The following is a 72,089-nucleotide window of genomic DNA, read 5'->3' as shown; positions in this document are numbered from 1 at the left end:
ATGACTGCAGCCATGAAATTAAAAGATGCTTGGTCCTTGGAAGAAAATCTATGACAAACTTAGGGGACTAAAAAGCAGAGACATTACTTTGCAGACAAAATCCTTCTAGTCAAAGCTATGTTTCTTCCTGTTGTCACATATGGATGTGAGAGTTGAACCATAAAGAAAGCTATGTGCCAAAGAATTGGTGCTTTTGAACTGTGGCATTGGAGATGACTCTTGAGAGTCCCTTGGACTGTAAGGAAATTAAATCAGCCAATCCTGAACAATATCAGTTCTGAATATTCATTTGAAGAACTGATGCTGAAGCTGATGCTCCAATACTTTGGCCACCTGATGTGAAGAACTGACTCGTTAGAAAAGACCGTGATACTGGGAAAGATTGAAGGCAGGAGGAGAAGGGGACGACAGAGGGTAAGACAGTTGGATGGCATCACTGACTCAAAGGACATGAGTTTAAGCAAGCTCCAGGAGTTGGTGATGGACAGGGAAGCCTGGCGTGCTGCAGTTCACTGGGTCACAAAGAGTCAGACATGACTGAGGGACTGATCTGAACTGAACTGAGAGACTAACATTTTCACTTTTTTTTTTTTTTTTTCCCAAAGATGATCCTCATTAAAGAAGCCTGGTTCTCTGCCAAACCCAGTACCAAATGAAGGAGACTTTTCTTCAAAGGTCAGGATTATAATAAAGGAAAGAGACAAATAAGGCTTGTGCTTCAGACACAAAACTGAAGGCAGATCAAAATACTCAGTAATCAGTATGAATAATACTTTGATACAACATGATTTAGAATAAAAATTAATGCAAAAATAGATGATAAATAAATTATTGAATTTGGAATAAAGACATCATGGATATTTTCTTACCCTAGTCGTACAGGAGGGGATGACTTATAGGAAATACAGAATCTTTGATTCTCTATTGATCACTTACATGACACAGGTACTCTTCTAGGTACAAAGAAATCAGCAGGGAACAAAACACTGCAGTACTCTTCTCGTAAAGTCCTCTGAATGTCTTTTACGTTATGGCAGGGGAAACAGAAAATAATCCAGTAAGTAAAATATTCTGGATATTAGTGATAAGCTTTAAGGAAAGAAAAACAAAGCAGGAAACTAGCATAAGAAGAATTATGTAAATTTTGAAAAGTTAGTCCAGAGACTTCTGTGAGAGTTGGCTTTGGAGTAAAGACTCAAGAAAGCAGAGAGAGCAGTCATGCAAAGCAAAAGATTTTCAGGCCAAAGAAATAGCAGCAAGCAAGGCCTAAGGCAGGGCCATGCGGGCCCTGTTCTATGAACAGCAAGAAGGCCAACACGGCTAGAGCTGGCAAGAAGCCGATGGGGAAGAGTAGGAACTGAGATGAGACTCAACAGGGTGAGAGGACAGATCACTCACGGCCTTAGAGATGTGGACATAGGATGTATCTTTTACTCTGAGTGAGATGAGAAGTCCTTAGAGGACCTGATCAATGAAAGTGCATGAGCTGACTTACTTTCTAAGATGTACTGTGCAAATAAAGTGTTAGTTTCTCAGTTGTGTCCTATTCTTTGCAACCCATGAACTGTAACCCACAAGGCTCTTCTGTCCATGAGATTTTCCAGGCAAGAATACTGGAGTGGGTTGCCATTTCCTTCTCCAGGGGATCTCTCCAATCCAAGGATCGAACCCATATTTCCTATGTCTCCTGCATTGCAGGCAGATTCTTAATCCACTGAGCCAGAGGAAAAGATCCCACTATGCAAATAAAAGGAGTGAACACCTATTATGTTTTTATCTGTCTCTAGATATTTTATTCATCTGTTGAAAAGGAAAGGAAAATGAATTGAGTCTTTTGTTGGCTTAGCTTCACAGAGTTTGTTGCTGTTGTTTAGTTGCTAAAAGGTGTCCAACCCTTGGCAGTCCCATTGACTGCAGCCTGCCAGGGTTCACTGTGACTCTGTGGATCACAACAAACTCTGGAATATTCTTAAAGAGATGGGAATACCAGACCACCTTACCTGCCTCCTGAGAAACCTGTATGCAGGACAAGAAGCAATGGTTTGAACTGAACATGGAAAATGGACTAGTTCAAAATTGGGAAAGGAGTACATCAAGGCTGTATATTTTCACCCTGCTTATTTAACTTATATGCAGAATACATCATACAAAATGCTAGGCTGGATGACTTACAAGTTGGAATCAAGATGGCTGGGAGAAATATCAAAAACCTCGGGTATGCAGATGATACAACTCTAATTTCAGAAAGTGAAGAGGAATTGAAGAGCCTTTTGGTGAAAGTGAAAAAGTAGAGTAAAAAAGCTGGCTTAAAACTCAGCATTTAAAAAACAAAGATCATGGCATTTGGTCCTATCACTGCATAGCAAATAGATGGGGAAAAAGTAGAAACAGTGTCAGATTTCCTATTCTTGGGCTCCAAAATCAATGCAGATGGTGGCCTCAGCCACAAAATTAAAAGACACTTATTCCTTGGGAAAAAAGCTATGACAAACCTACAAAGTGTATTAAAAAGCAGAGACATCCCTTTGCCAACAAAGGTCATATAGTCAAAGTTTTTCCAGTAGTCATGAATGCGAGAGTTGGACCATAAAGAAGGCTGAGCACTGAAGAATTGATGTTTTTAAACTGTGGTGTTGGAGAAGACTCTTGAGAGTCCCATGGTTTGCAAGGTGATCAAACCAGTCAATCCTAAAGGAAATTAACCCTGAATATTCATTGGAAGGACTGATGCTGAAGCTGAAGCTCCAATACTTTGGCTACTTGATGCAAAGAGTTGACTCATTGGAAGGAAAAGACCCTGATACTGGGAAAGATTGAGGCCAGGAGGAGAAGGGGGTGACAGAGAATGAGATGTTTGGATGGCATCACTGATTCAGTGGGCATGAATTTGAGCAAACTCAGGGAGATAGTGAAGAACAGGGAAGCCTGGCATGCTGCAGTTCAGGGAGTCTCAAAGAATCAGAAGTGATTTAGCAACTAAACAACAGCAACACCTGGGAAACCCATAACGTAAAATAGGGATAAGATTTCATGAACACGCCTCCATGTCAACAAGACTTGACTCAATAAACTTTACCTGTTAATATGTAGATAGACATGGTTGATGTAGGTATAGATTTAGTTGTATTTGTGAATGTGGGTGTGAATATGGATATATTTAATAGCAATGTATTTGTAATCACAAAATAATATAATTATAGAAGTCTTTCAAAAAGATTTTCTTTCATTTGCTTATTGAATATTTGGAAGGATATCAATATCTTGCTCAATCAAACATGAGAATATATTTGATGAGCAGAACTTTAATGGGAATACATCCTTTTGCTTTTGTATGCATGTGTTTCTATTATTAAGAGCTGGCACAGCATCTTATAATATCCTCTGCTTCAAATATAAACTGCTTTATCCATTACTTTAATTTCTTTTACATTTCTTATTTAACTTGCTTTTGAAATTTGTGAAGCAAAAGCATTTTGCATGTTGGAAGAATGTCTTGTTTACGAATATTGCTACTTCAAATATTCATTGATTGGTAGCAGACAGCTGCTTGTAAGGCATAAATAGGGAGTCAGACCTCTTGATGCCAAGTTCTACACTCTGCTATGGGAAGACAGAGGCAATTTTTACTGAATTTAACAAAAGCTTTCCCCTAAACCTGCTAAGTCGCTTCATTCGTGTCCGACTCTGTGCGACCCCAGAGACGGCAGCCCACTAGGCTCCCCCATCCCTGGGATTCTCCAGGCAAGAACACTGGAGTGGGTTGCCATTTCCTTCTCCAATGCCTGGAAGTGAAAAGTGAAAGTGAAGTCGCTCAGTCATGTCCGACTCCTAGCGACCCCATTGACTGCAGCCTACCAGGCTCCTCCATCCATGGGATTTTCCAGGCAAGAGTACTGGAGTGGGGTGCCGTTGCCTCCTCCATCCCCTAAACCTAGCTTCTGTCAAAAGACATCTAAGGGCAGAATCTCACATTTATTTCTATTTCATTTGCTTGGAAGAATGTAAAACAGTAAAAGAAAATAAGTGCCATTTACCACCCTGGCATTGAGCCAGCAAGCTTTAGCTTAGCCACGCTGGTTGCTGATGGATGGTATCCAACCTAGCTATTCAGTGCCCTATCTGGCTGAATGTTCTTCTGCCTTACAGAGAAATAAATGTTTTGATTGGCTTTTATTCTATTTGTTTTGAAATGCTACCTCAGAATTTCAGGAAAGATATAGGGAAATTTCCAAAAAAGACACAGACACTACAGAACTTGACCTGTCTTTAATAAATATTTCCCTCTTCCCTCTTCTAAAATGAGGACAATAAAGTTGGCAAGATTGTAGCAAAGAAGATTGTTGAGAGTCCCTCAGACATCAAGGAGATCAAACCAGTCAATCCTAAAGGAAATCAACCCTAAATACTCATTGGAAGGACTGATGCTAAAGCTGAAACTCTAGTACTTTGGCCACCTGATGCGAAGAGCCAACTCATTGGAAAAGACTCTAATGCTGGGAAAGATTGAAGGCAGGAGAAGGGGATGACAGAGGAAGAGATGGTTGGATGGCATCACTGACTCAATGGACTTGAATTTTGAGCAAACTCCAGGATGATAGTGAAGGACAGGGAAATCTGGTATGCTGCTGTCCATGGGGATGTAAAGAGCTAGACACAACTTAGTGACTGAACAACAACAAAGCTGGCATAGGTCACAGAAAGGTTATTAGTATTGTTAATAAAATCATAGCAACAGTTACTATGACTTAGTAATAGGTTAATACAACTTGAGTGATATATAGGGCAGTCAATTGTCTCCTGCGATTGATCACATCCAAGTCTTAAGAAAGTTAAGGAATCGACACCATGATGAAATCTTTCACAAGAACCCATAGAAAACATTTTCTGTAGTTCGTTAAATATATTTCTTCCACTATTCATACAGCATAGTTTAAGAATGAGATTATTCTGAAGTCTATCTCTTCTATTCCTTCAATTCATTACATATCTCAACTTAAACATCCCATCTTATGACACATCTTTAACCCTCTCTGGGTCTTACCTCTATTCACATAACCATTATTCATTTTACTATTTACAAATAGATAATGCCATTGAGTACTTTCTAACCATATGATTGTTTAGGCTTTATCTATATGAAACACTAATAAAATGAAGTTATAATTTCAACCAATCCACGTAATGTTAAATATGGTGGTCTGGCATAAATCTTAGATTTTAGCAACTTCTGAATCGTAAAATATGGCTTTCTATTGATTTCCATCTTAAATTATTCTGATTACATCCAGACAGATTTTTTTTTAAATCTCTGAAAGTGATGTCCTTGTAAGTAAGACGTGACGATAGTCATATCTGCCCAAAAGAGCTTCTCCTCTGTGATATCTTTCCAAAGAAAGAGAGAACATTTCCTATAAAAAGATCCAATGCACAATGAATGAATTCAGATATTGTTTCTGAGTATCTGGTTCAGATACTAACTGAACCAGATCAAATTGCCAACATCTGCTGGATCATTGACAAAGCAAAAGAATTCCAGAAGAGCATCTACTTCTGCTTTATTGACTATGCCAAAGCCTTTGACTGTATGAGTCACAACAAACTGTGGAAAATAAAGAGATGGGTATACCAGACCACCTTACCTGCCTCCTGAGAAATCTATATACAGGTCAAGAAGCAACACTTAGAACTGGACATGGAACAACAGAATGGTTCCAAATCAGGAAAGGATTACATCAAGGCTGTATATTGTCATCCTGCTTATTCAACTTATATGCAGAATACATCACGCAAAATGCCATTGTCGGGAGAAATATCAATAATCTCAGATACCCAGATGACACCACCCTTATGGCAGAAAGTGAAGAGGAACTAAAAAGCCTCTTGATGAAGGTGAAAGGGGAGAGTGAAAAAGTTGGCTTAAAACTCAACGTTCAGAAAACTAAGATCATGGCATCTGGTCCCGTCACTTCATGGCAAATAGATTGGGAAACAATGAAACAATGAGACTTTTTTCCTTGGGCTCCAAAATCACTTCAAATGGTGGCTGCAGCCGTGAAATTAAAAGATGCTTGCTTGTTGGAAGAAAACCTGTGACCATCTAGATAGCATATTAAAAAACAGACACATTACTTTGCCAACAAAGGCCCATCTAGGCAAAGCTATGATTTTTCCAGTAGTCTTGCATGGATGTGAGAGTTGAAATATAAAGAAAGCTAGTGCCAAAGAATTGATGCTTTTGAACTGTGGTGTTGGAGAAGACTCTTGAGAGTCCCCTGGACAGCAAGGAGATTCAATCAGTCCATCCTAAAGGAAATTAGTCCTGAATATTCATTGAAAGGACTGACACTGAAGCTGAAACTCCAATACTTGGGCCACCTGATGCAAAGAACTGACTCATTGGAAAACACCCTGATGTTGGGAAAGATTGAAGGCAGGAGGAGAAGGGGACAACAGAAGATGAGATGGTTGGATGGCATCACTGACTCGATGGACATGAGTTTGAGTTCGCTCTGGAAGTTGGTGACGGACAGGGAAGGCTGGCATGTTGCAGTCCATGGCATCACAAAGAGTTGGACATGACTGAGTGACTAGACTGAACTGTTTCTTTGGGAGGCTTACAAATTTCATGAATGGAAATTTTGCATTGTCACAGTGCGGCCCAAGCTAGCTCCTATGAAAAGCTACAAAACACTCTTCAAAGTTAATCAGTGATCATGTAGAATTTGTTTCTAGTTGTGGTTGCTATTGTCAATAGGAGAAATCAGAGGACTCCTTTTCAGATATTAGACATCAAGATCCAGTGTCTGAGTTTCACAGAAACAGGTAATCTGGCAGTATAGCATGAGAGAGTAAGGGATTTCTGTGGATTGAATTGTGTCCCCCAAAATTCATATGTTGAAGTGATAAGCCCCAATGTGATCATATTTAGATATAAGATTTTAAGGAGGTAATTAAGGTTAAATGGGACTTCCCTAGTAGCTCAGTTGGTTCCCTAGTAGCTCAGTTGGTAAAGAATCTGCTTGCAGTGCGGGAGACCTGGGTTTGATCCCTGGGTGGGGAAAATCCCTTGGAGAAGGAAATGGCAAACCACTCCAGTGTTTTTGCCTGGAAAACCCCATGGACAGAGGAGCCTAGTAGGCTACAGTCCATGGGATCACAAGAGTTGGACATGACTTAGAGACTAAACCACTACCACCAAGGTTAAATGAGGGGTCATGTGGAACCTCAATCCAATGGGGCTGGTGTCCTTAAAAAGAGAGAGACACAGGGATACAGACACAAAGAGGAAAGGCCATGTGAGGACACAGACATCTGCAAGTCAATGAGAGAAGGCTCAGGAGAAACTAGACCTGCAGACACCTTGATCTTGCACTTCAAGTGCCCAGAAGTGTGATAAAATAAATATCTGTTGTTTAAGCCACACAGCCTGTTGTATTTTGTTGTGACAACCCTAGCAGATTAATATAGAGATCTCAGTTCTTCTTTTATTTTATGTTTTCTAATTAAACAGATATATCAAGTGGCTCTTCATGATTCAGAGAGCAGAATATGCTACGAATACAGCCTATTTCAAAATATTGATATTAATATGTAATATAAGCAATATGTTATTCAAACCACCTGCAAAGGTGGTAACACTATTGTCCTTTTAGCTCTTACTGCCCGTAAGACTATTCCTCTGTATACCATCCCAACTACTTTTGTTATTTAAAGTGAATCAAGAAAAGATCCTGCACAGATGGCCTTTTTGTGATTGAGTTGAACCTGATGTTAATTTTCTAATGGTGGAAGGTCAGATTATGTTGAGGAGCTCAGAGGTTAGACTATCGCCACCTTCACTTTCACTTTCAAAGAGTTCTTCTTGCCTTCTTCACTGTTCAGAATCTGAATCCTTCCCTTTTAGACTCACTTCCTCCCATTTCCCACTTCCCTATTTCATCAGTTGCCTTTATACAGAGCGGAGAATGCATGCACTGGAGGATGAATGAAAAAATGCTGAACCATGGCGACTGTAGGGAAGTTGAGGGGGAGAAGGTCCAGAAGAAGCAGTACTTTTGCCACACAAACATGCTGATGTGCTGCCTGTGGAGAAAGTAAGACTAAGCCTCCTGCCCTGATGTGGTTTTAGAGCAAGGTGTATAGTACAAAGAAATCCTAACTAACTTGTACTAAGTTGGAGTTTCCATATCAGTTGGACTATGTCACTGGAACGTGAAGAGAAGGAAGAACTAATCCTTCTTCATGATTACATGTGTGTGCTTCAGCAGCTAACAGTATGGCCCTTTGGTAACTTGTAACTGGCGGTGGTAGCTCCTACTTTCTTTGATAACTTATATGGGGCCTTAATGTTCTACAGAAAATTTCCATAGTCTAAGATATCAGTCGGAGAAGGCAATAGCACCCCACTCCAGTACTCTTGCCTGGAAAATCCCATGGATGGAGGAGCCTGGTAGGCTGCAATCCATGGGGTTGTTGAGGGTCGGACATGACTGAGTGACTTCACTTTCACTTTTCACTTTCATGCATTGGAGAAGGAACTGGCAACCCACTCCAGTGTTCTTGCCTGGAGAATCCCAGGGTCGGGGGAGCCTGGTGGGCTGCTGTCTATGGGGTCGCACAGAGTCAGACATGACTGAAGCGACTTAGCAGCAGCAGCAGCAGCAAGATATCAATACTTGCTACCGTGATCTAATCCATCATCAGTCTGTGTTCTGGCTGTGCCTCTTAATAACTATACACAGCCGAATTTCTGTCCCCCAAACTTCAAGAAGTCACTTTTCAAAATGACTCTTCTTTTGGCCTCAGTCCATAGATAAATGCATAATATAAATTAAGTACCTGGAATTTAATACAACATGATGGGTATAGCTAACACCGTTGTATTAGGAACACTGTTAAGGAAAATTGTTAAGAGAGTAAATCCTGAGTTCTATCACAAGGAGAATTTTCTCTCTTTTTTGTTCTCTACTTTCTTTTCTTTTTTATTGTATTTATATAAGAAGTTGGATGTTAGCTAAACTGTCATGGTAATCATTTCACAATAGGTATAAATCAAGCTGTCATGCTGTATGCCTTCAACTTATACAGTGACATATGTCAATTATTTTTCAATAACACTGGCAGGAAAATGATAAAAATAAAACTTCTATAGAAAGACAAAAAAAAAAAAAAAAAAGAAGCCTTCTTTTATTTATCTTTCCAGGTACCAAATCTCTGATGTGGATAAATATGGAGGTTCTCTAGGTTATTAGAAACAAGGTCAATTGCTGATTAAGGAAACTGGCCAAGAAGGGCAAAATAGAAACTTCATCCTCATCCATTTCAGGCAGAAGATTAAGTGCAGAAATATCTATGTCATCAGCCAGGGAGAGCTTGACACCAGTTTTAATTGGAAGTAAACAGAGAGCTGTAGAGGAAGGGCAGGCTGACTTGTCAAATGGGAAGCTTTGATCAGATTTCATTAGGTCATCTCACCAAGAAACAGGCTAAAATTTACAACTGGACAAAGAGTTTCTGTCCTGAGAGTGGGCCAAAATGTACATTCTGTATAACAGAAATGTTTCAGTATTTAAGTCTCTCTAGCTTTAAAATGAAGTAAATGATCTTTCTCCTTTAAAATTCTTACAGGGACATTTTAAAAGGATACTTCCTGTGAAATGTGTTAAGTTCCTTTGAAGAAAAAGAGAAGGAAATAGAAGACATTATTAACATTAAAAGACTATTTATTGTTGATCTGCTTTATCACATAATTTCTAAAATTCTCCTCTACCTCCATGACTTCAGGCAGAGAATTTTACCTATTTTCAACTTAATCTTTAAGTTTGCAAAGTAAAAGAAAGCTATACATTTTGATTTAATCAATGATTCATTCACATTTTAGTTCAAATTAAAAAAAAACACTGATGCATTTATTAACAAAGTAATTGATATCACAATAGCTGGCATACATAGAGTAGATTACCCCAACATTTGAGCAAGTACTAAAAAAAGAGAATTTGATTTTATGTCTCCTAATACCTGGCGTGCTGTGATTCATGGGGTTGCAAAGAGTCGGACACGACTGAGTGACTGAACTGAACTGAATAATAATCTAAGTAAATGCAAATCCTTTATTAGTTTTCAAGGACACATTTTTTTTTTTTTTTTTTTAAGTATTAAGTCTTTCAGACCATTTGAATGTGAACAAACCTGATGGAATGCTTTCAGTCTCAAAAGAATGAGACTTTTCTTAGTGCCTAATTAGTTTTCTTTTTTAAGTCAGGGGGATCTGCTCAGAGTCAGGCCAGCTCTTCAAAGCAGGCCTAGCACATTCACATTATACAAGGTCATAGTCAGTAGACAGAGTTTCCAACCATGTGGGGTCATATTTCTTTTAGAGGTACAGGAAATGGAGAGAAGTCAGAAAGTACAGATTATCCCACAGGCCAACAAACAATGATGCCAATTACTCTCCAGGGGAGCCCAGCACAATTGAAAGAGTCCGCCATATAATTATTAGTGACACAAGCATTTGCTTTGGTCATGTTGACTTTACCTAACTGAAATAGTCACTAAGCTAGCTGGGCAATGACCTCCCCTTATTTGTATTTTTATCAGAATAGATTCATGTTGGGTCTTTAATCTGTTTATACAATCAATTCACAAATAGTTTATACTTTTTTCAAAAATGTACATAAATACTTTTTCCTTTAGATAAAATAAAGGCATAGATATCTGAATTTTATTTCAACCAATAATTTAAGATATATTGTTACAACAGTCAGCAATCAGTAAAATTAGTATATTTGCTTTCTCTTCCTTTATAATATGGCTTCCCTGGTAGCTCAGATGGTAAACAATCTGCCTGCACTGCAGAAGACCTGGGTTCTATTCCTAGGTAGGGAAGATCCCCTGGTGAAGAGAATGACTACCCACTCCAGTATTCTCTCCTGGAGAATCCCATGGACACAGGAGCCTGGTGGGCTGCAGACCAGAGGGTTGCAAAGAGTCAGACAAAACTGAGAGAATAACACATTCATATATAAGCAACTAATTTTCAATAGTCAAGTACTTTAAAAAATGGTGAAATATTAGAACTAGGTACTCTATAACCTGGTACATCATATTCAATAGATATGTTTCAAAAATCTGAAAAGATTTAAATTTTGAAAAAGCAACTTAATGTTTTAAGAGTATTCAGTCACTCCAAGGTGACTCTTAGATAAAGTGCATACATATTTTACATAAATAAACTTACAAAAATACTCCCAAGTTTCATTTTTGTATCTGGGGTTTCATTTATCAAATTGATATGCAAAACTGAACTATACTTTTGTTTAGTTATTTTTTAAGTTAACCACATTCTTACTTGCAGTTTTATTCAGCAAAAGTTTAATATAACCTCTCCTGAAGTGATATCGCATTAACTTATGAACTTTCCTCACACTCTGCCTCAAAGTGATATCATGATGATTGTATTAGTTTCTTGTTGCTGTGGTAACAAATTACCACAAAAGTAGGAGTTTAAGACAACATTCATCAATTATCTCATGGTTCAGTAGGTCAGAAGTCTGGGTTGGCCTCACTAATTTCTCTGCTCTGGATCCTATGACAACATCAACAAGTTGTCAACTCATTACCTCTTACAAAGAGGCTCCGAGAAGAATTTGCTTTCAGGCTCCTTTAGGTCACTGGGAGAATCCAGTTCCTTGCAATTGTAGGACTGAGGTCCCATTTCTCTGCTGGCTGTCATCTGGGGGCCAGCAAGCCCCCAGTTTTCATCAATTCTTACACCTGGTGCTTCAATCTCAGAACCAGCAACAGTGCATCAAGTCCTTTTCATGCTTGGAATCTCTTTGAATTCCACTTTTGCCCATCTTGTTGAGTTCCTTCCTCTTCTACTTTTAAGGGCTTCTGTGAGACACTGGGCCCACCCAGATAATTAGACATAACCTCTCTGTTTTAAAGTCAGTTCATTGGTAATTTTAATCACATCCTCAAAGTCTTTTCCACAGCAGTACATAGATTTTAGTGGACTCACAAGGTGACAGAAATCTTGGAGGGATATCTATGGCATTCTGCCTACACACTGACTACAACCCCATGGACTATACAGTCCATGGAATTCTCCAGGCCAGAATACTGGAGTTGGTAGTTGTTCCCTTCTCCAGGATATCTTCCCAACCCAGGGATCAAACTCAGGTCTCCCGCACTGCAGGCGGATTCTTTACCAACTAAGCCACAAGGGAAGCCCAAGAATACTGCAGTGGGTAGCCTATCCCTTATCCAGTGGATTTCCTGACCCAGGAATTCCTGCATTGCAGGCAGATTCTTTACCAAATGAGCTGTCAGGGAAGTCCAGTCTCATCACAAATGGCTCAAATATAGCCATAGTAAGCATCTTTGGGGCTTCCCTGGTGGCTCAGATGGTAAAGAATCTGCCAGGTTTGATCTCTGGATTGGAAAGATCCCCTGGAGAAGGAAATGGCTACCCACTCCAGTATTCTTGCCTGGAGAATTCCATGGATAGAGGAGACTGGTAGACTACAATCCATGGGGTTGCAAAGAGTCAGACATGACTGAGCGACTATACTTTCACTGTTTTTTTTTAGACATCTTTATAAACCAGTAGTCAACATTTCCACAGTGATTAAGAAAATAAACTTTGACTCTGCCTTTACTCCTATAAGAAATCTTAATTAACTTGTACAACCAAACATTTTGAAAAGCTACAGGATATAGAAAGAAAGCAAACTAAAATTAGAAGTAGAATTAGGAGAGAAAGAAAACATATCAACACACCAGATATTATAAATATTTTGAACTTTAATAATGCTGAGATTTTAAAATAAACTTTTGATTGTGGTTTACATTGTTCTGTGGTCATTTATATCCATTAAAGGGAAACATGTGTTTGTCATTTAAGGATATATACAGAATGCTGGACCTCACAATAGATTTTTGCATTCAAATTTGCAAGTGTTTTTACTGGAAAGGTTCTTAGGGGGAACATCAAGTTTATTGCTGTCTTGCTTGAATTTAGAATCTTTAACTCTATTTAAGTGAAGCTATCCAAATGGGTCAGTACTAGGTTTACCAGTTGAAACTTAAATCATATTCCTAGATTAAATATGTGCATTGATTGTATATAAATATGCACATTGATCTATTCAGTGATTGTGTATACTAAATTGCTTCAGTCCTGTCCAACTCCTTGCCACCCTATGGACTCTAATCTGTCAGTCTGCCAGTTTCCTCTGTCCATAGGCTCCTCCAGCCAAGAATACTGGAGTGGGTCACCATGCCCTTCTCCAGGGGATATTCCTAACCTAGGGATTGAACCCACATTTCTTGTTTCTGCAATGATGGGCAGATTCTATACCACTAGCACTACCTGCGAAGTGCAAACATTGATTGTTAAGACTCGAAAACTCCTACAAAATTCCTGTTGCTTTGACCTAAAGAACCTTCCCCAAGAGAATTGTTCCTAAAGGGATAAAGCAGATAAGTGAGATGGCCTTTACTTTCTAAGCAGAGTAGGGATATTGAGGATAGCATGGCACTTGTCTTTCAAAAATAAAACTAGTTCTACTTCTGAGAAGCATTTCTGGGAAAATAGCACCTAAAAGATCTAGTCACATGCCTCTCTTTAAATAGTGGGGAAACAGTTCTCTGTGTTATCTAGAAGGAAAGGAAAAGCAGTGAGCACTAGTTATGCCTACATAGATGTGCTATTATTTTTATGGTGATTCTGCAGTTGGTCACTTTTTGAAATTCTCTCATAATTTCTGATTTCAATCATTCAGGATCTTGGATTTTCTGTGTAGATAAATTTATCTAAAATGGTATCAACTTTACATATCTTTCATATTTTTACCTTTTCTTCCTACATTATATTTGTATTGATCTGGCTCCAATAAAGGTGTAAGTTTATCTTATTCCTGCCTTTAATAGAAATGCTTCTAGAATTTGAACAGAAAGTATGACTTTAATTGTAGGGCTTCCCTAATGGCTCAAGGGTTAAAGAATCTTCCTGCACTGCAGGAGACATAGGAGATGCAAGTTCAATCCCTGGATCAGGAAGATACCCTGGAGGAGGAAATGGAAACCCACTCCAATATTCTTGCCTGGAAAATCCCATGGACAAAGAAGCCTGGTGGGCTACAGTCCAGAGGGTTGCAAAGAGTTGGACACTACTGAGAGACTAAGTACACACATTTTTCTACCTTTTATAATAGCAAACTAGTTCCCTTATTGGAGAAGGAAATGACACCCCGCTCCAGTACTCTTGCCTGGAAAATCCCATGGATGGAGGAGCCTGGTAGGCTACAGTCCATGGGGTCACTAAGAGTCGGACATGACTAAGCAACTTCACTTTCACTTTTCACTCTCATGCATTGGAGAAGGAAATGGCAACCCACTCCAGGATTCTTGCCTGGATAATCCCAGGGACAGAAGAGCCTGGTAGGCTGTTGTCTATGGGGTCGCACAGGGTCGGACACGACTGAAACGACTTAGCAGCACCAGCAGAAGCAGTTCCCTTATAGCTCTTGTTTGTTAAGAGTGTTACAAGTAACTATTGAATTTTCAATGTCTTGGTCTATTATGATCTGTTTTTCTCTGACCAACTTTGAGCATGATTGATTTTTAAAACTTTTTTTTTTAAACTTTTTATTTTATATTGGAATATAGTCAATTAACAATATTGTGATAGTTTCAGGTACTCAGCAAAGGAACTTAGCCAATCATATACATGTATCTATTCTTCCCCAGATTCCCCTCCCATCCAGGCTACCACAGAACATTGAGCAGAGTTTCCTGTGCTGTACAATAGGTTCTTGTTGGTTATCCATTTTAAATACAGTAGTGAGTACTTGTTGATCCCAAACTCCCTAAACATCCCATCTCCCATCCTTCCCCCCGGCAAAAATAAGTTCATTCTGTCTGTGAGTCTGCTTCTGTTTTGAAATAAGTTGATATGTATCATTTCTTTTTAGATTCTGCATATAAGGGATGTCAATTTTTTAATAATAGTGTATCATCCATGTATCATGCAACAGACTGAATAACAACAATCATCCATGAACTCCTAGGGGATGGTTGATTAGATAATGCTGGATGTATGCATGTGTGTGAGTGAGTCTGTGTATGTGTTAACATACAGTCAGATTTAATTTCATATTTTACTTAGAGTTTATGTTAAATGAAATTGGCTAATAAGTTTATTGTCTGATTTGAATATCAAGGTTATATTATCCTGCTTAGTTAACTTTTGTAGCTATATTTTCACATACAGAAAATAACTTGCATATAATACAGAAATTCTGTTACTGAAATTTTACCAAAGCTTAGATGTAACATTGTTTGCTCTTGGAAAGCCAAAAAACAAACAAACAAAAAAAAACAGAAAGATTTTTGGCTACTGTTTCATTTCTTATCTGTTGTTTTCTTCATTCAGGATTTTTTTTAAAGTATGTTTATCCATTTTGGTAATTTAGATGTTTCAAAATATTAATGACTTCATCTGGCTTTTCACATGTATAAACACAGTTTTGTTCATATTATGTTTTTAATTCCTACATTACCTTGCCCATGCAATCCGTTTTATTCTTAATGTTATTTATTTCTCTTTCTCTTTCTTTTCAATCTTGCCAGATTTTACTTTCTTATTGTCTAAATGGAAAAAAAGTGGCAGGGGAATTTAATTTTCAAACTTGTTTTTTATTAGTTTGTTTTCAAATGTTTTAAATTCTAATATTTTTCCTTCTTGTTTTCTTTTTTCTATTTAACATGTTTTTACAGTCCCACCAACTTCTTGGGTTGATCTTACTTATTGACATCATGGGACTTCCCTGGTGGTTCAGACGGTAAAGCATCTGCCTACAATGCGGGAGACCTGAGTTCAATCCCTGGGTTGGGAAGATCTCCTGGAGAAGGAAATGGCACCCCACTCCAGTACTCTTGCCTGGAAAATCCCATGGACAGAGGAGCCTGGTAGACTACAGTCCATGGGGTTGCAAAGAGTTGGACACGACTGAGCGACTTCACTTGTCTTTTAAGAAATAAACTTAAGGTGATAATTCTGAAGTGACGTATAAAAATTCACATAATTATTCTAATGATTTTTCATTTAAACCATACATTATTAAGTCTGTTTGCAGAATTTCAAATACATGGGAAATGGTGTCACGATGTTTTCATTGGTGTTCAATTTTAAAACATCAGGCTCAGAAAATGTCATCTATAAAATGTTAATATTTTGAATTTAATTGATATTCCCTGTATTGCCTATTATATGTTGTTTTGTATGTTTTAAGAATATTGATCAATTTATTAAAATACTCATTTCTAGAAAATTGTCAATTTCATCTAGGTTTGCAAATGTGTAAGCATAAAATGTTTTCATGTCTGTTTTTAAACAATGTCTGCTCCACTTTGGCCCTGAAAATATATATGTATCTATTAGCTCAGAGCTAATTGGTAGCTCAGAGCTACCAATTATATCACTAAACCATTTATGTCATTAATTATTTCTTATCTGCTGATTCTGTGAGACTGTAATCTCCCGGAATGATTGTGAAGTTCTAATTAATTCTCTGAAATTGTTAAATTTTGTTTGATGTATTTCCAGGTCCTGATGTTAGGTCCATGAAGGTCTGTAATGATTACACCTTCTTGGTGGATTACTTTATTAAAGCACAAAAATTCTCCCACTTCTTCCTTCGTAATGTTTTTCCTATTAAATTTGATTTTGCCTAATATTAATATTCCTTTTTAGCTTCTCAAAATTAACACCTCAAAGTGTGGTCCTGGAAACCCTGAGAGTCACTGAGACTTTTTCAGAAGTTCTGCAAGAACAAAAGTGTTTTCTTAATAAATACGAAGATGTATTTCATCCTCAGTGTCTCATAGCTAACAGTGGTTACCTGACAAAAAATGTGGCAACAAACTGAATGTAGACACAGGTTTGAAAATTCAGTTGTCCTCTATTAACCAAGGTATTAAATATTGCAAAAAATGAACGTTAATGCAACTCATCACACTGTGTTTTTGGAAAATGTCGTCATTTTTCAAAAACATTATTTCTATCAACAAATAATGGGTTGATTACTATTATTTTTAAAAGTATTAATACACATTAGTTTTACTTTTCCTAGCATTTATTGAATTCACCATATTTTCCTCTACCAATCCACTTCTAAAATTAACTATTGTCACTTATGTAAAAGATTATCTTAATATATTTCTTTAAAAAGAATCCATGTTCCTATTTTTTTCCTGAAACAAAAGTGTGGAGAATTTTCATTATTTTACTACTTAATTAACATATTCTAACTACTGTTTCACTTCTGCCAACACCCACATTCAGCATTCTTATATTTGCTGTGGGAGATAAGATTTTTAGTATATGTTCATTTTGTCATTCTTTTTCAGAAGCCATGATATTTTTTCCAATGACAGTGCTTGTTTAAAATAAATTTTAGTACCTGCTATTTAGATAATAAAAATTTCTCCCCTTATTTAATGGCTTCATAGCTTCTTTTTAAAAATTAGGAACTTAGTCTAACATTTAACCTATGTTAATTCAACACATTTTCTGGTCTGATTCTCCACTATGCTTATTGAAAATATATACTTCAACTGAGCCAGACTGTAGGACATTTTCTAGACATGTTTCATCATTCACCCTCTCTATGCCTGTGTCTATTGTCTACTTCCGCCTTGAATTCCCTCCTCAGTCTTCAAATTTCTGTAATCCACTTGAACCACAGTCTGGTACAAAGTCCCTTCTTCCATAAAGACCTCCCTGAGAAGCCCATATGGAAGCAATTCCCAGGCACTGAATTCTTGAGCATTTTGTATCATTCAAAATGCAGGTATCTTATGCTGCATTGCTTTGTCGTTATTTGAGGATTTATCCTATGTCCTCAGTTGCATTGTAAGTTAGTTGAGGGCAGAAATTATTTAACCCACCATTGAATCTACAACATCACTAAACAGAGGATTATTTAGAAAACATCATAGAAATGAATAATTCTCAGGAATATAACAGTCAAAATCAATTGTCATAGAGTGAAGCAATTAACATTTTTGGTTTTCTGATATGAGATCATGATACTGTCTTAGGGTAGGAGATATATTCTTAGTGCACAGCTGTACCCTTGCTTTGGGTATACGTATTGGGAATCAATCTACCATGGGTTGATAGTGAGAAAAAAGTTGCAACTTGTGGGTCTCCTTCACCCATGCTCTGAATTCACAACTTCAGCCAAAATCCTAGAAACAACAAAAAGTCAGTTCTTTAGCTACCACTACTGCCTCTTGCCAAGTCATCTTTGGGCACACTGAAAGAGCTAATGAAATCACTATGTTCTGAACTTATTAGCAATGTTGATCCATGGACATGGTTTCTAAAACATTTCAAAACAGTTTCCAGTAACATTTAATGCTCTTTCATCACAAAGCATGTCAGAAAAGGGAAGAAGTGTAGTAGACTATTGAAATACAGTGTGCCTATCTTACACAAGATGACATGTGCCAGTCTTGATTTCATTTATCCTATTCCGTCTCATTTCACAAAAACATTTATTACCATCTAAACTGCAAAATATATTTGTGGGTGTAAAATATAGTTTGCAAATAGTTGCATAATCCACTTTTCCAAATATGTAAATCATCTGCTCTCTTTAGTTTAGTTCAACAAATAATTATCAAGCACCTGCTATTTTCCTGATTCTATATATATATAAGCATGTGAAGATGAACAAAACACAATCCGTGTTCCAGTAATAAACATCTAAAGAGAAATGTGGTAAGGTCTCAGATAAGAGTTATGATGGTATACACTGGTTTCAGGAAAGCCTTCTATGACAAACTCACCCCTGCCCAAATGCTTGAAGGTGAGTAAAAGCCAGATGTCTGTCAGGAAGGCATTTCAGACAAGAAGATAAAGTACCATTATATGGTGAGCCTTTAAGAAATACTAAAAGGCTGTCGGGAGTACCAGGAATTGGGTCCATTCGGTTAGGTGATGAGTAGAACCTTGCATTGCACGATAATAAGCAGAGAATTAAGTTACAGTTAGCATCTCTCAGACTGTGTTGCAGGGGAAGACTAGAATCTTGCAGAATACAGCAGTTTCTCTTGGAAAAAATACAGTTCTTTGGTCAAAATAATTTATCTTTTAGAGATTCATGTTGAAAATCTTAAAAGCTATGAGAAGTCCTCAAGTCAAGAGTCTGGCTTCATGTTAACCCAACATTCTCGAAACTAATTTGGCTTCTAGAATGTTGTGTTTTTTTTTTTTTTTTTTTAACAGAACAACTGTTAACATCCCTTGTGACTCCAATGTTTCACGAAACAAAATCTGGGCAGTATTGGACTTAACAATAGAATAGCTACTGGGCTTGTCACTTTGCATATATGTTGATAAACTTGGACTTGGCTTTCTGGAGGGAGGCATCAACAATGTACCAGAAAAATGGCTTGATTGGAGCTGTGACTCAGAAGGTAACCCAACAAGGATATGAAGAAGGACTGGAGGGGAGACAGGCAGGAGGCTGGAACGCCAGTGAGAATTCATTCTTGGAACGGTTCAAAATATAAAACTATAAACATATGTTTTGGAAATGTCTTTAGGTTTAATAAATTCTGTGATAATATACCAGGGAGATTTCTTTGAAAATCTATAACACATGCCAGCAAGAACACTATTTACTTTGTCATTAATTAACATATTTGGATCTCCAAGGGGCACTACGCATGTATACAACAACCAAAAACAAATTGCAACAGGCTTGCATTGTTGTCAACCTGGAGAAACAATGATCAAGATAAAATAATTAATTTCAGATGGATTCAATTACTATAGTCAGTCACAGTCCAACTATTTATTAAGTACCCACAGGGTGCACAGCATTTCACTAGGTTCTTGTAAAAAATCCATAAAGATATTAATAACAGTGACTTTTTCCATGACAATAATGTGTAATTGGCATTGGATTTTGGGTCAAAACAGGGCTCCCCGAGACTCATCGAGGATGGTGTATGCAGAGGAAGATAGCCTCCGGCGAGCACCCATTAAACAACTGTGTTCAGAGTCCAGACAAAGAAAATAGGCCTTTAAATTCCATCAGTGGAGAGGGTATTGATTTAAACAATTTACAAAGTTTCAAATTATATATGTCTATGATTAGGTGGAAAACTTGGGATAACTCAGAAAGTCTGCCTGCGTGGGTGCTAAGTCACTTCAGTTGTATCTGACTCTTTGTGACCCTGTGCATCCTAGCCCACCAGGCTTCTCTGGCCATGGGAATCTTGGCCACAGGCAATTTTAACACCTCATAAGTGGGCTAATAGATAATTCATGTATTCACTCAGTCAGTTGAAAAACATACATTGAGCACAAATACATGCCTGGCATTGAACAAGGCACTGAGCATACAGAAGTGAAAAAATTGGCTCAAATCATTGTCCTTTTCTAGAAAAAAAATTTAATTGGAGTATAATTGCTTTACAAGGTTATGTTGATTTCTACCATACAGCAATGTAAATCAGTCATAACTACATATATATATATATATTCCGTCCCTCTTTCCCTCGTGGAGGTTGAATCCTATCAATGAAGAGAGATAAAAAACAAATGAAGTATGAATAGATACTGATATGGATGTAGACAGAGATATAGATACAGACGTACGTGTAAGTGTGATAGATGCAATGGTGAGAAGTTAGGCAGAGTAGAGAAATATGAGCTTCCAAAACACTGGAGGAACTTGATAGAAAAATATCTCAGGTAGAAGAAACAGCAAGGGCAAAGGCTCTGAGGCAGAAGCATGTATGACTAGATTAGGATGAAAGAAAGAAGGAGGCATAGAAATGAAGTGGGAAATGGCAAGATGTGGATCATTTGGGTCATTCAAATGAGTTTGACCTTTTTGAGTCTAATAATGTTGGAGGGTTTTGAAGAGAGAGGAGGTAATCTCTGACATGACTTTAAGGAATCCCTCCATGCACTGCAGCATACCAGGCTTCCCTGTTCTTCACTGTCTCTTGGAGTTTGTTCAAACTCATATCCATTGAATCAGTGATGCCATCCAACTATGTCATCCTCTGTCTCCTCCTTCTCCTCCTGTCTTCAATCTTTCCCAACATTATGGTATTTTCCAATGAGTTGGCTCTTTGCATCAGGTGGCCAAAGTATTTGGAGCTTCAGCTTCAGCATCAGTCCTTACAAAGAATATTCAGGGTTAATTTCTTTTAGGATTGACTGGTTTGATCTCCTTGCAGTAGAAGGGACTCTCAAGAGTCTTCTTTGCAGCATTACAAGTGAGGAATAGTGGAGGCTTGGATGTAGGAGGTAATAGTGGAAAAGTGGTCAGATTTAAGATATGTATTGATGGTATTGCTGACAGGATTTTCTAGTAGAGAAGCCAAGAATGACTTAGTCTTTGGCTTGAGCAACTGGACAAATGCAATTGTCATCTAAACAGATGAGGAAGACTGTAGGTGGAAGTAGGTTTGCGGATAAAGATTGGGAATTCAGTTTGGGGCATCTTATGTACTAAATGCTTATTCAGCATCCATCAGGAGATATCAAGTAGGCAGCTCATATGAATTTAGAGATCAGGAAAGAGTCCAAGGCTGGAGAAAGAAAATTAGGAATGAACGATATCACATGAGAACATAGATAAAGAATGGATCAAGCACTGAGCCCTGGGAAACACCAGTGTTTAGAATTCAGGGTAACAGTGAGACATCAGTAAAGCAGGTTGAGAAAGAATAGTCAGTTAAGCGAGAAAACCTGGAACATGTGATATTCAGTAAACGAAGCAAAGAAAATGTTTCAAGAAAGACAGATTGTCAATTATGTCAAATGCTACTGGTGGATCAAACAAAATAGGAACTAACTATTGACTATTGCAGTTAGAAACACCAAGATAATTGATAACTTTGGGGAAAAAAGTTTTTAGTGACAAACTATCGGCAAAAGTCTTATTGGAGTGGATGTAATAAAGAAAAGAAAAGAAATCAGAGACAAATCTAGAGAAAGCTCCTTCAAGAGGCTTTATTTTACAAGGAAGAAGAAAAATAGGAAAACAGATTTCAAGGTATGAATCTCAAGACTGAAATTTCTAATTGGGAGAAATTATAAGATATGTTGATGAATACAATACAGAGAGAAAATTTGATCGTGTGAGAGAGGAGAATTTCCACAGCTAAGACTTTATCATAAAAATACCATCTAGTTCTGAAATAAAGAAGTTGGACTTCTAGGAGTAAGTGCAGTTGGTATTGCTGACAAGCAAAAAGGCACCCAGATGTAGGTACCTGGATTTATGTGTGTTGAGGAGAGATCTTTTCTTATTACCTCTATACTATATCTGTGAAATAGAAAGTCAGGTCATCAACTCAGATTGAGGAGACGGGAAGACATGATTATTGAAGGGAGGATGACATTGGAGATATTGAGTAGACAAAAGAAAGAGGGGTGATTTTCTAAAAGGAGAGGAAAACACAGAATTGTTAGGCAGCTCCTAAGGTCCTACTTGAAATTAATGGTCTTTAGTTAAGGTAAAATATTAGCATGATTTTGTAGTTTTCTTCAGCCAATTTAGCTGAGCTAAAACTTAAAAGGATTAAGGTTTAATTTGGCCAGTGATGAGTTTTTGGAAGATGAGTGTAAGAAAGCTAGACAATGTGCAAGGGTATAGAAAATAGATTCAAAGGAATGATTATAGATTGGCCATGGGATTTAAGGCAGGAAAGAAAGGATGCCAAGATGTGGTGACAGTAATGAAAAAGTGGGAAAGTCAAATACCATGTAGATACCCGTGGATTCAGAAATTCATTAAAGTTTGAGTACCAGAGGAAGTGAAATTGAAAGGTAATAGACGATAACCTATGAGTAGGATGATCAAACCTAAAATTATGGTAAATTAAAATTTTTCATTAATGGTAGGGTTGCAGGTTATAAGACAATGGGACCAAATGCTATTTTCCAGGAAGAGAAAATGTTTGAAAGAGATAAGGTCAAGTTGTTGAAGAGCTAGGATATTAAAAGGATTCTATTCATGGATACTGAAATTGCATAGAGTTTTCCCCAAGAGTTGAGCATGGAAGAAAATTAATACTGTGAAGATTTTTTAGGTGGGGGGAAAACAAGTCAGAGGTAAATGGAATAGGACAACAGGAGTTTTAGGTGAGAATATTTGATGTTAATCATAAGTTTAGAGACTCAGTGAGTTGAACAATTTTTGACAAATTTTAATGTCCATATAGATCACCTATGGCTTTTACTAAAATGAAGCTTTTAATTTAGTTGGCCTGTGGTAAGGGCTAAGATTTTCCAAATAGAGTACGAAAAGTGGAAAAAAAGAGAATTTGGATCAACATTTATTAATAAGTTTAAAGAATATCAATACCCTTCAGGAAAATTCTTAACTCTTTTTTTCTTCCTTTTTCCCTTATATCTTTCTCAAGTACACAGGAATCAATTAGACTCTCATTCAAATGTGAACAGAGAGAAAGTATACAAAATATTAACATTTATTCAACTATGAGATAGTTATTAGTGTGATTCTAGTGCTTTTATTCCCATGGACAGAGGAGCCTGGTAGGCTGCAGTCCATGGGGTCGCTGAGGGTCGGACATGACTGAGCGACTTCACTTTCGCTTTTCACTTTCATGCATTGGAGAAGGAAATGGCAACCCACTCCAGTGTTCTTGCCTGGAGAATCCCAGGGACGGGGGAGCCTGGTGGGCTGCCGTCTATGGGGTTGCACAGAGTCGGACACGACTGAAGCGACTTAGCAGCAGCAGCAGTGCTTTTATTTAGGGAGTAAGACCAGAAGCGAACTTTTTCCTTCCCAGAAGGAGTTACTAATGTTCTTTGCTTCCATTTTAAAAAGAGTTCCTAGTGAAAATCTGTGTTGCCTTTCATTTGTGTGTTTAAAGAAAATAAACCTCAATGAGATGGGATCATGGGCAGACGTGGTTCATAATGAGTAAGAAGAAATGATCCTGCTACAAAGGAAACTACTTTCTAAAGGATTGGGAACTCAGTATATGACACAGGTATTCCAAAGAAATACATGAATTATTCCATCAGCCAAAGTTTTGAAAGGAAGTCATTCCATGGTGCTTTAAAGGAAGGAAGAAGATTGTATTAATCTGTAGCATCCTTCCCCCGTTATCAATATATGCAACACATTTGGACCCCAGCTAATTCCTTTTAGTCACATCCGTCGCTCTCTAGGAGGAGAAGAATCTGAGAAAGGTAGAGTTAAATCTTAATGAAAAATTGCAGGTCTCAGAGATTATGAATAGAATTGATGAGTTTTTCTTTCCTGAAGACAATATGCAGATTAAAGAGCTTTTAACTATTCTTGATGCAATCAAAGGTTATGGTCATCTGCTAAAAACTCAGTTTCAGCCACAGTTTATGTAAGTCGTTCACATTAGTCACTCAGTAATGATGTACTTGGCCCCACTGTTTGTGGTCTGGTTCTCATTTGTTCGGCATTACATTCCAAGACTGCAATGACTCAGAAATGTTCCTTATTTTTTACAGTAAGAAGAAATAGAATGCTTTGCCTGTAACATCTTGAGTTAAATCACTTGTCTGTGGTCTTCCACAATCTACCCAAGCAGGTGTATATAAGTGAAGACTTCCACATATGGAGTCAGAGAACCAATATTCCTAACCAGAAAATTTCTGAAGTTAGCTTCTTACACTCATATGGCATTAACAGAAAATTTAAGTTCTTTGCAATGTTGTACAATATTTCCTTTTATCAGAATATAGCTGCTAACAGAATATCAGCAAGTAAGTGTTTTAGAATACAAGAAAACTTTCCAGGCTCAAAACTATCAAAAGTATCAAAACCTCTAGCAAGCATGTCTGAGGGAGTATATAAGCTGTATTCAAATCTATTCAAATAGATGTTGCATGCAAAAGGTGTGGGAATGGTTCTACACCGACCTAGAAGATAGAAGTAGGAGCCATAGGTTAATAAAAAATATGATTAGATGTATTTTGGACACAATACAATTTAAATAGCTGTTTCCTACAAACTTGACTGTCTTAAATGTTAATAGGGCCTTAGTAGATATTCTTTTTTTTTTTTTTTTTTTAGCAGTCTCTCTCATGACTTATCCTACCTCATGTTCACCTTCCATAAGGTTGGATCACCCAACTTCTTTTCCTCCCATAGAAATTCATAGCATTCCCCTCCCTCAGCTGGTAACAGAAAGTGAATTTCACCAGAAACGGAGGAACATCTTCAGTTTAAACTATTCTCCCCCAGATAAATGTGTTTAAATAGAGAACTTACCACCAATATATTAAACATAATTGAATATAAATCAACCTATTTTCCGGAATTCATCTGTTATACAAAAGAATTGTCATGCAAAAGGCCCTAAGGAAGTAAAATACAGGATAATAAGATTATGATCAGGAAAGGAAGCTTGGAGAGAGAAAAAAAAGCACGAAGAAATTCAGCCCATAGAGGAAAGACTTGGTTAATCATTCTAGTACACAGATTAGTTAAATCCCCAGATGTAGAAACCGCAGATATGGAGCATGAACTATATACTCTGCCATTTTATCTAAGGGACTTGAGCATCCCCAGACTTTGGTATCATGGAACGAATTCCCTCCACCAACACTGTCGAATACTGAAAGATGACTGTATCATAAGAGTGGCAACAGGCACCTGTGACAACGGACTTTATCTCGTGTGTTTCCCTCCCTCTGTGAAGCATGACCCTACCAAAGATTTTCAACAAATACCTCAGGAAAACTGGGGAGAAAGGGCTCCAAAACCCGATAGGAGTTCAAATAAACAGCCCAGAAGTCAAAGGAAGGGATTCCAGGGCCATCTTTTACTTCCTTAAAATTCCTTTAGTTCGACAAGAACTATCCTAAATTTGGAAACAGTACTTTGTAAAGTCATATTTTTATACTCAATGTTAGCTTAAAGTAAGTTCTCTGATTTCATAGGACTAGCGCTCTTGCTCAGTGACTCATCTCACTTAGAGTTTAAAAGTTTGCGTCACAAAGGGAAAGTGAAAAGTAGCAGTAATTTATGGAACTAAGGAAGCATTTTTCTCACTCAGAGAAAAATCTGTGAAGCAGTATAACCTCTAGGTATCAAGATGTTGATTATTTTGCAAATTGTAACTAAGAGGTTATTTCTCATATTTATGTGGTGCTGGAATTTCATTTCCTGTTTTATGAAAGAAATCATGAGCCCAAAGGAAGAATACCATTTAGAGGAGATAAAAAAGCCAATAAATATTTCATTTATCCAACACCTCGTTTTCCAGACTTGCGACACTGTCCTTAAATTAGGACCTGAACTCTTAAGGATTTCTGATTTAACTTTTATTAAGCTCATTTTATTTCTCTATAAAGACAATATATTACATGATCCCTAAAATCAAGCCCAGCCCCAAATTTTATGATTGTATCCCCACAAGTTCAATTGATTCCAACCCTATTATCTTCTAGCCATTGAAAAACCAATATTTTGAGTTAATCTCTTTCCCCTCTCTGGTAAATCAGCTATGTCCAGGGTGGTCCATAATCCTCTTCTGAAAGAACTGATATGATATATTCCAGTGTGGGGCCACTTTAAGCCCACTGAGAGTTCTTGAAGATAATTGCTTGTGACTCAGCAATGGCTGTGGCCAATTTCTTAAGTTCTTTAGTGTGGAAGCTATCAAGATCTATGGATTTAACTCATCCAATCTGAGTCAGTCATTTTTATCTGTTCCTGCTTTGGTAAGGCTCTCTGCCTCCCATCATATCTTTGCCTGCTCACATGATTAGACAATAGTTGACATTTGTGAGGGAAGAATGAAATAAAAAGTGCCTTCCTGTCACTGTCATTTTTTAAGTACTTTCTTGTCATTTGATAAAAGACAGTGCTTTTCCCACCTTCGCCCACTTAATGCTCTTACATAGTTTTGTACATCTTGTGAATTGCATCTTATACCCTGCTTGTATATTATTGGTTTATCAACCATAGCATAACAGAATATTAAAGGTCATTGGACTTTGAATAAGGACATTTAGATTTTTGCCCAATAATTCTGGGGGCGTGTTCAGAACTCCCCATCTTTAATGTTAGTATGGGCTTCCCTGATGGTTCAATAATGTTAGTATGTCAGTGGTTCAGGACTTGACCTTAAGGTTCCTTCCTCTCTAAATGTCTTCTAACACTCCTCACTGTTGGATTCATCTCTCTCTGTAGCGTTTCTCTGTAGCATCTCTGTTGCCAGTGTTTCCTTCACAGTAAACAAACCTGTCTGCCAGGCATTTGCACTTGGTGCCCTTGTAGAAACTCTGGCTCTTCCCATGCCCTCCATTCCCACATTCCCAGGGCCCCGTTCTGCCTGCCATGACCTCCATCATGTCCTGCTTTGTGATGCTGCTGCTACGACTATAGTCTAGCTCTCCTTGCAGACTGCCTACATCTTTATGGCTTCCCTGGTCTGTTCCTCATTCGTCTCAAGGACATTACTGAAGTTGTTTGATTAGAAAAGATGCCAGAGAATGCCATGTTTTTGATGAGTAAGAGAACTGTATGTTGTGAGTTTCTGACAAATTTGTCTCATAGGTGTCTTGGCAAGACAGGTGAAAGTATTTCCTTTGTGATGTAGGTATCTGGTTGAATTTGATTATAACATCAACAGCTATGGAGAAGGAAATGGTAACCTATTCCAATACTGTTGCCTGGATAATCCCATGGATAGAGGAAGCTGGCGGGCTACAATCCATGGAATCGCAGAAGTTGAACATGACAGAGTGACTGAGCAAGCAGCAGAACAGAAAAAGCCTTTACTTAAAGGAAAACCATGTTGGGAAAGCTCTATTACTAGGAGAGTAGCCCTGCATACTTTTGTTGTCGTTATTGTTTAGTCACTCAGTTGTGTCCAACTCTTTTGTGACCCCATGGATTGGGATTATCCAGGCAAGAATACTGGAATGGGTTGCCATTTCCTTTTTCCCAACCCAGGCATTGAACCTGAGTCTCTTTCATTGCAGGGAGATTCTTTATCCTCTGAGCCACCAGGGAAGCCCTTTGTATACTTTGGACACATACTTTTCTAGCAACTTCTCAACACTAGGGACTGAGTTCGGCATTGGGTGTATCAAGGGAAATAAGCATATATCCAAGCCTCAAGGGCATCACTATCTAGTGAGGAAGGCAGATGAACTGATAATTATAATGCAAAGTGCTGTATTCAGCAGAATGTAAAAGGTGTACATATAAAGCAGTAGACAATGGTGCTTGAACTGTCTTCCAAGCTGAGTATGTGTTGAAGATAATTGCTCCAGGGAAAAGGAGGAACATTTGGGAGAGTAGGATAATATTGATTGGCTTGAATCCTTTGGCTAGGAGGCTAGTGGAGATAAGACCAAGATAGGCCAAAGAGAATTGCTGGAGGCTTTCTAGCCAGATTTGCCGTGTAGCTCAGTTGGTAGAGAATCTGCCTGCAGTGTAGGAGACCCAGGTTCGATCCCTGGGTTGAGAAGATTCCCTGGAGAAGGAAATGGCAACCCACCCTAGTATCCTTGTCTGGAAAATCTCATGGTCAGAGAAGCCTGGTGGACTGCAGTCCATGGGATTGCAAAGAGTCTTCCACGACTGAGTGACTAACACATACTTTTCAGAAAATTTGTTCTGATAGCTGTACTGAGGGATAGTTAATTGTGGACCAGGAGAATGAAGCGTAAGGAAAGGGTAGATGCTAAGCTGGAAACAAGGAACCAGTTAGAAACCCCTCAGAGTGGTTTAGCTGAGAATTAACATGAACAATATAGAGAAAGATGGCAATAGAAAATAATTAGCAGGGATTATTGATGGAGGGATTATTATTGAAAGAGAAAAGAAGAGTCTTTTTTTTTAATGTCTAATATTACTAACCTCACACACCATAAGGATAGCACATATGCTCACATTTTTACAAAGTAGGCAGGCAAGCAAAGTACATTTAATCCCATCACAGCAATATTGAACTCTTATCTTTAGTCATTCAGGTTAAGGCACTGTATTTACTTGGAAGTGAAGACCCCAACAGTTAGTGTTAGTCATGCAGTCGGGTCTGACTCTTTGCAACTCCACGGACTGTAGCCAGGCTTCTCTGTCCATGAAATTCTTCAGGCAAGATACAAGGTCATAATCAGCCACAAATTAGTATCATTTTATTAGCTGTCACAGGGAAACTTGTTTTCAGGCTTTTAAGGATCAAACACAAGACGGAATCTAATCAGGTGTGGATTCAGGGGTGGATTGGCCCATAGTAGAATGCCCAAGACAGATCTGTTTGAGACTTTCACAGTATAGGATTTTGAGCAACAAGACACAAAATTAGCACTCTGAACATAGAGAAAATGGCTATGGGGAGCCAGCAGGAAGGATATCAGGGGTGAAAAGAAGTAGTGAGGAGCTGAAGGTGAAAAAAGAGGAGTGGTACTTTGGTAGTGGTCCTCAGCTTATTGTAACATCTTCATCTCTGTCACCTAGCAGAAAAAGGTCAGGCTACTGTTGGCTGTGATACTCACAAATGTGAGCAAAGTATGCATTAAGCCTGGACCTTGGGGATCTGTGAGCATAGTTTGTAATACAGTTAATTTTAGGTGTGCAGACATCAAGGAGAAATAGTCCCACAAGAATGGTGAAGATCTTGTTAATCATCTAGGTGAGAGATAACCTGGTGTTCCCTCCCTTCTGATACTAACCTTCCCTTCCTTGGAGGCCATTAGATTAAATCAAGTCTGCTGCAGAAGAGACCACAGTATCCAATCTTTGCTCACTGAAGAAATCTGCTATATTGAACTGAAACTGCTCAAAATGAGTTTCAACAATTTCTTGGCTTTTTTTTTTAAAGAACCATTGAACTGTGAAAAATGATTCATTTTTGCCAACTTGTAATTTTACCAACAGAGACATTTAAATAATACATGTATCTTCTATTCTCTACTTCCTCCATCATTTCATAAGAAGTGGACATTTTAATAGTAAGTGAAAGTAGAAAAATAAATTTCTCAAAATAATGGAAAATCTAAATTAAATGAATTTAATGTTAGGAATAGCCTATTGGATTTCTCATTTTACCACTGGCTGATAAAGCCCTGACACTGAGCTGTCATCTGCCATGGATCTGTAATCAGGAACCACCCTGGAAGTGGGAAAAGTGGGCTAAAAAGATACCACTGCACTCATCACGGGGCATAACTTGCACTGAGGTGAGGTCAGGATCTGACTAATGAGTGGCTTCGGAGAGTATCATTTATTTATTAGCCAGAGGCAAACAGAATTTTTCTTTTTCCATGTCCAGGTTTTCTGCCAATTGAAAACACTCCAGTTTGTTATTAGATTCAGGTGCTCCTGTGGTTGTCTACTTTCTACCCCCTTTAATTCCTTCTTTCCTGAGATTGTGCTATAATTTGTGAAGCTTCTGGCATCAACTTTATTTTCTTTCTGACTAGTGATTGCAAACCCCGCGCATGTTTCTGGTTTGTTAGCAGGTGGCCTGGCCTGCCAAAAAGCAGACTCATGGTTTTGGATTACCCCCAGGCTTTACCCAGGTTCCAAAGTTGGTATCAGCCCTGATATATATTACAGAGCCTCATGGGTACTTTAGCATTCATACAGGGCCACAGGCCCATAGGGTATGTGCTTCATCCAAACACTTCATGTGTGATTGAAAGACGATACAGCATGGCAATGGAATCCTGTTCTTGAAGATTGGTTTTACAATTCACCAAGGAGATGAAAAAAGAGGAAACAGGTGAAACGTTTGGGCCAAGTGAACTGCTGTTCCAAGTATTTCACAACTCAGGAGGTAGCAGAGAATTCGGAAAACAACATCAAGCTGCTTTCTCTGGGCTTCTTATTCTGTGTTGCGTAAATGGAGGAATGCCACGCCTATTCAGAAAACATTTGCCGGATCTTCTGGGATGGAAGCTAGCCTCAAAGAAGGGAAGCAAACTGGAACTGCAGAAGGAAAATTACAAATACATGATGCAGTCAGGAGCTGGAAAGGCCTCAAATTATTTACTCGACCATGCAATAAAAGTGACAGGAGTTGTGTATCCTTAAACAACCTTCTGCTGGCAGAACGATACCATGAAATGGTCTGTTTTGCTGCTAGATGCACTGAAGATTAGATAAGAAGGCAAACAGTCCTTTGTGGGACACTCCAAGTCCTTTAACTGCCAAAATAAGACCCCAGACTGGATTAAAAGTTTAAAGAATTCTAGAGTGTCTATAAGTGCTTCTCAGAACCAGAGAGGTGATTAAAAACCAAAACACTGGAGTAGACTGGAGGAATGAGATTAGATTCTGGAGAAGGATGTGCTACGAAGGACTTTAACTAAACTGCCCATGTGTAGGCTTTTCTTCTATCACTGTTTCAGACTTGTTTGTTTACCCAAGTCATAAACTAAGTCAATCATGATGACCTATTAACTCTGTGGGTCAAAGGAAATCAACATGATAGAGTGGGAGTAAGTGGGTTTCTTGCTGCAATTGTCTCTTTAATAAACTGTGTGGGAATGCATCTAACTTTCCTATGCCATAGTTTCTTCAACTATAAAAATAAGACATATGGATTAAGATCCTTTCCAATTTTTGAGATAAACTACCTTCTGATTTTGAAATCAACTGGAGCATTTTAGGCATCGGTGAAAAGACAGGTCAATGACCATGCAGTGACCATTACTATAGCTAAGAGTTAGAGTAGGTAAGTCAGAATTAAGGAATAGATGGTATGTCAGTCTCTCTTATGAGACGACCACAAGGAAAGTAATTTTGCCCATCAACTAAATTTATTCTTTCCTATAAACCAACTAACTCTGGGAAGTACAATATATAAAAATATTATCAGGCCATTAACAGTATAACAGGATATAATACTCATGAATATTTGTTCTAAGACAACAGCAAAAGGACCAAGAAAACAAGGATCCAGTGCTCATCCACATTAGCAAAGGATTATTTGCTTTATTAGGAACATCATCACTTGTGTCTTTTATATACTTAGCTGCCCATATGTTTTTAAACTTTATCCAACTTCGAAATTTAGCTATATCTATATTTTATCCAAATCATGTTTTAGTCACTAAAGATACAATGACTAAAGGTATAGTATGTGATAACTGTATACTAAACGCTGGCCATTCAAAGGTAAAATGTTTGGTTTGTTCCTGTGCTTGAATCGTTCTCATTCTAAGTGGCAAACTGACAAATATCAACGACGATACTTACATGTGGGAAATGATAGTAACAAACAGGAACTCTGGAAGGCCAGGGAAGTAGGTGTTAATAACCCTGCCTTTTGTAAGGATGGAAGTAATCGAAGAGACTTCATGGAAGAGGATATCTTATAGGCTCGACTTTTTCTAGAGCAAAATCTTCTAATTAGATCTAGAGCACCAGGACTGAGGTGGCAAAGGCATAGCAAAGAGAAGAGTGGCATTTGCAAGAGGAAATGGACATGTAGTAAATGGTTGCTGTTGCCATGTGACTCAGCTATACTATGTAAGACTTCAGGGAAAGAGGAAGAAGTGATAATGAAAAATAAGGCAGATTTTCTTTTCGACAAAGCTAAAGATTTTCAACCTTACCTATAGGCTATAGGTAAGAGGAGCTATAAATATGGGATTGGAAACAGAAAAGTAAGGTCCCTTAGCATTCGACTATCCAACTATTGAGAGTCTTATGAAATGACCAGGAGGATTGCTTGATACTAAATAATTCAAATTCACTTGTATCATAGCTGCAGTTTGGCGCCACCTGGTGGTCAGTTTCTAATTGGGTATACATACATGCTGGGAAGATCCTGATTCTTGTGGTGGCTGAAACTTCTAGAGCATGGTCTGTAATTCCAGTATGATAACGGCTTAACTCCAGTTCTTTGGGCACCTCATGCGAAGAGTTGACTCACTGGAAGAGACTCTGATGCTGGGAGGGATTGGGGGCAGGAGGAGAAGGGGACGACAGAGGATGAGATGGCTGGATGGCATTACTGACTCGATGGACGTGAGTTTGAGTGAACTCCGGGAGTTGGTGATGGACAGGGAGGCCTGGCGTGCTGTGATTCATGGGGTCGCAAAGAGTCGGACACGACTGAACTGAACTACTGAACTGAACTGAACTGAACTGAATGGCCTCTGCTTCCTTGACTCAATTTCCTGGGCCAGGAGAATACAGGGACCACAGTTTTGTTTTTTTTTTAACTCCTACCCTATCTTCCTTTCACTGTTCTTTTCTCTCCTTTCCCCTCCCACAGAAGACCAGAGGTTATGGGGTGTTAGCTAGAGACAGGAACCAATCCTCAATCCCTTTGTGTTATCATGAGATTAATTGGTTGTAAAGTTAAATGGCTAACATTGACTCTCTACAACAGAAATGAGGAGAGTATTAGAGTGTCTTAAGATATCTTGCTCATTATGTTGAACTGGATCTGCCCTAATCAGTTTGAGGAAACTAGCTGATAAGCATTGCTGGAAGCATATGAAATGGGAAACATCTCTAACACCTATAAAAAGTCACAAAATTGTGAAGAATAAAGCCATCTATGAAATCATCCATTGCTAAATTGGTATGTTTAATAGATGAGGAAACAGTTCTCGAAAGGCTCACTTTTTAGTGTTTATACACAGTCTTGCACAGGACAGCAAGAGCCTGATGAAGCATTGGCTTTTTGCTCTACTTGAGTAATCAGATAGGTTTGGAAAACACATTCATCTCCAATATCCTTTGTATTCTTCTGATCCATAGCAAAGAAAATGAAAGGGAGGGTAGATCAGAGACCATTACATATTAACACAATATAAGAATCGACCCAAATTTTTAAACATCTTAAACACAAATCATGTTCTTGACATTTCAGATATTCTAACTTTTTACCAAAAAGGAAAAAAGAAAAAGTGTATATGCCTTCTTATGTCATGGAATCCACCCAAACTACAAGTTAAAAGTATCAAAATACACTCTAATAGCAAAAACAAAAAACAAAACAAACACACAAAGGAAAAAAAAGAAAAAAGAAAATCTAGGCAAACAAACAGAAACAGTTCTCCCAGGATTTCTAACTTCAATTGTATCCCCCAGTAAATAAACTAGTCAGGGACAACTTCCAGACCAGAGAAATTTGGATTTATTTCTGAATACTTGAACAGTTACCTGAACAGTTAGAAACTGAACTCTCAGATTACTTAATCCTGTAAACAACATCCTCAGTTTGTCCTTTCAAAGATATTAGAGTAAAATGGAAATGACAACTAAATTTGAAAAACATTACTGTTTCTATACTAGTCAGCCTCCAAGGTCATACATGCTTTTTTAAAAACAAATTATGGAAAATATATAGAGATATAAGGAAAACTTAAGTGAATGTGAATAAGTGTTGAATAAGGAAAATTACTGTAACTCCTTCCCATCTCGTTCTATAGTGTGCACTGAATATCTCTCTTTTATGGACACAGAAAAACCCTTACACTGCTGATATTATCCAGAATTAGAGTAACAGGCAGTACTGACCTATGCAATGATATGGGTGATCATGGTTGATGTGGCACTGGCAGAATTATTAAGAAGTTACATTAATTTCCATCTCAGCCTTTAAAAACTCTTTATCCATCCATGTAGCATATGCCACTCATGCCCTGCTCTATATGCCTGGCTTACCTCTGTGCTCACTTGAAGCTAAGTGTTCTATAATCGCTGATGGGGAATGTCTATGTTTCCCTGTCTGAGACTTCTCTCCGGCTCCCTAAGAACTTGTGTAGACTGCCCACAGCTAGGAAGTTCTGGGCAGTCAATGGTCCCAATAATGAGGGGCACAGGTCACTGGTAAAGACCCCACTTCCCTGTCCTTCTGTAGTGTAATTCTCAGTTATGTTCTACACAGTGATCTGGAGGGTTCTCAGTGGGATTGAACACCAGGTATTAACTCATTTGTAATCATACCCTTTATGGGCTCCTCATCCTGCCCATTCTTACACTTCTTGTGAGACTCTCCTCGAAAGTTACGTGCATTCAAGTCCTTGTCACAGAATCTAATTTTAAGGGGAAACCAAGCTATGCTATTTCAGGTATATGTCCAATATTCCTTGTGTTACCCTCTCATCAGTTGCCAATTAATCTAGTTTAATGCCTTAAACAGGCACAGGGCTAGGAGGTGAGAATTTGAATTCGAATCCTGTTCACTAAACGGGTGTCCACTCTGAGACTTAGTTTTGTTGTTTGAAAAATGAGAGGATTGCATTGTGTATGCTATAAAGTGCCATTGAGTTTTACCCTTTATCTTTTGTTATTTTACACTGGGAAAAAACAAAAACAAAAACACCAGCAAACAATAATGGATGGAAGCGTACTCTGTCATAAACTTGTCTGACCACCAGACTATACTTGCACTTCTCACATTATGTTAAGTTATTATTATCTGGCAACTCCACTATGATTTGAGCTCCTTGAGGTTGAGAAAAATGTTTTATTCATCTTCAAATTCCCACATCTTAACCAGTGCCTAACATATTATTCAACAGGTCTTCCCATGTGGTGTTAGTAGTAAAGAATCTTCCTGCCAGTGCATAAGATGCAAGAGACAGCTGGGTCAGGAAGATCCTCTGGAGTAGGAAATGACATGCCACTACATTAATCTTGCTTGGAAAATTCCATGGGCAGAGGAGCCTGGCGGGCTACAGTCCATGGGACTGCAAAAAGTCAGATACGACTGAGCAAATGAGCATACAAAATATATAATAGGCATTTAATAAATGCATGATCGATTAACTAATAACTATTATGTTCAGCAGAGAAGGCAATGGCACCTCACTCCAGTACTCTTGCCTGGAAAATCCCATGGATGGAGGAGCCTGGTGGGCTGCAGTCCATGGGGTCGCTAAAGAGTCGGACATGACTGAGTACTTTCACTTTTCACTTTGATGCATTGGAAAAAAATGGCCCCACTCCAGTGTTGTTGCCTGGATGGATGGAGGAGCCTGGTGGGCTGCAGTCCATGGGGTCGCTAAAAGCCAGACACGACTGAGCGGCTTCACTTTCACTTTTCACTTTCATGCACTGGAGAAGGAAATGGCAACCCACTCCAGTGTTCTTGCCTGGAGAATCCCAGGGACAGGGGAGCCTGGTGGGCTGCCGTCTATGGGGTCGCACAGAGTCGGACACGACTGAAGCGACTTAGCAGCAGCAGCAGCATTATGTTCAGAATGAAAAGTGAGGACACTGGCTAGATTAATGGAAGATAAAATAAAATTGGTACAATGGGACTAGATTCCATGGTGCTCGGAGTGCTGGATCCTGGTCTTAAACCAATGGCTGGATCAAAGCATAAAAAGCTTTTAATCAAGAATGGCATAATGAATGAAATAAGGAGAAATACGTAGGCATAAAGAGAAAAGGTAGCAGAGAGACTGAAGAAAGAAAAGTAATCTATTTAGCTCTCAATTACAAGAGAACTAAAAAAGCCAATTTTCAATTTTCAATAATTATAATGAAATAGAATGTTTGTGTTTATGTGGTTATTAAACTACCAGTAAACCAATAAGCTTCATATATCATCAGCATATGATACTCATAAATAGGTGTGAACTGTGGCACAGTAATTGGCTTCTTAGCCATCCTGTTATTCTGTGCACTTTCAGTGAAAACATTTTTGGTATTACCAAATTGGTGTTACTTTCTTTATTTCACAGTTCTTAGTTACCAGGCTTAGTTCACAAATTCCAACTGTTTTCAAAACTCAAGTTCAACTTCAGAAAAGGAAAATCTTTCCATACCAAAGAGATTCAAAACAGTAGAGAAATCAAAACTCATTTATGTAAATCATTTTTATTGGATTTATTAAAATAAAAAATCTCATTTTTCATAGTCATGACACTTATTAAAAGAACTAATCATTTCAATATGAGTTAATTCCAGTTTACAAAGGCAGAAGTCTGAGAGTCACGCTCAAATTCCCCTTTTGACTAAATCTCCTTGCCCAGTTAGCTGCTTTCCACAAGTTTAACATACATGTTCTTTCTGCATCCAGAACTTGAATTTACCAGTGAAAAAGTGGCCTTGTTATGGCCAAAAATAACAGGAGGTATATAAATACTTCAGAGGATAAATTACTATGGTCCAAGAACCCTTTCTCATAGGCCATCGACTTCTCTCTGTTTCCTTTCTGTTCCTCCTCTTCCTCCTCTCCTGTTTTCTCCTCCCTCTCCAGTTCCCTGCCCTCCTCCTCTTCTCTGGATATTTAAATATCCAATATAAACTGAGTATTTTATTTTATTAAGGAATTATTTTCTTAGGTCCCATCACTTCATGGGAAATAGATGGGGAAAGAGTGGAAACAGTGTCAGACTTTATTTTGGGGGCTCCAAAATCACTGCAGATGGTGATTGCCGCCATGTAATTAAAAGACGCTTACTCCTTGGAAGGAAAGTGATGACCAACCTAGATAGCATATTTAAAAACAGAGACATTACTTTGCCAACAAGGGTCCGTCTAGTCAAGGCTATGGTTTTTCCTGTGGTCATGTATGGATGTGAGAGTTGGACTGTGAAGAAAGCTGAGCACCGAAGAATCGATGCTTTTGAACTGTGATGTTGCAGAAGACTCTTGAGAGTCCCTTGGACTGCAACCAGTCCATTCTAAAGGAGATCAGTCCTGGGTGTTCTTTGGAAGGACTGATGCTGAGGCTGAAACTCCAGTACTTTGGCCACCTCATGTGAAGAGTTGACTCATTGGAAAAGACCCTAATGCCAGGAAGGATTGGGGTCAGGAGGAGAAGGGGACAACAGAGGATGAGATGGCTGGATGGCATCACTGACTCGATAGACATGAGTTTGGGTGAACTCCGGGAGCTGGTGATGGACAGGGAGGCCTGGCGTGCTGCGATTCATGGGGTCGCAGAGTCGGACACGACTGAGCGCCTGAACTAAACTGAACTGATTTTCTTAGGAGAATGTTCTTATTTTTAGGAGGCATAGATTAAACTGTTTAGGGAGTGGGTGGAAGGAAGGTCCAAGAGGGAGCAGATATATGTATACATACAGCTGATTCACTTTATTGTACGGAAGAAACCAACACAATGCTGTAAAGCAGTTATATTCCAATTTTAAAAAATTGTTTAGGAGTGAAATGTCATTATTTCAGCTACTTCTTTCAAGTGATTCCATATTACTAAATGTGTGTAGGGGCAGGAGAGAGAGAGATGAAGCCAATGTGACAGAATACTAGCAATGTGAATTTAGATGAGTGCATACTGCTGCTGCTGCTGCGTCACTTCAGTCGTGTCCAACTCTGTGTGACCCGAGAAGGCAGCCCACCAGGCTCCCCCGTCCCTGGGATTCTCCAGGCAAGAACACTGGAGTGGGTTGCCATTTCCTTCTCCTGAGTGCATACTAGTGTCTATTATATTATTCTTTCAATTCTTCTATGTTTTCAATTTTTTCAAAAGAATGTATAGGGGAAAATTAAATGAAAAACCTGAGAATCTTAGTCCTATAATTTTATATACCTTTTTATTTAGTTACTATTATGCCATAAGCATTTCCCGCTTGTTTTAAAAGCCCTGTTATAAGTATAAGGAATGTCCAGATAAGGACCTATTGTATAGCACAAGAAATTATACTTAATATATTATAATAGCCTATAATGGAAACAAATTTGAAAAGGAATATATATAACCTAATCACTTTACTGTACACCTGAAACTATCACAACATATTAAAACAACTATACTTCAATAAAAAATCCAATGTAAGGGAAAAAAGGTACAGGTTTTTTAAAAATCAACATCTATATGTTATTGTTGTTTAGTTTCTAAGTTGTGCCCAACTCTTTGCAACCCCATGGACTGTAACCCACCAGGTTCCTCTGTAAATGAGATTCTTCAGGCAAGAATACTGGAATGGGTTGCCCTCTCCTCCTCCAGGGGAACTTCCAGAGATGGACCTCTCCTCCATTGGCAGATGGATTCATTATCACTGAGCCACTAGGAAAGCCCATATAGGTAAATAAAGTGATACAAAAATACCAAAATCTCCTGTTTAATTTCAGGTCATTAAAGAGTAAAGGTGCTAAAAGTAAGCTGTAAATTAACCAGTGTATCATGTCTGTATTTTCTGTATAACTTTGGATTCTCTCCCTTTAGCCATGTGTGCCAAATCATGAACAAATTTCTAAGCACATTTCAGACTAAACATGATATGCTTATATTTCAGAGAGGGAAAATGTTGTTTAGTTAAAAACAAAAACAGAGACATGTAATTCCCTGGCTGCACTCTAGTCCTGAAAGGCAGTACAAAAACTATCTTCTCTTCTGAAAACTAATTTCCCCTATTATAAAAGTTAGAATTGGGCTTCCTAGGTGGGTCAGTGGGTAAAGAATCTGCCTGCAATGCAGGAGACACAGGTTCAATCCTTGAGCTGGGAAGATCCCCTGGCAGACAGCATGGCAACCCCCTCCAGTATTCTTGACAGGAGAATCCCCATGAACAGTGGAGTCTAGGGGGCTGTAATCCATGGGGTCACAAAAGAATTGGCTCCAACAAAAGTTACTGAGCACACATGGTCAGAATTATCTTATAGTTTATTCATTGTCCCCTCTAATAATAGCTTTGCAATTCTGAAAGAACAATTGACTATTTTAAACTCTTCTATTTTAATTTACCATTATATGAGAAATGAGTGACCTAGAATTAATGTAATGATCCAGAGTCTAGATCATCCAGACTACTTTTATAAATATAATGTACACACAAATGATAATTTAGCATATAGATTTTAAGTAACTCCATAATTTTTTGGAATGATACCACCACCAAAATAGGCTGGAGGAGCTCAATCCCTGGCTTCAGAGGCTGGCAGTCTGGACATGAGCAAGTGGTTTAAAATTCCTGCGTTTATATATATTAATTTTTAACTGAACACATGGTCAGAATTACCTTATAGTTTATTCATTGCCCCCTCCAATAACAGCTTTGTCATTCTGGGTGTAAAACACCCAAGTCCAAGGAATCAGAGCAGCAGGAAGACTATCTGAAGCAGTTGGCAGCCAGGAGTTTGATGTGCCCAAGGGCCAGACTCTCCCCTGCTGTGGGGAGTGAAGTTAAGAATGACAGGAAGGTGGAAAAGCTGATCCTGCCTTGAGAAGGGCTGACATGATCCTGATAAGGAGTGTTCCTGACTGTCTGCATACTGCCAAACAGCTACTGTTAAGAAAGGACAGAAATAAAGGAAAGTTATTTAGACACCTGCTGAGAATTGAATTGTCTCCTCTTAAAACTTGTGTATTCTTTGGAGAAATGTCTATTTAGTTCTTTCGCCCATTTTTTGATTGGGTCATTTATTTTTCTGGAATTGAGCTGTAGGAGTTGTTTGTATATTTTTGAGATTAGTTGTCTGTCAGTTGCTTCATTTGCTATTATTTTCTCCCATTCTGAAGGCTGTCTTTTCACCTTGCTTATAGTTTCCTCTGTTGTGCAGAAGCTTTTAATTAAGTCCCATTTGTTTATTTTTGCTTTTATTCCCAATATTCTGGGAGGTGGGTCATAGAGGATCCTGCTGTGATGTATGTCGCAGAGTGTTTTGCCTATGTTCTCCTCTAGGAGTTTTATAGTTTCTGGTCTTAGGTTTAGATCTTTAATCCATTTTGAGTTTATTTTTGTGTATGGTGTTAGAAAGTGCTCTAATTTCATTCTTTTACAAGTGGCTGACCAGTTTTCCCAGCACCACTTGTTAAAGAGATTGTCTTTAATCCATTGTATATTCTTGCCTCCTTTGTCAAAGATAAGGTGTCCATATGTGCGTGGATTTATCTCTGGGCTTTCTATTTTGTTCCATTGATCTATATTTCTGTCTTTGTGCCAGTACCATACTGTCTTGATGACTGTGGCTTTGTAGTAGAGCCTGAAGTCAGGCAGGTTGATTCCTCCAGTTCCATTCTTCTTTCTCAAGATAGTTTTGGCTATTCGAGGTTTTTTGTTTTTCCATACAAATTGTGAAATTATTTGTTCTAGCTCTGTGAAGAATACCGTTGGTAGCTTGATAGGGATTGCATTGAATCTATAAATTGCTTTGGGTAGTATACAGATGGCTAACAAACACATGAAAAGATGCTCAACATCACTCATTATCAGAGAAATGCAAATCAAAACCACTATGAGGTACCATTTCACACCAGTCAGAATGGCTGCGATCCAAAAGTCTACAAGCAATAAATGCTGGAGAGGGTGTGGAGAAAAGGGAACCCTCTTACACTGTTGATGGGAATGCAAACTAGTACAGCCACTACGGAGAACAGGGTGGAGATTCCTTAAAAAACTGGAAATAGAACTGCCTTATGATCCAGCAATCCCACTGCTGGGCATACACACTGAGGAAACCATAATTGAAAGAGACACATGTACCCCAGTGTTCATCACAGCACTGTTTATAATAGCCAGGACATGGAAGCAACCTAGATGTCCATCAGAAGATGAATGGATAAGAAAGCTGTGGTACATATACACAATGGAGTATTACTCAGCCATTAAAAAGAATACATTTGAATCAGTTCTAATGAGGTGGATGAAACTGGAGCCTATATACTAACGCATACATATGGAATTTAGAAAGATGGTAATGATAACCCTGTATGCGAGACAGCAAAAGAGACACAGATGTATAGAACAGTCTTTTGGACTCTGTGGGAGAGGGAGAGAGTGGGATGATTTGGGAGAATGGCATCGAAATATGTATAATATCATATATGAAACGAGCTGCCAGTCCAGGTTTGGTGCACGATAATGGATGCTTGGGGCTGGGTGCACTGGGACGACCCAGAGGGATAGTATGGGGAGGGAGGAGGGTTCAGGATGGGGAACACATGTATACCTGTGGTGGATTCATTTCAATATATGGCAAAACCAATACAATATTGTAAAGTTAAAAAACAAAAAAAACTAGTGTATTGAATCCCTACCCCCACCATGTGATAGTATTTGAAGGTGAGACTTAAAAGTAATTAGATTCAGATGAAGTCATGAGGATAGGGCCCTCAGGATGGAATTAGTCCTTATAAAAAAAGGAAGAGACATCAGAGCACATTCTCTGGCCTGTACAGAAAAAGTAAGAAAGTAGCTTTCTACAAGCCAGGAAGAGAGTTCTTACCAGAACTCAGGAAGAACTCAGAGCTGGCATCCTGATCTCAGGCTTCTAAATTCTAAAATTGTAAGAAAATTAATGGTTGTTTAAGCCACCTAGTCTATGGTATTTTGTACTGACAGCCCCAAAAGACTAATAAAACACCCAAGTTACACAGACATTCAAAGTGACAATTACTGAATATGTCTATAATATATCTACTTGCCAATGCAAGGGCCACAGGAGACAGGGTTTGATCCTTGGATTGAGAAGATCCCCTGAAGGAGAAAATGGCAACCCACTCCAGTATTCTTGCTGGGTTAATCCTGTGGACAGAGAAGTCCGGCAGGCTATAGTCCTGGAGACTTAGTAGAGGAGGATATGACTGAGCACACACACACACGCACACACACACACGCACACACATATTATATATTTTAGAAAATTAAGGAGGCAGTTAAAAATTAATATATACAAACACAGGAACTTTAAACTGCATTAAAAAAAAAAAAAGCACAGCCAAAGAAAGAGTCAGTGAGCTTGGAAATGGGCCAATAGAAAACTCCTAACTGAAGTTCAGGAGTGGGTTGAATGTCATTGACCCAAAAGAGAGATTTAAATTCTAACTCCTAGAACTTGTGAATGTGACCTTATGTGGTAAAAAGGTCTTTGCAGATGTAATTAAGGATAAGATGAAATCACCCTGGATTTAGAGTGGGCTCTAAATCTTTTACTTATAAGAAAAAGGCAAGAGATTTAAGACACAGGGATGAGGGAAAAGGGATATGAGAATGGAAGCAGGGATTAGAATAATGTACCTATATGCTAAAACACAGCAAAAGTTGCAAGCAGCTCCTAGAAGCTGAAAGAGGCAAGCAAAGGTTCTTCCCTAGAGCCTTCAGAAAGAATGGAGCCATGCTGACACCATTATTTTGGACCTCATAGCTGTAAACAAATAAAGTTCTGTTGACTTAACCCACGAAGTTTGTGATAATTTGTCATAGCAGCCCTAGGAAACTAACACACATGCAAAGAGAAAAAAATAGGGGAAAAAAGTCCACAACAATACATCTAAGAACTGTGCAGCAGTAAAGAATTCAGTTGTCAAAGAAGGAGACATAGGAGATGCAGATTCAATTCCTGAGTCAGGAAGATCCCCCGGAGAAGGAAATGGCAACCCACTCCAGTATTCTTGCCTGGAAAATTCTGTACACAAAGGAGCCTGGCAGGCTACAGTCCATGGGTTCACAAAAGAGTTGGACACTACTGAGCATGTATGCTGCTGCTGCTGCTAAGTCGCTTCAGTCGTGTCCGACTCTGTGTGACCCCAGAGACGGCAGCCCACCAGGCTCCCCCGTCCCGGGGATTCTCCAGGCAAGAACACTCAGTCGCTCAGTTGTGTCCGACTCTTAGTGATCCCATGGACTACAGCCCACCAGGCTCCTCCATCCATGGGATTTTCCAGGCAAGAGTACTGGAGTGGGTTGTCATTGCCTTCTCCAACTGAGCATGTATACACGCCATTATATACCTAACTAGAATACCAGAAAGAGAAGAAAGAGAAAATGTAGGAAATAAATATTTAAAATAATAATACTTAGAATATTATTCTTAGAAACTTCCAAATTTATGACAAACATCAAATCATAAACTTAGGATGCTCAGAGAATGATAAGCAGGATAAATACCAAAAATCTACACCTAGGTACCTCATATTTAAACTGCAAAACCCTGAGACACATGAAAATCTTCAAAGAAGCCAGGGTGGGAGAGCTTCTTTTCTTTTGATTAATTTTTATTACAGTATAGTAACTTTATAGTTTTGTGTTAGTTTCTACTATACAGCAAAGTGAATCAGCTATATGTATACCCCCATATTTTTGGATTTCCTTCTCATTTAGGTCACCATTGAGCACTGAGAAGAGTTCTCTGACGTATACAGGGAACTGTATAACTCGTGAATTATCTCTTTTATATATAGTATCAATAGTGTATGTACGTCAATCCCAATCTCCCAATTCACCCCACCCTCCACCTATCCCCCCTTGGTGTCCATACATTTAGTCTCTAAGTCTCTATTTCTGCAGTTTCTATTTCTGTTTTGCAAATGTGATCATCTATACCATCTTTCTAGATTCCACATAAGTGTGTTAATATATAGTATTTGGGTTTTCTTTTGACATTCCCTCTATATTACAAGCTGTAGGTCCATCCATGCCTCTACAAGTAATCATTGCAGACTGCTGGTCAGAAATCATACAAACAAGCAAGAACAGAATGGAGTGAAACAGTAAAACTGCTGGGCAAAAAAAGTTAGAATTTGACATCCAGCATCCTGGATTATCCTTAGAAAGTGTAGAATCCTAGCTATTGCAATCATACAAGGAAAAGAAAAACAGATATACATATTAAAATGGAAGACATAAAAATGTCTTTCTTGGTAGATGACATGATTATCTATGTAAAAGTCTGAAAGAATTAGCAAAAATTCATCCTGGAACTAATAAGCAATTATAACAGGTTTGCAGGATATAGATTAATATAAAAAAGTCAATCAGTTGCTTATATACAAGTGATGAGCAAGTAGAATTTGAAATTGAAAACATGATGTCATTTATAGGTGAGGAAAAACTACAAAACTGATGAGAAAAATCAAAGAAGAACCAAATAAATGGAACAATATTCCATGTTCATGGATACAAAGACTCAACATTGTCAAGATATCAGTTCTTAGTCTGATCGATATATTCACCACAGTCCCAGTCAAAATTCAAGCAAGCTATTTTATGGACATCAGCAAACTGATTCTGAAGTTTATATTGAGAGGCAAAAGATGCAGAAGAGTCAACACAATATTGAAGGAGAAAAACAAAGTCAGAGGACAGACACTGACCAACTTCAAAATGTAATATACAGCTACAGTAATCAAGATCGTATAAAGAATAAATAGATAAATGGAACAAAAAAGAGCTCACAAATAGACCCCACAAATATAATCAACTGATTACTGATAAAGGAGAAAAAGCAATACAATGGACTAAAGACAGTTTTTTAAACGAATGGTGCTGTAACAGCTGGATAGTCACCTAAAAAACAGGAATCTAAAGCTTACAATCTTCATAAAAATTTGCTCAAAACAAATCATAGACCTAAATGTGGAACACAAGACTGTAAACCTTCTAAAAGATAAGTTAGAAGGAAACCTAGATGACCATGGGAATGATGACGCTCTTTTAAATATAACACCGAGGCACAATCCATAAAAGAAAAACTGAAAGCTGGATTTATGACTTTAAAAACTTAAAGCTGGATTTATGCTTTGTGAAAGACAATGTCAAAAGAATTAGAAGACAAGTATAGACTTTGAGAAAATATTTGCAAGACCCTATTGTCCAAAATGTGTCAAGAACTCTTGCCATGCAACAATAAGAAAACAAACAACCTGACTGAAAAGTGGACTCACAACTTTAACATATACCTCGTCAAAGAAGATACACCTCTGCACACCTATTCAAATGGCCAAAAGTCAAAACATTGGCAACACCAAGTGCTAATAAGGATGTGGAGGACAGGAATTCTCATTCATTGCTGGTGTACATACAAAACAGTACAGCCAGTCTAAAAGAGAGTTCGGTGGTTTCTTACAAAACTAACGACACTCTTACCATATGATCCAGCTGTCACACTCTGTGGTATTTACCCAAAGCAGTTGGGGAAACTTATGGCCACAGAAAAACTTGCACATACATTTTTTTAGCAGCTTTATTTGTAACTGCCAAAACTTGGGAGCAACATAGTTGTCCTTCTGAGGTGAATGGATAGATAAACTGTGGTACCGTAAATCAATGAAATATTATTCAGCACTAAAAGGAAATGGGCTATCAAGCTATGAAAAGACATGGAGGAACCTAAAATGCACAACACTAAGCAAAAATATTAATTTGAAAAGATTATGCACTGTATGATTCCAAGCATACGATATTCTGTAAAAGACAAAACTATAAAGGCAGTAAAAACACCAGTGGTTGGCAGGGATTGTAGGGGGCAAGGGATAAAATAAGTAACTTGGTATATCTATTTAGGGCTTCCCTGGTGGCTCAGAGGGTAAAGCGTCTGCCTACAATGCAGGAGACCTGGGTTCGATCCCTGGGTCAGGAAGATCCCCTGGAGAAGGCAATGGCACCCCACTCCAGTACTCTTGCCTGGAGAATCTCATGGACTGAGAAGCCTGGTATGCTACAGTCCATGGGGTCGCAAAGAGTCGGACACAACTGAGCGACTTCACTTTCACTTTCATAGCTCTTTAGAGCTTCCCAGGCGGCACAGTAGTAAAGAATCCACCTGCCAATGCAGGAGACACAAGAGACTCAGGTTCAATCCCTGGGTTGGAAAGATCCCTGGAGTAGGAAACAGCAACTTCCTCCAGTATTCTTGCCTGAAAAATTCCATTGACAGAGGGACTTGGCGGGCTACAGTCTGTGTGGTCACAAAGAGTCATACATGACTGAGCAACTGAGTGCATGTGCACACAAGCGCGCGCGCACACACACACACACACACACACACACACAATTTACACACAGCTATTTACCCAGAGTTAGCCAAATAAGATAAGAGGATACAGTCCTCCAAAGTATAAAGTCTGCCCAAGATTTCTAAAACCTGCAAGTTTGGGAGTTCCCAAAACCACACTCAGTGTCCATAATTTGCTAGAAGTGCTCATATAACTCACCAAGAGCTTTCATACTCATGTGTATGGCTTATGACAGGAAAAGGATGTATTATAACCAGTTGTAGGACAGAATCTGGGCAAATTCAAATGTAAAGCTTTCCTTGTCTTTAGGACGTGTGAGCCTACAGAATTCCTGTGTGCCAACACACAATACTCCATGTGTTGCATACTGCATATTGCAGTCCACGTGGTCCCAAAGAGTTGAACATGGTTGAGCAACTGAACAACATGTCCTGATGACAATGAAGTTCATTCCATCTTCAGTATCCAGATTTTTCACAGGGGCTTCATTATTTAGGCATGATTAGTTGATTGATTTCACAAGTGCCTGAACCAAATCTCATCATCTCTGCCCCATTTCTCAGATCCAGCTAATACCACATAGTCCAAGGGACCCACCACAGCTCACCTCGTAAGTGTAAACTATAAACTATGAAGTGATGCTCAAAGGACCCTCATTAGTAACAAAGATACTCCCATTATTAGGGAAATTCCCAAGGTTTTAGAGATGACCTCACAGGAGCTGGTAACAGAGGCCAGACTTCTCTTTGAGCAGGGCCAAATTCTTCACTATACACTCTTATTATCAAATCAAGTATTAAAAAGCATTTTTAGAAGTAGAGCAGAAACTCTTGCCATATAAGTAAAGCAGGCACCAGATACTGATTTTAAATATGTATTCACAGAATATCTTCCAAATATAAAATAAATTCGATAGAATTATAATAAGAAACAAAGACATTCCTTTTCATAGTGGTATCTCAAATAAACTTGTTTTAATTGTTGATGTGTTAAATGGATAAAGTCAGCAAAGATATAGAATATTTGAATAATAAATTTTAAAATGTTGATCTGTTAGTTACACAGAAAATTTTACATTGAACAGTTGTAAAATATATAGCATTCTCCAGCATACATACACTAGTTATAAAACTTTTTTCACAATGGATATTAAAGAAAGTTTCAAAAAATTTTAATGGAGATATCTAGCAGATAATTTTTTTTCTAGCTGCAATTCAGAAACAGACTTGCAGACATAGAAGACAAAATTATGGATACCAAAGGGGAAATTGGGGAGGAGAGATAACTTTGGAGTTTGGGACTCACATATACACACTAGTGAGTGAAGTCGCTCAGCGTGTCTGAGTCTTTGCGACCCCATGGACTGTAGCCCATCAGGCTCCTCCATTCATGCAATTTTCTAGGCAAGAGTACTGGAGTGGGTTGCCATTTCCTTCTCCAGGGGATCTTCCCAACCCAGGAATCGGACCCGCGTCTCCCGCATTACTAGCAGACTCTTTACCGTCTGAGCCACCAGGGAATACACACTATCACGTATGAAATAAATAGCCAACAAGGACCTACTATTTAGCAGAGGGAACTTTACTCAACATGCTATAATAACCTAAATAGGAAAAGAATTTGAAAAAAGAATAAATATATGTTTAACTGAGTTACCTTGCTGTACAAGTGAAACTAATACAACATTGTAAATCAAGTACCAGTCAGTCAGTTCAGTCGCTCAGTCGTGTCTGACTCTTTGCGACCCCATGAACCGCAGCACACAAGGCCTCCCTGTCCATCAGCAACTCCCGGAGTTTACCCAAACTCATGTCCATTGAGTCAGTAATGCCATCTAACCATCTCATCCTCTGTCATCCCCTTCTCCTCCTGCCTTCAGTCTTTCCCAGCATCAGGGTCTTTTCAAATGAGTCAGCTCTTTGCATCAGGTGGCCAAAATATTGGAGTTTCACCTTCAGCATCAGTCCTTCCATTGAACACTCAGGACTCATCTCCTTTAGGATGGACTGGTTAGATCTCCTTGCAGTCCAAGGGACTCTCAAGAGTCTTCTCCAACACCACAGTTCAAAAGCATCAATTCTTCTGCACTCAGCTTTCTTTATAGTCCAACTCTCACATCCATACATGACTACTGGAAAAACCATAGCCTTGATTAGATAGACCTTTGTTGACAAAGTAATGTCTCTGCTTTAATATAATGTCTAGGTTGGTCATAACTTTCCTTCCAAGGAGTAAGCGTCTTTTGATTTCATGGGTACAATCACCATCTGGAGTGATTTTGGAGCCCCCAAAAATAAAGTCAGCCACTGTTTCCTCATCTATTTGCCATGAAGTGATGGGACTGGATGCCATGAACTTAGTTTTCTGAATATTGAGCTTTAAGCCAACTTTTTCACTCTCCTCTTTCACTTTCATCAAGAGACTCTTTAGTTCCTCTTCACTTTCTGCCATAAGGGTGATGTCATCTGCATATCTGAGGTTATTGATATTTCTCCTGGCAATCTTAATTCCAGCTTGTGCTTCATCCAGCCCAGCATTTCTCATGATGTACTCTGCATAGAAGTTAAATAAGCAGGGTGACAATATACAGCCTTGATGTACTCCTTTTCCGATTTGGAACCAGGCTGTTGTTCCATGTCCAGTTCCAACTGTTGCTTCCTGACCTGCATACAGATTTCTCAAGAGGCAGGTCAGGTGGTCTGTTACGCCCATCTCTTTAAGAATTTTCCACAGTTTGTTGTGATCCACACAGTCAATGGCTTTGGCATAGTCAATAAAGCAGAAATAGATGTTTTTCTGGAATTCTCTCACTTTTTCGATGATGCAAGGAATGCTGGCAATTTGACCTCTGGTTCCTCTGCCTTTTCTAAATCCAGCTTGAACATCTGGAAGTTCACTGTTCATGTATTCCTGAAGCCTGGCTTGGAGAATTTTGAGCATTACTTTACTAGCGTGTGAGATGAGTCCAATTGTGCAGTAGTTTGAGCATTCTTTGGCATTGCCTTTCTTTGGGATTGGAATGAAAACTGACGTTTTCCAGTCCTGTGGCCACTGCTGAGTTTTCCAAAATCAAGTATATTCTAATATAAAATAAAAATTAAATTAAAATATGTGTGTGTGTACTGACATACAAATACACTGGAAAACCTAAGATAAGTGTGATGGGGAGGAGTAGTTGTCAAGCTGTTAGCTTTGTATTAATTTTGGATTATTAGAGGATTTCTTGTTCATACCTTGTTTTTTCTCAAAAACATTAATAAACATGAGATATTCATTTTATAAACTGAGGGAACCAAATGTGCAATTATTGCACACAAAAGTAAAGCTTTTAATAATCACAGGTATTAAAGTATTTTCTTGCCTGTCATTACATTTCTTTGTATCTTTTGGCATAAATATTTTAACTGGTTGTGATTCATCACTTATTTTTCTTTCATAGTATCACCTTACAGGTATAAACTTTCTGCTTGTTCCTGTGATACCAGATATAGACAGAAGGACATTAAGCAAGTAACTCTGTGAAGATAGTGTATCCTGGATTTAACATTTACTCCCTTGACAGAATTATTCATGAAATTTAAGCCATTTCTCTGTAATTCTGGTATACAAACAAAGCTACCTACATATTCTCTCATTTACATTTTAAGACCCAATAATAAACTAGAAAATAAAACATTGAATAAAGCAGTATTAAATAGCCATCATGACCCTTCAAAAATATCTCAAAATATATTCTTGAATGCAAAAGTGTTAAATAAAAATTGTATCTTTTAGTTCATTGAATTTATTAGAAAATCTTTGCTTTTACTTTATGATGGGCAACTGAGTTGAGGATACAATGGTGAGTGAGAGTGAACAGTTTGCGCCCATGCAGACCTTTTCAGCTTAGAAATCAATCCAACGTGACACTCAGTTTAGCCACGCAGAAAATGATGGTACCCTTCTCTTGGGAGATCTGAAAGTACCTGCCTCACATACTACTGTTATTCTCAATGTTTAAAGGGCATCTGAATAAGAGCTTATAAAATATGTAAATGTCCAGCCTTGCCTCCAATGACTTTGATATCATAAATCTGAAAAAGGAAACGGGAGTTTATATTTTAAATAAAAACCTAGATATTTCTGACATAGTTGATCTATGCTCTACAGTTTAGAAAGCGTTTGCATTTGTTGTAACCAGCATTTCTGAGTTTTGCAAAAGTAGGAAGAAATTAGACCTGGTTTTGAATTCCTGGAAGCTCCATTTTCCTGCAATGATTATACAATGATTGTAAGATTTAGAAATAAGTAGAATATTCTATAACTTAACGTCTAATTTAAACTATTATATCTGAGTTGTTGGTGTATCCAGCTTGTTTTGTGTACCATTCATATGTTAAATCCTAATGCCCAATGTGATTACATTTGGCTGTGGGGCCTTTGGGAGTGATTAAGTCATGAGGGTGGAACTCTCATAAATGGTATTAGTGCTCTTGTGTAAGAGACCCCAAAGGGCTTTCCTTGCTCCTTCTGCCATGTGAGGACACAGCAAGAAAACTGCTGTCTATAAACCAGGAAGCAGGCCCACACCAGATACCGAATCTACTGACCTTTTGATCTTGGATGTTCTAGCCTTCGGAACAGTGAGAAATAAACATTTGTTGTTTATAAGCCACCCAGTCTGTGGTATTTCATTATAGCGTATATGCTATAATGAACATACATAGCAGAACAGACTAAGGCAGTACCTGACACCTTTTGAATGGGGTAGACATCCATTGTTTCTGAGATTAGAGTTGGTTGGTACTACCAGTGAAACTCAATGGACGTGAATCTGAGTAAAGTGGTTGATGGTGAATGATGGGCAGCCTGGTATGCTGCAGTCCATCTGGTTGCAAAGACTCAGACATGATTGAACAATCAATAAAACAATGAAGAATACTGCTGTGTTTTGGGTCTGTCAACTTGAACTCTTTTCAAACCTTTTGGAGTTAGTAAAACTAAAAACGCATCTTGCCGAGCACTTTCATTCTTAATTTTTAAACCCATGTGTATTTTAAGAGAAATTTAATCCATATGTTTCTGATTCACTTTAAATCATCAAAATGTTGTTTTGTAAGAACCATTTGATGTCCAAGATTTTCTGAGCTTTGTAAACCTCTTTTCTTAGAAACAGGGTATTGTGTTTTGCCAGAGGTTTGAGTCCTGGTTGAAATGCCAAAATCAGGTTTCAGTGGGTTCCACAGAAAGCTTCCTCTTTCTTTCAACCAACACAAAACAAAACCAAACCCCAGAAGCCAGCTGACACTATTCTCACTTTATCATGACACGCTTTTTCTCTTCAATTTAGTTTGTAGGAATGCACCGGAGGGTTTGAAGCTTTGCTTTGTGTTTACGAAGTTTCTCCAATAGGTTGATTATACAAGGCTTCTGTAACCTTGGGGATTGCTCACTTAAAGCTGTTCAGTTATAATGCAAATCCCAAAGCACAGACTTTTGAAATTTAAAACATATATTCAGACAGAAAAATAAGCAGTTTATATTCAAGAAAGACTCAATTGTTTTCAAAAGGTGTCATTCTATCTTTCCGTTTTTAACTTCTTAATCAATAACAGAAATATATTTAGAAAAGGAGATCATTAACTACAAACTTCTCTATAATTTTTCTTTACAAGTGAAACACGTACTGTCCATACTTGCAAAATGTTATATGTAAGAATTCAAAAAAATTTATTTTCAATACTATTTCCACTCAATGATTTCAATGTAAGAACTTTGCAGGCTTTCAAGAAAATTAGTGTATTAAAATTATTTAATAATAAGTTTTAAGTGCTTGTAAAACACATTACATGCTGCATGAGTAATGAAGCACAAATACATATTAAAATAATTAAGGAAAAATTTTTCTTCCAGTCATTTATTAATTGTCTTTTTTTAAGTACTTATAAAATACACCATAAAGTGTTACCCAGGTTTTCAACTTTTGGTTTACAGAACATCCTGCTTCTTGTTTTGGAGACACTCGACAAGGAAAAACCAGGGTCACTTAACTTGTGGTTTGGAGTCCTACTAGTTTTTCAATTTTCCTTCCTTCTTTGGCTGAACTTTTCGATGAAAATGAGACATTAGAGATTGTGAAACCTGAATAGATTTTGCCCTTGAATTTTGCATTTTAGTTACCCTTATAACCTTGACTTTCAAGAAGCTTAATGGATACTGTTAAGGTTTCAACCAATTTTAATTGTTTGGTTTTATGATTTTTCTTTAATTACTATGTAACCTACAGCTCTCTACTATTCATTAAAATGGTTTTACAAATGACTTGAGGCCTGTTGCTTTGACAAATAAAAACCAGGTTTATTATTCTGACTATAATTGAACAATAATTACAATGTTGATTATCTTTTGTTGGGCTTGCTTAATAAAGCCCTAAGTAGTTTAGCGGGATTTATAGCTTCCAGGATTTGAACAAGAGGTCAGAGAGGTCTTTACTTTTTGCCAGCTGACCTTTTGTTTGAGTTTAAATTAACCCAATTTGTGCTGTTTTTTATATCTGCTCTCCAAAGTCAAGCCTGCACAGTACGCTATATACATCTCTACAGCTAACTTGTCACTTAAAAAAAATTTTTATGTAAATATATAAGTATTTAAAGATCACACTAACTGCAAACACAGGAATAATCACTCCAAACACAGAAATGTAAATGACAGATGCTAGATTAGCCACTTACTTTATAGACTATCAAACTGCTTTCTGCAAAGTCTTAGAAATATTGGTTGTTGAAGATGTTTCTGTTGAAAGCATTTTTTCTATGCATCATTCTGATATTCTTTTTTTTTTTTTTTTTTATTTTGAATTCTGTCCTAAGTTCTGTTATCTTACCTAATTCTAACTTATACTGCTTTTTCATCTTTTATTTTTTTTTCTTTTTGTTTGTTTTTTTTTGCTTTTTAAATTTTTTTTTCCACCACAGGTATACATGTGTTCCCCATTCTGAACCCTCCTGATATTCTTAAATAAAACTATAATTAAGTTTGTTTTTACCAAGAATAAATTCATAATAATCATTAAATCTGATCATTACAAGCCAAGACTAAATTAAAAAAAAAAAATTCTTGTCCATTTGACATACAGGCTTCCTAGGTAGTGCTAGTGGTAAAGAACCCACTACCAGTGTAAGAGACAAACATACGTTCAGTCTCTGGGTGGGGAAGATCTCCTGGAGAAGGGCATGGCAACCCACTCCAGTATTCTTGCCTAGAGAATCCCATGGACAGAGGAACCTGGAGGGCTGCAATCCATAGGGCTGCAAAGAGTCAGACATGACTGACGTGACTTAGCATGCACAAACACATCTGATATACCTTTACTATTTAGCCTATAGAACAGGAAGAAAGGACATAAAAATTATATTATCTTTACAACTTTTACAAGTAGTTCTAAATTTGTTGACCAATATAGTGAACATCTGTCATGTATGTGGTTTTATAGTAACAAAGGAAACTGTCCCTGATGTCCAGGAGTTCGGGGTCAAGACAAGAATATCATGTAATCCTTTCAGCATTATAAAATTCCTTAGACATTGACCTGAGTGCTTTTTGTTACATTATTAGCTTCATCCTCCTAGGGCAAGGCTTTATGAATATCTGTGGCTTTCTGTGGAGAGAAAAGCAATGTTTTATCTAGTTACTATCTTAAAAACTCTATGGCTCTTCTCTGACTGAACAGTACCACTTCATAGTGAGGGGAAATGCTTCTTCAGATGCTTACATCTAGGGTTTCTATTCAAAAATTAGCTACTAATTAGCAAGTCACCTCCAGCTGAGATGTTCGGAACACTGCTTATGTTGTAATGTATGCTCTGATAAATGGTATGATATTTGCTTAGACAGCTTCAGATACAAATATTTTTTACATAGTGTGAGAGAGAAAGAAGTGTGGCTTAAAGTGTTCTGGACTTGGAATCATGTGTTATAGTGTTAGTTTTACTAATTGTAAATGGGAAACTTACCATCCCTAAACTTATGCCCTTATGTGTAAAATGGTGATGACACTTATCTACAAGGTTTTTTAAAATAATTGAACTATAGTTAACTAACAGTGTTATATAAGTTTCAGGTTAACAATATTTTTGTAGATTCTGCTTCATTTAAAGCTATTACAAAATAATGGCTATATTTCTCTGGGCTATATGATATATCCTCGTTGCTTATTTATTTTATACATAATAGCTTGTATCTCTTAATCCCCTATTCCTATCTTGCCCCTCTCCCTTTCTCTCTGTTTGTTTATCATGAAGATTAAGTAAGATTAAATAGTTGAAAGCTCAAGGCACAATGTCTACCGCACAGAAAGCAATCATTAAACATTAACTGGAGCAGAAGCGAATGCAAAGCATCTACCACTCCTTTCAGCTACAAGCATCATACAGTCAGCTGTTTCCTGGAATATCAAAACAGGAAAGACAAAATGTAATCTGAAATGCAAAAGTAGGAAGCCAAGAGATACCTGGAGTAACAGGAAAATTTAGCCTTAGAATACAAAATGAAGCAGAGAAAAACCTAACAGAGTTTTGCCAAGAGAATGCACTGGTCATAGCAAACACCCTTTTCCAACAACACAAGATAAGACTCTACACATGGACATCACCAGATGGTCAATCAGATTGATTATATTCTTTGCAGCCAAAGATGGAGAAGCTCTACACATTCATAAAAACAAGACTGGGAGTTGACTGTGGCTCAGATCATGAACCCCTTATTGCAAAATTCAGACCTAATTGGAGAAAGCAGAGAAAACCACTGGGCCATTCAGGTATAACCTAAAAGTCCCTTATGATTATACAGTGGAAGTGACAAATAGATTCAAAGGATTAGATCTGATAGAGTGCCTGAAGAACTATGGACAGAGATTCATAACATTGTAGAGGAGGCAGTGATCAAAACCGTCTCCAAGAAAAAGAACTGCAAAAAGGCAAAATGGTTGCCTGAGGAGGCCTTACCAATAACTGAGAAAAGAAGAAAAGCAAAAGGCAAAGGAGAAAAGGAAAGATATACCCATCTGAATGCAAAGTTCCAAAGAATAACAAGGAGTGTTAAGAAAGATTTCCTGGCTAAACGCCCGGGTGGAGGAGGGCTGGCTCTTGCTCTCCAAAGCGCTATGCCATGGGCGCCAAGTCAGTAGGGCCCCTGCAGTATGCGTTCCCACATGGAGCCCCAGGTCCGCGTCGGCACCAGCGAGGCTCAGGACGGACTTCAGACGTTCTGGATGGTGAGAGCCGGCACCCAGACTCCAGAGGAGGTGGGATCCCGCGAGGCAGCTCTGCACAGGCGCAAGGGTCTCCCAAGGACCCCAGAGCCAGACTCCTCCCCAGCTCCCCAGAACCCTTTGAAATGGTTTGGAATCCTGGTTCCTCACAGTCTGCGACAAGCTCAAGCCAGCTTCCGGGAGGGTCTGCAGCTGGCTGCGGACATGGCCAGCCTTCAGAGCCGCATCACCTGGGGTCGAAGCCAGCTCCAGGAACTCCAGGAGAAACTCAAGCAGCTAGAACCCAGGGCCCTGACCTGTCACCACAGAAGCAAGGCAGTGGGAACAGCTATTCTTCGATGTGGCTCCCTTATCAGCCCTTCCTCCTTCACAGATTGCCCGCCACCCCAACTAGCTCCTGCTCCTTAATACTTCTCTGGTCTGCATGTTTCCAACTTTGTTAGGTGGGAAAGTCTGAAGAGGCAAACTGCATAATGTTCAAGGTTACTACTGTGAAACCACTTGTAAACTCACATTGTCCCAGGACACATCCATGTGGAGCAGTCACAAAGCTGTTAGGTTAGTTCATATTATTGAACAATAACAACTTCACGCATCAATTAGCTGTGGTTTTTCATTACTGGATGAAATACTACACAGCTAGTGGCAGGGAAGGACAAGAAATAGGTGCTTCAGTTTCTCCAGATCCTTAAAACTGACTTTGATGGGGGGCAAAAAACATACATAGCTACACAGATCAGGACAGAATGATTCTGCGTTGATAGAAAAACACACGTATCTGAGTAGATGGGAAATGCTTAGCAGGTTTTAAGCCAGAAAGTAAAAAGGATCTGACCTAAATTTTCAAGGGAACTCTTTCAAAAGACCATTCAGGTTTTTAAAAGACTGCCTTTCAAGAATGAGTCTTTTAATTTGTTGAGGGGCCAGAAACTCTGTGTCCTGGCTTCATTTTTCTATGGGCTTGTTGATATTTTTAGCAGTTTCTAGGAGTTTATGGGGGATGTTAGTTTTTTGTTTATAATATGAGCTGTAGTTTTTGTGTTTTAACTTCACTTATGGTGGGTTGTTTTTTTTTTTTTAACTTTTTATTATAAAACACATTGCATTAAACTGCACAGAACAGTTGAATAGTGTAATGAGTAAGGTGAAAGCTCTCTCAGCTCTTGTGTTTAAATCAAGTTTCTTAGAACAGTTGAAATTATCAGGTAGCTATTTTATGATTTCTGGCTTTGGGATTGCAGTTGATGGGATAATAGAATTCTCCAGGGTTTTCCTCAAGAACTTTTGTATTCAAGTGAAGTATAGGGTGAGTCCTGCACTCAACTTCTTCTTTTCTACCATAGTTCATACAGTGGACCATCCTTAGTGCTGATTTGAAATGCCACCCTTTTCTTTTGATTAATCCCAGTGTTGTATACCCCTACCATATTTTGGCATTTCCATTTTTTTCATTGATCTTAATGGAAGTTAAGACACAGGTACCACAGTGTTTTAATTCTTGAGCCTTTAATAAAAATATACTTGAATCGCTGCTGCTAAAAAAAAAAAAAAAGAAAGACTTCCTAAGTGAGCAATGCAAAGCAATAGAGGAAACGATAGAATGGGAAAGACTAGAGACCTCTTCAAGAAAATTAGAGATACCAAGGGGACATTTAACGCACAGATGGGCTCAATAAAGGACAGAAATGGGATGGACCTAACAGAAGCAGAAGATATTAAAAAGAGGTGGCAAGAATACACAGAAGAACCATACAAAAAAGATCTTCATGACCCAGATAATCATGATGGTATGATCACTCACCTAAGCCAGACATCCTGGAATGTGAAGTCAAATGGGCCTTAGGAAGCATCACTATGAACAAAGCTAGTGGAGGTGATGGAATTCCAGTTGAGCTATTTCAAATCCTGAAAGATGATGCTATGAAAATGCTGCACTCAGTATTCCAGCATATTTGGAAAACTCAGGAATGGCCATAGGACTGGAAATGATCAGTCTTCATTCCAATCCCAAAAAGGACAATATCAAAGAATGTTCAAGTCACTGCACAAGTGCACTCATTTAACATGCTATTGAGGTCACGCTCAAAATCCTCCAAGCTAGGCTTCAATAGTACATGAACTGAGAACTTCCAAATGTATAAGCTGGATTTAGAAAAGGCAGAGGAACCAGAGATCAAGTTCCCAACATCCATTGCATCATAGTAAAAGCAAGAAAATTTTAGAAAAACATCTACTTCTGCTTTATTGACTATGCTAAAGCCTTTGACCATGTGGATTACAACAAACTGTGGAAAATTCTTAGAGATGGATGGGAATACCAAAGCACATTACCTGCCTCCTGAGAAACCTGTATGTAGGTCAAGAAGCAACAGTTAGAACCAGACATGGGACAACAGGCTGGTTTAAAATCAGGAAAGGAGTAAATCAAGGCTGTATATTGTTACCCTGCTTATTTAACTTTTATGCTGAGTAAATTATGCAAAATGCCTAGCTGGATGATTCACAAGCTGGAATCAAGATTGCCGGGAGAAATATCAATAACCTCAGATATGCAGATGACACCACCTTTATGGCAGAAAGCCAAGAGTAACTAAAAAGCCTCTTGATGAGGGTGAAAGAGGAGAGTGAAAGAGCTGGCTTAAAACTTAACATTCAAAAAATTCAAAGATCATGGTATCCAGTCCCATCACTTCATGGCAAATAGATGGGGGAACAAGGGAAACAGTGACAGATTTTATTTTGTGGGGCTCCAAAACCACTACAGATTGTGACTGCAACCATGAAATTATAAGACACTTGCTTCTTTGAGGAAAAACTATGACCAACCTAGACAGCATATTAAAAAGCAGTGACATACTTTGCCAACAAAGGTTCATCTAGTCAAAGCTACGGTTTTTCCAGTAGTCATGTATGAATGTGAGAGTTGGACCTTAAAGAAAGCTGAGCGCTGAAGAATTGATGTTTTTGAACTGTGGTGTTGAAGAAGACTCTTGAGAATCCCTTGGACTGCAAGGAGCTTAAACTAGTCAATCCTAAAGGAAATCAACCCTGAATATTCATTGGAATGACTGATGTTGAAGCTTCAATGTTTTGGCCATCTGATGCAAGGAGCCATTCATTAGAAGAGACCCTGATGCTGGGAAAGATTGAAGGCAGGAAGAGAAGGGGCAACTGAGGATGATATCAATTGGATGGCATCAGTTTGAGAAAGCTCAAGGAGACGGTGAAGGGGGAGCTGGGCATGCTGCAGTCCATGTGGCCTCAAAGAGTCAGACACAACTGAATAGCAACAACAAGAAATTCATTTCTTCATCATTTTATATCTGCTACAAGCTTAATCTACCCAGCTTTCTCCATCCAGCTGGCTCAGAGCAATTTAGAGGACAACTACTGTCAATCATGATAAAGAATTCAGTTCAGTTCAGTTCAGTTGCTCAGTCGTGTCCATCTCTTTGCAACCCCATGAATCGCAGCACATCAGGCCTCCCTGTCCTCACTAACTCCCCAAGTTCACTCAAACTCATGCCCATCAAGTCGGTGATGCCATCCAGCCATCTCATCCTCTGTTGTCCCCTTCTCCTCCTGCCCCCAATCCCTCCCAGCATCAGGGTCTTTTCCAATGAGTCAACTGTTCTCATGAGATGACCAAAGTATTGGAGTTTCAGCTTTAGCATCATTCCTTCCAATGAACACCCAGGACTGATCTCCTTTAGAATGGACTGGTTGGATCTCCTTGCAGTCCAACGGACTCTCAGGAATCTTCTCCAACACCACAGTTCAAAAGCATCAATTCTTCGGCGCTCAGATTTCTTCACAGTCCAACTCTCACATCCATACATGACCACAGGAAAAACCATAGCCTTGACTAGACGGACCTTTGTTGGCAAAGTAATGTCTCTGCTTTTGAATATGCTATCTAGGTTGGTCATATCTTTCCTTCCAAGGAGTAAGCGTCTTTTAATTTCATGGCTGCAATCACCATCTGCAGTGATTCTGGAGCCCCCAAAAATAGTCAGCCACTGTTTCCACTGTTTCCCCATCTATTTTCCATGAAGTGATCGACCAGATGCTATGATCTTCATTTTCTGAATGTTGAGCTTTAAGCCAACTTTTTCATTCTCCTCTTTCACTTTCATCAAGAGGCTTTTTAGTTCCTCTTCACATTCTGCCATAAGGGTGGTGTCATCTGCATATCTGAGGTTATTGATATTTCTCCCTGCAATCTTGATTCCAGCTTGGGCTTCTTCCAGTCCAGCGTTTCTCATGATGTACTCTGCATAGAAGTTAAATAAGCAAGGTGACAATATACACCCTTGACATACTCCTTTTCCTATTTGGAACCAGTCTGTTGTTCTATGTCCAGTTCTAACTGTTGCTTCCTGACTTGCATATAGGTTTCTCAAGAGGCAGGTCAGGTGGTCTGGTATTCCCATCTCTTTCAGAATTTTCCACAGTTTATTGTGATCCACCTAGTAAAAGTCTTTGGCACAGTCAATAAAGCAGAAATAGATGTTTTTCTGGAACTATCTTGCTTTTTCAATGATCCAGCAGATGTTGGCAATTTGATCTCTGGTTCCTCTGCCTTTTCTAAAACCAGCTTGAACATCAGGAAGTTCATGGTTCACGTATTGCTGAAGCCTGGCTTGGAGAATTTTGAGCATTACTTTACTAGCATGTGAGATGAGTGCAATTGTGCAGTAGTTTGAGCATTCTCTGGCATTGTCTTTCTTTGGGATTGGAATGAAAACTTACTTTTTCTAGTCCTGTGGCCACTGCTGAGTTTTCCAAATGTGCTAGCATTTTGAGTGCAGCACTTTCATAGCATCATCTTTCAGGATTTGAAGTAGCTCAACTGGGATTACATCACCTCCACTAGTTTTGTTCATAGTGATGCTTTCTAAGGCCCACTTGACTTCACATTTTAGGATGTCTGGCTCTAGGTCAGTGATCACACCATCATGATTATCTGGGTTGTGAAGCTCTTTTTTGTACAGTTCTCCTGTGTATTCTTGCCACTTCTTCTTAATATCTTCTGCTTTTGTTAGGTCCATACCATTTCTGTCCTTTATCGAGCCCATCTTTCCATGAAATGTTCATTTGGTATCTCTAATTTTCTTGAAGAGATCTCTAGTCTTTCCCATTCTGTTGTTTTCCTCTATCTTTGCATTGATCGCTGAGGAAGGTTTTCTTATCTCTCCTCGCTATTCTTTGGAACTCTGCATTCAGATGCTTATAACTTTCCTTTTCTCCTTTGCTTTTCATTTCTCTTCTTTCCACAGCTATTTGCAAGGCCTCCTTAGATAGCCATTTTGCTTTTTTGCATTTCCTTTTCTTGGGCATGGTCTTGATCCCTGTCTCCTGTACAATGCCACAAATATCCATCCATAGTTCATTAGGCACTCTGTCTATCAGTTCTAGTCCCTTAAATCTATTTCTCACTTCCCCTGTATAATCATAAGGAATTTGACTTAGGTCATATCTGAATGGTCTAGTGGTTTTCCCAATTTCTTCAATTTCAGTCTGAATTTGGCAATAAGGAGTTCATGATCTGAGCCACAATCAGCTCCCAGTCTTGTTTTTGCTGACTATATAGAGCGTCTCCATCTTTGGCTGCAAAGAATATAATCAATCTGATTTCGGTGTTGACCATCTGGTGATGTCCATGTGTAGAGTCTTCTCTTGTGTTGTTGGAAGAGGGTGTTTGCTATGACCAGCGTGTTGTCTTGGCAAAACTCTATTAGCCTTTGCCCTGCTTCATTCCATACTCCAAGGCCAAATTTGCCTGTTACTCCAGGTGTTTCTTGACTTCCTACTTTTGCATTCCAGTCCCCTATAATGAAAAGGACATCTTTTTTGAGTGTTAGTTCTAAAAGGTCTTGTAGGTCTTCATAGAACCATTCAACTTCAGTTTCTTCAGCGTTACTGGTTGGGGGATTGCTGCTGCTGCTGTGTCGCTTCAGTTGTGTCCAACTCTGTGCAACCCCATGGACTGCAGCCTACCAGGCTCCTCCTTCCATGGGATTTTCCAGGCAACAGTACTGGAGTGGGGGTGCCATTGCCTTCTGCTGTCAATTCATTTGCATTTGCTCTCTGTCAATCAGGAGATGAGGTTCCAGCAGTCTTACATAGCTATTGAAAAATGTTTGATCTTGCTATTTACTTTCTATGAAAAAACAGTAGTGGTTTTATGAATACTATTTTCTTCGTAGGATGCACTTGTGTAAATCTCTTCCTGTGTCTATATTCTTCATTTGATAATAAATAGGTCGTCAGTTTCTAAAATCCCTTCTAATTTCAACATTCTATTTTTATGATTCAAGCTATTAACTTTTGATGGAGTGAATTAATCCTTTCAGGACAGAAAGTTGGAAAAGATATAGCACTTTTTATTTTAAAAGTTGAGGATAGCCACAGTGTTGGTATCAGTTCTCTGAATAAGAAATCTTTATAGTATCTACATTTCTCTGAGAATGGAAACTAACAACGCATGTGTTTAAAATCTCTTCATCCTACTATTTGCTGAGTGTTTTGTGATTAGCCTCCTGATTTGGAGCACTTTTATCTTTTTGTTTATATATTTCATACCTTGTTGATGCCTATTATGAGTGTTCTTAATATTAAAGTACATACCAGCTCTGCAACTTATCATGTATGTGACATGGAAAAACCATGTACCTTATAGGTTTCTAATTTTTTGTTTGCCTCTATAAAATAGAGCCAATAATACTTAACTGATAAAATTTTTAAGCTCTTATCACAGTGCCTAACAAGCACTTAACATAGCTTTTACATTTTAACTAAGAAATCCATTATCCTGTTATGTCTTATCATAGAGTTATTGATTTTAAACATACTCATCCAAATATTTATTGTCTATCTTGTACATATTACAATTAATTATTAATCATTAGAAGAGACAAAGAAAGAAGTCTATACCTTTCCCTAAAAAACCTTATAATCTATTTTGGGAAACATGACATAAGATTCAACAAAAGTTGAATAAATATTAAAGTAGTTGTTATAAGAGATCCCACTAAATTCAGTTCAGTTCAGTCGCTCAGTCGTGTCCGACTCTTTGCGACCCCATGAATCACAGCACCCCAGGCCTCCCTGTCCATCACCAATTCCCATTAAATTAGTAATCATTAAATAATGAATTTGTGATATAATTGTATCACTATGAAATATATGAAAATTTATATGGAAACATGGAAATCAATTAGAGATCACTGTTAGAGAAGTCTGTGTGGAACAAATGACATTAAACCAGGTCATTACAAATCGCTCAGATTGAAAAATGAGAGAGAATTGTTGCCTAAACCAAGGGAAGAGTTTTCAGGGAAACAAACAGCAGCGTCCTACATGCATGGATGCACACGTACACACAAACAGAAAAGAGACTTTAGGATAAATTATGTTAACCGCTGAGCTCTGTGCCTGATCTATAGTCAAACATCATAATTGTTACTTCTTATTGCAAGGCCACAAGTTTGGAGTCCATGGGGCAAATTAAGGCCACAGACGTATTTTCTTTAGCCACATCTTTTTCTTTACATAACGTAAAAGTTAGGTTTTTAAAAGCTGATTATTTCAAAATTGAAAAAAAAAAATCTGAGTGTCTGGTTTCTCTTAAAAAATTCTGAGGAATTTTTATAACTGAGCCTGTATTTCCTTAACACAAATCTACTAGGGCTGTATAGTTGCTGCTGCTGCTGCTGCTAAGTCGCGTCAGTCATGTCCGACTCTGTGCAACCCCAGAGACGGCAGCCCACCAGGCTACGCCATCCCTGGGATTCTCCAGGCAAGAACACTGGAGTGGGTTGCCATTTCCTTCTCAATGCAGGAAAGTGAAAAGGGAAAGTGAAGTCGCTCAGTCATGTCCGACTCTTCATGACCCCATGGACTGTAGCCCACCGGGCTCCTCCATCCATGGGATTTTCCAGGCAAGAGTACTAGAGTGGGGTGCCATTGCCTTCTCCAATAGTTGCTGCTACTTCCTTTAAACTTGACCTCAATCACTAAGGTCCCCACTAACTCAGTCAGTACTTTCCAATGTACTTAATGCCCATGCATGCATGTTACCATCTTGAAGAGTTTGTCACTGACAGCCAAAAACCCTGGGAAAAGCCTTCATTTGCTTCAGTCTCCTGGAGGATAAAAGGGGCCACAGGGGAGGACCCATCAAGAGAAAACCTAGGTCACGCTGGGAGGAGAGTGATCAGGGCAAGCTCTGAAGGGAGAAAAAAAAAAGACAACTTACTTCCCTCATCCCCTCTCCTCTAGAGAATCCCTTCTCCAAGTAGTGGAGATTCCTCAGAAATTTCCTAAGTACTTGAAGTTTTGATGGACTAACTGTATGCACTAGTGAAAAGATTAGCTGGTCTTCATCTAGGTTTTGAGGGAAAATGTTGCCTTTCTATTGCCATTTAGTCTAACTCACTAAAAGCAGTCAGCAATTTAGGGCAGATGTCCTAGTGAGACAAAGTAGTGGATATTTAGAGGGAATGTATTCAGGTTCTCTTTAAAATCAGATTGGAGTAATAAGCAGCTGAACAGGCTGCAAAGCCAGGATCAAGACAGCAGTTCCCATTCTCTCTTCTAGAAGATATACTTCAGGTGCACTGTAGGGAAATTTACACATTTTCCCCAAATATCTAGAGTGTTTCATGGAACTTTTAAAAGAGGGTCCAGAACTGTTCTGCAGAAGGTTCAAAAGGAGAAGAGAACCATGATGAACAATGAAAAAGAACACTAGCTGCAGAATGAAATGCTTAGATCTAATATTAAGTCTAATATTGATCTAATATTAAGGGAGATAAGAAAGCCTTCCTCAGTGATCATTGGAAAGAAATAGAGGGAAAAAATAGAATGGGAAAGACTAGAGATCTCTTCAAGAAATTTAGAGATACCAAGAGAACATTTAATGCAAAGATGGGCTCAATAAAGGACACAAATGGTATGGACCTAAAAGAAACAGAAGATTTTAAAAAGAGGTGGCAAGAATACACAGAAGAACAATACAAAAAAAGATCTTCATGACTCAGATAAGCATGATGGTATGATCACTCACCTAAGCCAGACATCCTGGAATGTGAAGTCAAGTGGGCCTTAGGAAGCATCACTATGAACAAAGCTAGTGGAGGTGATAGAATTCCAGTTGAGCTATTTCAAGTCCTAAAAGTTGAGGCTGTGAAAGTGCTGTACTCAATATGCCAGCAAATTTGGGAAACTCAGCAGTGGCCACAGGACTGGAAAAGGTCAGTTTTCATTCCAATCCCAGGAAGGCAATGCCAAAGAATGCTCAAACTACTGCACAATGGTATTTATCTCACATGCTAGTAAAGTAATGCTCAAAATTCTCCAAGCCAGGCTTCAACAGTATGTGAATTGTGAACTTCAGATGTTCAAGCTGAATTTAGAAATGGCAGAGGAGCCAGAGGTCAAATTGCCAACATCCATTGGATCATTGAAAAAGCAAGAAAGTTCCAGAAAAACATCTACTTCTGCTTTGTTGACTATGCCAAAGACTTTGACTGTGTGGAGCACAATAAACTGTGGAAAATTCTGAAAGAGATGGAAATACCAGACCACCTGACCTGCCTCCTGAGAAATCTGTACACAGGTCAGGAAGCAACAGTTGTAACTGGACATGGAACAACAGACTGGTTCTAAATCAGGAAAGGAGTATGTCAAGGCTGTATATTGTCACCCTACTTATTTAGCTTACATGCAAAGTACATCATAAGAAATGGTGGACCGGATGAAGCACAAGCTGGGATCAAGATTGCCGGGAGAAATATCAATAACCTTAGATATGAAGATGACACTACCCTTATGGCAAATATAGAAGAAGAACTATAGAGCCTCTTGATGAAAGTGAAAGAGGAGAGTGAAAAAGTTGGCTTCATACTCAACATTCAGAAAACCAAGATCATGACATCTGGTCCCATCATTCTTGGCAAAGAGATGGGGAAACAATGAAACAGTGAGAGAATTTATTTTGGGGGACTCTAAAATCACTGCAGATGGTGACTGCAGCCATGAAATCAAAACATGCTTTCTCCTTGGAAGAAAAGTTATGAGCAACCTAGACAGCATATTAAAAAGTAGAGACATTACTTTGCCAACAAAGGTCCATCTAGTAAAAGCTATGGTTTTTCCAGTGGTCATATATGGATGTGAGAGGCGGACCAAAAAGAAAGCTGAGCGCTGAAGAATTTATGCTTTTGTGGTGTTGGAGAAGACTCTTGAGAGTCCCTTGGACTGCAAGGAGTTCCAACCAGTCCACCCTAAAGGAAATCAGTCCTGAATATTCATTGGAAGGACTGATGCTAAAGCTGTAACTCCAATACTTTGACCACTTGATGTGAAGAACTGACTCAATTAAAAAGACCCTGATGCTGGGAAAGATTGAAGGTGGGAGGAGAAAAGGACAACAGAGGATAAGATGGTTGGATGGAATCACCCACTCAATGGACATGAGTTTGAGCAAGCTTCAGGAGTTGGTGATGGAAAAGGAAGCCTGGCATGCTGCAGTCCATGGGCTCACAAAGAGTCAGACATGACTGAGTGACTGAACTGAACTGATATACCATTCTACCCCAAAACATTGCCTCTGAAATTTAAAAAAAGAAGCTTTATATTTACATACTAATTTATAATATTACAGAGTCATCTCATTTTTTTTGCTTTCAAAAATAAAATAAAATAGGATAATCTTTGTTTTTTATGTAGGAAATCTGAGTTAAGAATGTTTAACTGACTTGACCAAGGAAACCCCTGCAGGAACATGGTAGAGTACAAACCAAAGCCCAGTGTTCCTCTCACAATCTGATGATGGCTTGTCTTTCTCCCTTTTAAAATATAAGAACCAAAAAGAAAGGATCCCAAGAAACTACTACAGAGAAATAAAACTCTCAGTGGTAATTTACACACCACTTTTGCTTTCCTGATGGCTCAGATAGTAAAGAACATTCCTGCAATCCAGAATACCCAGGTTCGATCCCTGGGTCAGGAAGAGCCCCTGGAGAAGGGAATGGCAACCCACTCCAGTATTCTTGCCTGAAGAATTCCATGGAGAGTGAAGCCTGGTGGGTTACAGTCCGTGGGGTCACAGATGTGAATAATACTTTCACGCTTTCACTTTGTTCTAAGAAAATGAACAGAAAACAGAAAAATCACCTCTAAGTGACTGCTGCTGCTGCTGCTGCTAAGTCGCTTCAGTCGTGTCTGACTCTGCGTGACCCCATAGACGGCAGCTCACAAGGCTTCCGCGTCCCTGGGATTCTCCAGGCAAAAACACTGGAGTGGGTTGCCATTTCCTTCTCCAATGCATGAAAATGAAAAGTGAAAGTGAAGTCGCTCAGTCGTGTCTGACTCTTAGCGACCCCACGAATTGCAGCCTACCAGGCTCCTCCACCCATGGGATTTTCCAGGCAAGAGTACTGGAGTGGGGTGCCATTGCCTTCTCCGCTAAGTGACTGAAAGCCTCACTATAAAATTTCTAAGTCTTAACACAGCATCATTTACTTGCTAGTGTACAGCACACTGAGGATCACTATGTAGGTGACCGACTCTAGGCTGTGAATGACTTAATCCGGTTTCATAAATGTTCTCATTGCAGGCAGCACAGTCATTGAGATGTCAGCAGTGTCCTCCGCTGTTCTGAAGACCATGAAGTTCAACTTTAAGTTTCTTTCCGAACATAATGAGAAAAATTTGGGGTCATTTGCAATTTTCTGTGAAATGTGGCTGAATAAAAGTACTTCCCCTTCTCTAAGGAATATTCCCTCATTAAGGCCCCCTATTAATACGTATCATATTACCTTCCTCTTTCTCCAGCCTGTTTGACATGGAGCAAATACTTTCTAAACCTAGGCAAAGCTAAGGACTTGGCTCCATTGAAAAAAAATACTAAAAGTGTTGAAATCCATGACATATTACTATAAAAGGGGGCTTACATTTCCAAATTTCTCTTTTTAGCTACATAAAACACTCTTAAAATCTCCTATAATTTAACATATGATTAAAAATATTCTCAAATATTTCTTTAAATACGTTAAAAACCATTCCTTTAGAATAATGTATTGTAAGTTAAAATGTTCAGGGACTTCCCTGGTGGTCCGGTGGTTAAGAATTCACCTTCTAATGCAGGGGTCGCAAATTCGATCCCTGGTCCAGGACCAAGATGCATGAAGCACTAAATCCTTGAGCCACAACTACTGAGCCCAAGCACTCTGGAGCCAGTATACTGCAACTAAAATCAGACGCTGTCAAATAAATAAATAAAAATGTTTAGTAAGCTATGCAGTAAGCTCTTTGACATTGGTCTTATTATTTGGGGGGGGGTATGTCTCTTCAGGCAAGGGAAACAAAAGCAAAAAGTACAAATGGGACTACATCAAACTAAAAAGTTTTGCACAGGGAAGGAAATCAACAAAACAACAGGTCATCTACTGACTAGGAGAATATATTTGCAAACAATAAATCTAAGGAGAGGTTAATATGCACAATATACAAGGAACTCATACAACGCAACATCAAAAAGGCAAACGACCCTCTACAAAAAAAAAATGGGCAGAGCATCTGAATAGACATTTTCCAAAGAAGACACAGATGGCCAACTGGCACATGAAAATATACTTAACTGACTATTATGGAAATGAAAAGTCAAAACCACTGTCAGATACAACCTCATATCTATCAAAATGGCAATTATCAAATGATAAGAAAAAACAGTATTGGCAAGAACATAGAGAAAAGGGAACCGATCACACTACTGGTGAAAATGTAAATTGGTGAAGACACTATGGAAAACAGTATAGAGCTTCCTCAATAAATTAAAAATGTAATTACTATATGATCCAGCATTTTACTTCTGAATATTTATCCCAAGAGAATAAAAACACTAATTCAAAAAGATTTATGTTAATTGCAGCAGTATTTATAATAATAAGATATGGAAACAACCTCAGTGCACATTAATAAATGAATGAACGAATGAAAATGCTGTGTATACACACACACGCACACACACACACACACAGGCTTCCCTGGTGGCTCAGTGGTAAAATCGGCCTGACAATGCAGGAGACGTGCATTCAATCTCTGGATTGGGCAGATCCCCTGGAGAAGAAAATGGCAACCTACTCCAGTATTCTTGCCTGGGAAATCCCACGGACAGAGGAGCCTGGCAGCTACAGTCCATAGGGTCACAAAAGAGTTGGACACTACTTAATGACTAAACAACAACAGTATATGACCTACACATACAATAGAATATTATTCGGCCATTGAAAATAATGAAATCTTGCATTAACATGGATAGACCTAGAAGGTATTATGCTAAGTGAAATAAATCAGACAGAGAAACACAAGTACTATATGATTTCACATATATATGCAAAGGAACACACAAACATAACAAAATAACTCATAGGTATATAAAACAAATTAGTAATTGCCAGAGGAGAGGGATGTGGGGGAGTGGGAGAAATAGGTAAATGAAAATTAGGAGAAACAAATTTCTAGTTGCAAAATAAATGAATCATAAGCATGAATGTACAATATAAGAAATATAGTCAACTTTCTATGGTGACATATTATAACTAGAATTTTTGTGGTAAGCATTTGGAAATATATAGAAATGCAGAATCAGTATGCTATATAACAGAAACTAGCACAGTGATGCATGTCAATTATACTTCAAAAACAAACCCATAGAAAAAGAGATGAGATTACTCTTTACCAGAGACGGGGATGAGGGGAGGGTAAATTGGAAGAAGGCATCTAAAAGGTACAAGCTTCCAGTTTTAAGATAAATAAGTACTAGGAATATAATGAGAGAAGGAAATGGCAAATCCTGTGGACAGAGAAGCCTGGTGGGCTGCTGTCCAGAAGATAGCACAGAGCCGGACATGACTGAAGCGACTTAGTACACATGCATGCATTAGAGAAGGAAATGGCAACCCATTCCGGCACTCTTGCCTGGAGAATCCCAGGAAGAGAGGAGCCTGGTGGGCTGCCTTCTATGGGGTTGCACAGATTCAGACACGACTGAAACAACTTAGCAGCAGCAGCTGCAGGAATATAATGTACAAGATGATAAATAGAATTAACTTTTCTATATATTTTACAAGAAAGTTGTTAATAGAGTAAATCTGAAGAGTCCTCATAAAAAATAAGTTTTCATCACAAGGAAAAGATTTTTTCTATTTTTTTAATTTTGTATTTTTATAAGATGATGAGTGTTCACTAAACGTGATAATCATTTAAAGATGTATGTAAATCAAATTATTATGCTGTATACCTTAAGCTTATTCAGTACTATATGTTAATTACCTCTCAATAAAACTAGAAGAAAATAAAATATTCAGGTCACCTGGATTTTTCCCTGTTTATTATTTCCAGACTGTTTTTCCTTTTATTTGCCTTAGAAACATGTGGGCTGGAGCCTTTACTGAATGCAGTAATAATATCAGAGCATGATTGTCATTGTTTTATAGCTACTGATTTTTGAATTTTTTAAAATTAGAATGAATTGGGTCAAAGTAGGTGCCAGTTTATTTTTTAAATAAATTAGGTATTCATTAAGTCAGTTACTATATTACTGAAAGGAAATTCAGATTGTAGTTTTTATATACCACTGTGAGTTAATTTTCAGTGGTGACCTGAAAAAGCTTTGATTATTTTTTAGAAAATGTGTTAAGGTTATGATGTTCTGGACTGAGAGCTCTAGATAATATATAACTTCAATTCCCCTTAAATTCCTTTTTTCAGTTCTTGCTTAAAATATTTTATGACATTTTTATAATTTGTATTAAACAATAAATATATGAGAGGTCATTTCAGATATTAAAATAAGTAAAATTCAGTTTTTATATTTTAATTTAATTTGGTTGAAACTGGTACTTTTTAATTTGAAAGTACAGTTATATCTTCTTTAAAATACATCTAAAATCTGAAGCAGATCTGTATTTTCTTTTCCATGCACTTGTTCTTTGTTCCTGCCTCCTGCTCCTACCAGAATGTTTTTGTTATCCTCAATGACAGTCAACAGCTGTATTTTCTCACAGAACTTATTAGCAGTTGTGAAATGCTACTGTCCTAAGTAGCACCATTTGTTGGTGACTGTTGAGATGTGATTGCTGTGATAATGAAATTACTTCAGACTTCAGCCAGTCTTCAGTTAACATTTCCTGGGACCTACTGCTTTCAAAGTACCAGATTCAACACCCTAACTAAACAATCTAACTGAAGAGAGAGAATCTAGGTGCTAAGTTACTTTTACTGCTACCAATGGGAACAAATTAATGCCTATTTGTTAGGGTTAAAAACTGCATATTTAGGTCTGAAGTGTGGCTAAATCATAGAGTGAAATAATCCAAAGGAGGAAAATGAGACTCCCACTTGAGCCCAAAAGGAGATAATGGCTGTGAACTAAGGGCATCTGGAGATTAATTAGGTAGTGTCGGAAATATCAACAAGACTGAGGAATAGTAACGAAGTGTACACACTCAGATGCATTCATACAGTATCTTCTTGTTGTTCAGTCACTAATTTGTGTCCAACTATTTGCCCCTATAGAGTACAGCTTGCCAGGATTCCCTGGCCTTCACTATCTCCTGGAGTTTGCTCAAACTCATGTTCATTTAGTCAATGATACCATTCCCTCAATCTTTCCCAGAATCAGGTTCTTTTCCAATGAGTATCTCTTTCACATCAGGTGGCCAAAGTATTGGAATTTCAGCTTCAACATCAGTCCTTCCAATAAATATTCCAGGTTGATTTCCTTTAGGATTGACAGGTTTGATCTCCTTGCTCTCCAAGCAACTCTGAAGAGTCTTCTCCAATGCCACAGTTCAAAAGCATCAATTCTTCTGCACTCAGCCTTCTTTATGGTCCAACTCTCACATCCAACATGACTATTGAAAAACCTTAGCTTTGACTATACTTTGCCAGCAAATTGATGTTTCTGCTTTCTAATATGCTGTCTAGGTTTGTCATAGCTTTTATTCCAAGGAGTAAGCATCTTTTAATTTTGTGGCTACAGTCACTGCCCATGGCTATTTTGGAGCCCAGGAAAATAAAATCTGATACTGTTTCCATTTTTTCCCATCTATTTGCCATGAACTGATAAGACCGGGGGAGAGGAATACATTCTAATAAGTTACTT

At 38.4% G+C, this 72,089-nt stretch overlaps 1 pseudogene; it reads left to right on the top strand.

The window, feature by feature from the left end:
• The first annotated feature begins 18,814 nt into the window (after positions 1-18,814).
• On the top strand, positions 18,815-57,441 carry LOC102275799 (coiled-coil domain-containing protein 115 pseudogene; annotated as a pseudogene).
• Positions 57,442-72,089: the final 14,648 nt, after the last annotated feature.

This window comes from Bos mutus, chromosome 20 (genome assembly GCF_027580195.1).
Source record: "Bos mutus isolate GX-2022 chromosome 20, NWIPB_WYAK_1.1, whole genome shotgun sequence".
Lineage (NCBI taxonomy): Eukaryota > Metazoa > Chordata > Mammalia > Artiodactyla > Bovidae > Bos > Bos mutus.
The sequence above is the reverse complement of the archived record's forward strand: the minus strand, read 5'-3'. Positions and strand labels throughout refer to the sequence as shown.